The following is a 72089-nucleotide window of genomic DNA, read 5'->3' as shown; positions in this document are numbered from 1 at the left end:
ACATAATTGTTTGCTATATGTATGTAACGAACCTAGGTTATGAGAAACACTTTTCCAATGTCGCGCCGAGTTCGTTATATCCGAATTTTATTGTTTTGAGATCAGCAGATTATAAGGATCTTACATGCCTGCCTGTATAAGACGGGGTTTTCCCTACCCGAGGGACAGTGTGGAATGGAAAACCGAGCGTTAGCGAGGTTTTTTATCCATGCTGTCCCGAGGGTAGGGAAAAAGCTGTCTTACTAAGGCAGACATGTTAGATCATTTTTCTTGCCTATCATGTTCAAAATAGATCGTTGAGACAAATAGGTTTTTGGTATTTCCTGACATTATTTATAAAATTTATGACGTCACAATGGTACCAGTACTATGTGACGTCACCTTAGTGCACGCTATTTTAGACAAGGTTTTTCCCTAGGGAAAGACAGGAATATCTATCCCCGGCGCATGCTTGGATAAATGTATACTTTCCCCGATAGGTAGGCAAAAACTGAATGTCTCGTTGAACTCGATTGAAAACGCGAAATATCTAAGTTTAACGCTGTTTTTCAACAGTATTTCTGTCACGTAACGGCGGGCAGTTAAACATAATAAGCGTTCCTGGATTCTGTACCAGTACAAACCTGTTTTCCGAAAGTAACAGCCAAATTCCCCGCATGAATAGGCAGACTTGACAGATTCCTTTGTAGTACCGAAAATGAACTACGTTTTTTATATGTATTTTGGCGAGAAATCTACACGTACCATCCATGCTGCTCATTCAGTTATCATGACCACGTGTTTATCTTACATAAAATTACACATTAGCGCTATGGCATGACCGCAGACACGCTTAGACAGTAGTTAAACTGTGTTTCATTAAACTGTAATAAAATGTTTTACAACAAAATGAAAATTTTCGCGTCAGAACTGAATGAATTTCATTTTTCTATGACTGTGACTAACGTTAAAATATTTGAAATTATGATAATTTTCTTTTTAAGGTCTTAATGCTTTGTTTATTCAACTTCCAGAAAGAAATAATGTTAATGTTTGATCATCAAAAGGCTGATAACGACGATTCGTTTGCTTATTCTTGCGAACCCTATCGACCTACTCTTTGAAGTTCTGAGTTGGTACCAGCAATCAAACATGTGCTTATTGTGACCTAGTTCTTTTTCTCTAAATATTGATCTCACATGCATCTTTCAAGGTTATTTGACGATTGTTATGAACTGAACATTCGTCTAATTCTTGTTAAATCCTATTTTCGATAATTGTTCTCTAATATATTTGCCAAAGGTTTGAATATTGATTAACGTAGCATATTTTTTATTGAATCGATTGTTTACAGATGCCTTATGTCAGATTTATAAACATTTTGAATAATAATAACCAAGAGTGTACATCTTATTATGTAACAATGCTTACATCATTTTGTAAAACTGACTTAGTTAATTTGGAACTATATCGTACATTAAACAAACAACTTTAAAGGAAACTATCCAGTTTTATGTAAGCACCAATCCGCGCAGTACTTTAATTTCATGTTCAAATGTTTTACTTGGGAACATCTCCTGTTACTTACTGAGTCTCCTTTTGCGTTTAATATGAAAGTAAATGTGGACGGTAGCAGACAATTCTAGTTAATTGAATGAGAATGTTTCAGCTGGCAGACAACTTTATAGAGCCGTTTTATGTGCACTGGAAAGGTAAATGCATTCAAAATAGAGATGTCTAGACGGAAAAGTATTGAAACACTAGTATGAGGCTGTTATCGTTTAGTTTATGCAAGATACATCCATGTCACCGTTACAGTTTATAGAAATGCATCTCTGTTGTTAATATATGTACAAGAAATAATATTTTAACAATAAAGGCCATCAGAAAATGTGCAATTTCCGTTACTCTTTTAAATATATTACACAAGGAATTTTCTCGGAAATAAAAATTTGTTAGTAGATTCCCTTTGTATTGCTGTATAATGTACTTGGATTTTGAAGCGGCTTTGTCTATCTATTTTAACATAAGAATAATAATGAATTTACCACGAAATATTTGCCCGGAATCTGGTTCTTTTCGTAAGAAAAGTAGCACTTTTACGACCTAATTTAAGGCCCTTTACGTCATTAGGTCATATTAACTGTATTTTCGGATGGAGCAATTAAGAGCTGAAATTTTTGTAAGGTTAGTTTCAGTAGTGTAAGTTGATATTTAAAAACCTAACGGATAGAAAAACATCGCGTTCTGCCCGGAAACTGGTTCGTAGCTGTAGAGTGAATAATCGCGCAGAAGCCCGGAAACTGGTTCCTAGCAATAGAGTGAATAATCACGCAGAAGCCCGGAAACTGGTCCTAGCAGTAGAGCGAATAATCACGCAGAAGCCCGGAAACTGGTCCTACCAGTAGAATGAATAATCAAACTGGTCCTAGCAGTAGAGCGAATAATCACGCAGAAGCTGAACATTCAAATAATTATCAATTCACAAGCCATAATCATCCGCAAAATATTTTTTTTTTTCTTTTAGAAAACATGGTACACGTATTCCTCATAAATAAGTGTGGTGCTTCGTTCAGGTTATTTCGTGTCGATAATTTATTGTAAACATCACAACAGCTAGATCTTTATTTTTAAATAATGGAAAGAACATCACAAGAGATGATTTGAATACTTGATGTCTGCTTAGGATTCCTAACGTTATGTCAAATGTCACACCTAGACAACTTTTACAGTTATTCTTAACTTTTTATTGTTACTGCTCAATTCCTGTCTTAATTATGTTAAATTTTCAACATTGATATCGATTTTAGCCCGATATAATTTTGTTAAATTTTTGGATATTTTAGTTATTTACGTGTTGTACCCTAAATCCAAAAACTTGTAATCCCATATTTAAACACAATCAATCGTGTTTTAATACAAGGATGTTGATTTTAATTAAATCCATAGAGATGTATTGTGATTTAAACATGTTTACTGTCAGGCCCGTTTTGATGTGTGAGGGAACAAGTGCATCTTTAATGTTATAATGTAGACAGTGACTGAAAACAGAACAACTTGCTTGTACTTTTAAATGAGGTTCAACGGGCGATTATCATCTCAAATTAAACTTTCTATTGTCTTTTTAATCACCTTAAATGCTGCATTTTTAGCGACAAAAACCATTCCTTTATCTCTGCATAGCTTGATATAATTTAAAAAAGTGAGTTAAATGTTGCAAGACATTGACTAAGGTCATGCAATAGCTAGTAATTATTTTTTGTTTACATTCTTTAGACATCAGGCAAGAGAGCAATGCTATATGTTACAATGGAAACACGGAGGGGCTGAATGTTGATCATGATATAAAGAAGAAAGTGCAATCTTTTACCAGAGAGCGAATCAGTAAAATAAATGCCGACGACAGAAAAGACGTCAAATTGCTGACTAAGGTGAATAAACTAACAAGTTTATTAAAGAGTTGAGATTTCAAAACGTGTACGTTTATACCCTCTTGTAGTAAACTCATTTAATATGCAGTAATAATTGTCGGCATGCTCGCTACATTTATAGAACTTCAGATAAAGACTCAAACGTGCACGATTTAAAAAATAATATATCCCAAACAGTGGGCAGTCGTTGAAAACAAAATCATTCTAAGTTTAGGTGTGTAGGAATTATATCTCGAGGGCGCAGCATTTGAACGAAAAGGTGTCATTTTTATCAAAAGCAATTCACTGTTTGGGATGTATTATTTCCATTCTGACACTTTATGAAAGTTTATCGGGATAATTATCTAAATTATTGAAGACATCGACCAATAATTTGTCTTTTTTGTTTTGTGTCGTTTTCTTTTCCAACGCACCGGTATGACGGTCGACGCTATGATGTAATAATTGTGGCTCACAAACAGTGAGTATGGTGCAGACAGTTTCAGTCTTCTTTGTTTAACCAGGGAAATAAATTGGGTCGTGTTAAAATAGAATAGGGATAGTATAACAGTTAATTGATCTGCGATGTTGTATTCTACTCTAAAGGATTTTGTCAGGCTGGGATCCCGAGAGGCGCCTGCGCTGAGTATGACCCGGCTTGGCAAATCCACGAGAGCCGAATACATCACTGCAGATCAATGTACTGCTTTAATGACCCTTTACATTTATCTACTTCTGGTAAAACTGACTACAATTTAAGAGAAATAAGACAGAAAACTAGTTTCACATGGTAATTCTTTACGTAGGGAACTTCGAAACATCTTCATTACGTCATTTCTGACGGTATATTTGACGTCACAACTAACACAAGTAGTCCCATCATTAAATATTTTTTCCGTATCCGACGGGAGTTAAATTAAGGGTGTTTTATTCGGCTGTATTTCAAACAGGTTCGCAGGTATATAATAAATAATTATATCACATGTGAATATTGAATAAAGATTGAAATCCTATATACATCCGTTCACGAAAAAAACCTCGACCTCTCTAAAATAGTTATTGTACTTCTCAGGTTAATCATTATTGTTATTAAACGGATGTTTTGAGGGTTTTTTTAAAAATTAAATTCAGTGTAAAATGTCTGTTTAGAGTCAACATCCTTTTGAATTCTAGATCAACTTTGCATGCCGTCTTTTACGGATACACATAGACAGTAGCATACTTTAAATTTGGACGATAGCTCTCCATAATGGAAAAATAACAACTCCTCTAGCTGTTTCACATAAAAATGTGTTATATGGTATATGCTACTCTAGTCTTCAGGTACGACAGCTTCTGAAAAGCACAAGGTGGAAATGGGTATGTGAAACTAGAATACATATTTTCAAGAACTTTACCTGTTTTTTAAAGCATGTGGCTTTTGACTTTAGTGTACATATTCAGTAAAATAAACTACCTGATATTTTGTTGACATATTGATATAAATAAAAAAGGTAAAACCTAGTTTACAACCATTTTGTTTTGTGAATCGTCCTAAGGGAAAACCTTTTAGCGTGATGTATCAAGTATAGAGATAAACTTAAATTATAGATACAATAAATATTTAGTGGCTGCATGTTACATTTTCTGAATTCCATGATATATTTTGTAAAGGATGAGATATAGTAAGATATGAGTACTGATGAATTGTGTAAATTATAAGTAATTACAAATGAAATGGCGTTATTTCATAATGAATATTAATGTGAGCGCCATTTTTGTTCTTGTCATATCCCGTCCTTTAAATGGCACATATCTAGGGCCCCGTGGTTTTGTGGATGGCCGATATTAATCGCTCCGTCCGTCCGTCCGTCCGTCCGCCTATTTGCCAATCCGTTTTAAGACACCTTCTGGTCCGGGTCGGAACTTTAAAACCATTCAAGAGATTGTATTTATTTAGAAAGTGCAGTGTACAGGAATCATAACTCTAGCTTGCTTACTCATTGATCTATTCTCATTATTGGAGTTATTTGCCTAAGCCACGACTCTTAAACCACTGAATGGAATTTAAACAAATTTACAAAGATTAAAGGTATTAAGAGTAAGGGGTGTCTACAAAAATAGACTGCTTACTTTTTTTTATTTGTTTTCTTTTATTACATTTTCCTCCGGCGAAGTTTTGCGAAACGATCAACGGGATTTGGTTGTACTATATCACACAACAATAGAGAACGTTGTGAGAAGAGCAGTGGAATAGAACCATACATCTACTTTGCTTACTATTTAGATTATTTTCCTTTATTGATTTTACATGCCAGGGACATGATAATTGCTTACCAAATGTTATACAAAGATATGTTAAAGGGCATTAAGGGACATTGCACTGCACAGGAACTGTTCTTCTGCCTTCACTACTTGCGATTGAAATACATTTTGTTGTAACTGTACATGCCCGTAATGTATACAATTAATGATATTTTCAGTCCATTCTTCAAATGAAAGTGAACACTCAGAAAAACATATGTGGCGCTTTTACGAGACGCTTCGACTGAAAACAACGAATACATCTATCACCTTTGTACTGCTAATAACTTACGGGCGTTCTGGGTCGTCATGGCTCGGAGATATGATTAGTCAAGCTGGCAGCACCCTCTATGTGTTTGAGCCTCTGCAAAGAACTGCATCACAAGGATTCTTTAAAGACAATCTGGTTTGCTTTAATAGCAACACGTGTCGGTAAGTTGAATAATAAGCCACTTCTCTGTAGTTTAGATGAAATTTTTAACTCTTCCTTTGAACAAACTGGATAAAAATATGTACCTAATGTTGAATAAAAAAGCAAAAGAGGTGAAAACTGATGTAGAATATTCTTCATCCTATCAGAAGGGTCGTTCCGGGTTTTGTTTGTAAGATGTTGCCTTTATATATTACAAAAATACGTCTAAAACATTTATGATTATAAGTTTCTATTAATGGCAACTTGCACAAAACATAATTTCAGTACGTTTTGAAGGAAATTCGATTCTTTAACAAAATCTTGCAAACGATTAATTTTAAAGTTTTCGTCAAACATTTTACACAAATTCGTTTGTGTTTATAAATTTTGAAAACTAAAAATTTATATACTTCTAATGCAGATCTTTGAAGACTTTAAGGAATAATAATTCAACAAAGCGTAACACTCCATCTAAAATCAGTTTTAGATCTATGCGATGCAAGTGTCTATCTCTTTTAATGAAAGCTTGCTAAAACACGTTTTGTTTTTCATTATGGATTATTTTCTACGCTTAATGTCATAATTTGTCATAATAGAACATTCATTTTGGATAAAGTAAAGTCTTAAATCTTCAAATAATTGTGAAATATATCATTACTAAGTTGCTCGCACTGTTATAGAATTAGGAAAGGTGTCAATCGGTAGAAGATCAAGAAGCAATATGTATGCTTTCAGGTGACCAAGAAAACTTATTGAAAGACATACCACCATACTTACAACACTCTACAAACTATTCACTTGTCAAATGTCTAGATTGTTGCCATTTTTCAAGCGAATAATGAAGAACAACTTGAGAAGTAAGAACCATGAATTAGCTTTAAACCAATGTAGAAGTAAAAACACAACAACTTTCAACTCGTGTCTCAAGAAAATGGAACCCATCTGTGCTTCTACAACGCATCGTGTTATAAAAACAATCCGGATATCAATGGAACTTGCGGATATTTTTATGAAACTTTGGCCAAATCTAAAAATTGTTCATTTAATTAGAGATCCACGAGCGGTTACACGGTCACGTCTACGATCCTCGGAATTTTCAATGGCAAGATATGTCTTTACTCATTCACAAGACCTTTGCAGTCGAATGTACGAGGACGTTATTCAGCATATGAAACTTCAGAAACTTTATCACAATAGGTTAAAACTTGTAATTTATGAAGCATTAACTGAAAGGCCAATGAATGGTGCAAGAGATATTTACAAGTTTCTTAACATGACAATGACCAAACAGGTTGTTCAGTGGATTTATCAAACAACACATGCTAATAAAAAGGCAAATTCTGAGTATTTTGGTACGTCAAGGAATAATGCAACAGAACTCGTGTCATCCTGGAGAATAAAGATGGATTTACTCAAGGTCCAAGTAATAGACTATTTTTGCAAAGACCTGTACACTTTGGTTGGATTTATTCCAATGAATTCTACAGAACAACTTAGATTACTGAGTGTGCCTTCCAGAAGGAAATCAAGCATTGACGGATTTGTGTGAAAGCAAGAGTTGTAATATAATAATTAAGGTTGTACCCTGTAATGACATTCGGCAATTTCCGTGTGGTTACGTATTCTTGTTAGGCAATTCGGCGTTCTTCGGAGGTAAAGTAGGTCAACACACACATACCTTATATAATATGGAAACTGTCCGAATCGCATATGAAGAAAACGTAATTTGCTATCCATTATCTTAAACTTGCCAATGGTATTTGTAATGTATTAAGACTATTGATCAGCAAACTGCCCACTGCTATGATAAGCCTCGCCTAATGCAACTGCCTCTCTGATACCAATAGAATTGTATGTTGTTGAATTTGAGAATTAGAATAGATTTAGTAACTATCAAGATGACTTGTGTCTTTCTAGTCCAATGACTATATAAGATTATGTCATATAAGAACCCACAAGAACATTACAGTATTAAAGTTGAAAAGGCATTATTTGGGCATTTTTAGAACTTAATTGAAATGTCGGAGCTACTTTGCATTATACACGCATATTCAACATCACTAATTTTTTTTTCTTATTAGCCTCTTAGTTTAAGAGGTAAAAATATTAGTATACAATATTTTTCGTCCTGTTTTCGAATAGAAAGAATTTCAAGAATGAATGATAATGTAGTGATTTTTACAACGATGCAAAATTATTTCGTAACATCGTATCGTAGAAACAATGTTTGAATTAAACTATGTGCACACTCATCGGAGGTTATTGTCTTTGAGCCCACAATCCCATCGATCGTGTGCAGTAAAACTATCGTTATAAACACGCAAAAAACTTCCGCCAATTGATATACGGACTGATAAGCACCGATTAGTTATAAATTGGTTTTTTGAGTTTCAAGTGTATTTATTCAGTTTACGTTGGGTATAAAGCCAATCAGGACGTAGCCACCTATGTCCTTCAGATAAGATCAGTTTTGATTATTGATATAACATTATATTGACCAAAACATGAATGAGATTTAGAATATAATAGCTTGTCCTATCTAGCTTGAGTTGAAAACTACATAAGTTTCATTAAATCATACTGAAATTATAACAACGTAAGTTCGATTTTACATTTAAAAAGACATATTTCGATTTCTTTATCTTGCGGAAGAGCTCAATTCGGGCGAAAATATTGGCGAATTATTCTGTAAAGCGAATAACCAACTCAGTATATTTGTAAATCAATCAAGACAGTTGTGCAATGTAACATTTTGTTTTAAACAAGCTTAAATATTTGATCAAATTTGAAAGGGTAATTATTGATGAATACATGGCGCTAAATATCACGTCGACGGGACGTTAACATAATTTCGCTGTGATGATTTAAGCAGTGCTTAGTCTATAAGTTACGCTTCTGGCTAATGCAACAATCCCCGTGTTCATTAACTTAAGTATAAATCCCACGGACAAGTGGCTAATTCGTAAGTGGCAGGATTTATAAAATGTAAACATCTCGTTCAATACCATCTCCATTCAGTCCATATTTATCTGAATTGTTGCGGACAACTGCTGAAATACGTAAATCCAGATATTTCGGTACTTCCTGACTCAGCAAAACTGAGAGGCCTACGGTCATAATCGAACAAGTCAAAATCTGTTTCAAAAGCTAGCAATAGCTTCTTTATAACTGCTTCCGGTAAAGTTTTCAGAGCCTGAAGTAAAGCTTCATGTCTGTTGTTTTTCAAGTCTTGTGGGGAACTTTCAAAGTGTGCCATAGCTAAATCTCGTTCAAATTGTTCTTGTTTCAATGTGTTGATTTCTTCTTTTGTCTTATAAGGAAAATCCATTTTCTTACTTATTAGGCCTCTGCTCTGCAGCCTACTCCATTCTCTGAATAAGGCACAAGAAAAAGACACACCACACGCGACTACCTTTTCCTTCTCCTTATATACCCAGCTGGAACTGTCCATTATGGCATCAAATACAGCGTCAGTCTCAAAATCATTAAACCTTACCGCATCAGTCAGATCTAATAATTCGATTAGAGCAGCTATATCTTCTTTTATTGTTTCATATTTTCCTATGTAACGAAATGGCAGATGACACGGTAAACAATGGCTGTACATTGAACTGAAATGACCATCGATGCACTTATTTGAAAGCATTTCATGAACAGTATAGTTAACAAATTCTACAAAAGAGACATCCGAAGCACACCGAATGGAATCATTGTCCAAATCATGGCGTTGTGATTCTAATATATCTTTGCCAGTTTTATTCCAGTAAAACACGTTTGGAGAATAAAATTTGTCGAGCCAGCCGGAGAAAAGTCTAGAAAAAGGGTTTCTAACAAACAAAACTAGTTCTGTACGTTTAAAAAGGTTTTCAACTTCTGCCCATTTTTTATTTTGCATGTTCCTGTACCCACCTTTCCCGTCGTATGCCTTGCTTATCTCTATACGTGTTGGGTTTGAAGTACCTCCCCAACCACCTTCAACGTGTGGAATTCTTCTCCAAAATGTGTTTCCTGTTTGTTCAATAGAACAGTATAAAACATTCTTCTTTTTGACATATTTCAAATTGTTTTTCATTTCTTGTTGATCTTCGCACGCAGTGTGATTATTGGTTTTTAAAACTTTCAGACATCTACGACGTAAATGCCTTTGCCTTTCGTGAAATCGCTGATATTCATGTTTGTACTGAAAAATCCCAAACAGAATAAAATCTTATGACTTTGTATTCAAGATAGGTCTTTTTGTTTCATTTCACTGGTTTGGTAGCATACAAATATACATACAGGCTTTTTATAAATGCATTCATGTATAAAATTCAACAGGTTTTAGAGTAAAATTGACGTTTACGTTTGAATACCATTTCATTTGATGTGTTAATGTTACAGGTGTCCTTAAACATGTCTAGAGGGTTTCTTTTTTTAAGTATTATACTTGAAAATACTACGTAATATATAGAAATAACCTATTTAACACAAATCATAGTATTTATGTTCGTTAACTTACCTTTGTTTCATTTCTTGTCCAGCGCTTTCTGTTGTTGTCAACTAGTACTGAACTACCTGTATTATAGAATGTTATGGTTACTTTCTGTCACGATTTATCTTAGGAAACGTATTAAGAAAATTTTGCGATTTTGACAACTTTAAAATGGTCCATATGAACTTCTGATATCAAACAAGTTGTTTAATTATGTTACAGCAGTAGCTGAAGAATGCCAATAATGTATTTCTACATAGTTCTATGCTATCTAACATTTGAAGAAAGAAAAATATGAATTCTGCAAATTACCAGTCTGTCGTCCTTTCGTTTTGTCGAACCGAAAAAGCGTAATATAGACACAACGATAAACAAGAGAAATTGAATATAGTTTTGTCAGTGTGCTAGGTGAGTGTTTGTGGGGAAGGGTGGGTTTAAGTTACCATACCTTTTGTAGTTATTTTGTTGTCTCGTTAAATTTGTGCCCGCCAAAATGACAGAAAAAAAATCAATAGTTGTAGGAATCGATATTGGCATATGCCTAACTGTCCTCGTCCGGTCGTTGCGGCAAGGTGAAATTACAAGACTTAAAAGGTCTTATATTGATCTGCAAGGCGACAGAACGACTAGAAATGGCAGAACTCAGTCGTCAAAGGTATATTCAATTGCATCAGTTATGTTTTACACCGTTTATACAGTTGGCGACTTATCAAAGACTATTACTTTTATCTGACAAAGTAAAAATCATATAGAACTTACCGTTTTCCTTTAAAATCACATACAATAAGACTGCAATTAAAGCAAAATAGAAAATATAAAGACACGTCCTTTTATTGCAACGAAACATCTGTACCATGTGCAAAAGACTGTATACCCACTCACAAAATGCAACTCGGAAAAATGCATTCAATTCAATATCAGATACGTTATCGCAATGTCAATACAATACATTTGATAAATAACACGAAAATTATTTATAGCTTTTAATGAAATTAATACCATGAGCAAATCAACGAATGATAAAAGCTATTGAAAAAATTGTTTGAAAAGTGAGGCAGTCTGATCACATAGATGTGCAATAATGTAGGGGTTGTAATAAAAATATACAAAATCGTGTTAACCCTTACGACACGATTGATTTTGCCTTTCTTTCGACCAGTGTAGATCAAGATCAGCCTGCACATCCACGCAGTCTGATCATGATCTCCACTGTTCGCGATTCAATCAGTATCATTTTGACAGTTAATGGCACAATGGTCCAAATTAAAAGATGGACAAGTTTATTGTAGAAATTTTGCAGGGTAAGGGTTAAAGACGCTATTTCAGACACAAGCAAAGTCATACTGTACTTTTATTGGCAGTTTGGGGTAGAAACATTAAAATGTTTCTGACACATATTAAAGGTGATAGAATGCAAGCGTTTATCCTAGTGTTCGAAATAAAGATGATTTTTGTCCATGTACCCTTTTCATCAGTGTTTGGAGCGGATGCGTGCAATAAGCCAAACATGTACTGTATATGAATTTTTATCCAGCCTTGATGTACAGATGGTATTCTAGCCTTACTACTTTTCTGATGATATTTATATCACAGCGCACATTATAAATATGATATAATGTAAAAAGCACTGGCAATTCATATCAACATTCTATAGATGAGAACATCTAGGTCGCAAATCGATTCCTTTAAATTATTGTACGATGTCTGTTCATTCTAAGACATTTACTACCATTGAATGAATAGAAAATTGGAGATGACGGTGGTTTCAATATGTCACTGGTACACCAAAAGCTCGAAATTTCTGTTAAAACAATGATCTAAACTTAAGGGAATCATAGAAACTGATTAAATAACATCTCCTAACACGCTTTGCTTAGTTAGATACGTATACGTAGTTAGATTTGTTGCCTTTTGTCAAAAGTATGATCATAGTTTATTAATTTTCTATTTCTTTTATTTCGAAATGTATGAATTACATATAAGTTTTTTTTAATATCTAATTGGACATTTTCCTTTTATAACATATCTGTGATCAATTTTTATCATACATTAATTTTGTACCCTTGCAATCTGTCCTTAATATGTTCATATTTAATGAACTGAAGATATGTTATCATGCACCTGGTTATCAAAGACACGTGTTTATATCGTAAAGTTAGATACTACCTCTTATATCATTTAAATTGCTGGTCAGTAGTTTACGCTAAATAACCGGTCTGTATTCAACACATTAGCTGGGCTTATTAAACAAAACCTAAAAAATGAACTGTGAACATTACTGCCTGGTGTCATGTTATAAAACACTTCTTAAATGGTTTGCCGGTCGATATTTTAAATAACTGACCCTCGTGACTTTTGACTGCGGGCAATAGTTTTAACTAGCATGCTATTCAATAAGTTTATATTATAAATGCATATTATGCTTAATTTAATGCTATAAAATATGCTTAAACCATTGTTTAGATAGCAGTTTTCTAAGCCAAATGTAAAATAATGATTATATTACTTTACTTCGTATAAACTGCCATCATTACTATATCAAAGCATCTTTACTATATCAAAGCATCTTTACTATATCAAAGCATCTTCAAACCAAGTCTGTTTTCATTGTAAGACTGCTGACGTAGCCAGTCCAACACCAAGTAAATCCTACTTGATAATGAACAAAATAATATTTATTTATAAATTCTAATAGATCTATATATATGTAAAATGTGATATATATCCATGATAAATCTGAACAAGCATTTTATGCAAAAACCATACAGATATAGATATGTAAATCAAACATAATATGCTACAGTCACCCAACAATGAATTGTTTATGCATAAGTTATATCGAATACAACAGGATACTTATATAAAGGACATGTGTTGGTTTTAATGTAAGATCGAAATATATTTCACCGTGTGAACACTATAATGCAATATTTTCACTTGTGGCACAGCCTCGGGTTAAAATGTGAAAACATGGTATTTGCAGGTGAAATATATTTCGATCGTACTCTAAAACAAATAAATTTTCTGTTTATTCTATGCATTTTGAATGGTTTTAACCAAATTATATCCAGTTTGTCCGCACAACACCACGCGCATCGCATCGTGACGTCATAATGTCATGACGTCAGGATATCTTTGTAGAAAAACTGTAAATAGTTCTGCGACATTTCCTGGTTTCTTTTACATTCTATTATGATAGAATGTAAATATCTATCTATACCTTTACTGAACAATATTTTGCAATGAATTTTCTATCATTTATAGTTCAATTTCTTTCGAAAGAAGCAGACTACTCATAATGTTTTAAAATTCTTGGTAACCGTTAACAAATACTTAACGCTGCCAGGACCAATATTTATGCTAAAGTGACATCAATTTAGTGATATGCTTTGTTTAAAATAACACATGATTTAAACTTCTTAGTAACGCTACGAATCGTCATATACACATCCACTCATCAGTATTTGTTAAGCTAACAAATATAAAGCAAGACGTGTAATCTTAATCAAGTTAGCTAAAAATATTCTTTCAATACACGAATCCAGTCATATTTGAGCTGGCAAATATGATCTCAATACCGTTATCAAATAAAAAGAAATATTTGAAAAATGAAACTGGATTAATATCTAGTAATACTTAAGGTGTGGTTTGAATCTCTAAAATGTAATGAATGGCTGTTTCAATACGTATGCATCTTTGAATTTCTATTAATACATGTAAATGAGTGGTAAAGCAGTTATCTAACTCTAAGTGTAAACAGTGTAAAATTCAGATTCGCCGTCACAGATAAGGACATAAATCTAGTAGTAATACATGCTTTTTTTTCGTCAATACAGCATTATGCGATTTTAATATGTGGTCGATCAGTTCTACGTTATTTTCAAACAGTTAAGATAATATTTCTGCAAGGGAAATAGTTGATTTGAATACTAGTACATGACAAATGTTACATTATATCTAAAACCACATGATACGCTAACTCCCATTTAACAAAACTGTGAAATTTTGTCTTGGAACAAATTATACCAATCGTTTTATTCCAATGTTATAAAAATCCGTTAAGGGTAAAGTCGATTTTACGTCTTGACTGCACACTAAGAGAACGGATATCTTCAACCGAATGCATTTCAACAAATCCGATTCTGTATACGTCATGACAGGAATGATCTGTTATTTGTACGGTTTGGAATTCTAGATGATTTCGCCAGCAATACGCAACTCTTGTTGAGTTGTAGCTCCAACCAACACTTTCTTTCTCGTGAGTAGCTTGGTACACCCTGTATCAAATTTTGTCGGTGTAAAGCATGTTTAGGAAATCGTACATATAACTCGCTCTAGGATACGGGGTCTCAACAAAAGCCTCGTATGACATCACAAGGATCCTTTCTGTGTATTTCCTTTGAATGTACCAGTCAAACTTTATATCTTCATATATTCTTGAGTTGAGCATAACTCCTGAGAATGGTTTTCAACATTGAAAGCTAGTTGTAAATTTCCTTCTACTTTTAACCGCGAGTGAACTATTCCACGCGGATCTCTAACAATGTGGATTGCCTACAAATTTGGCCAAAGTTCCATCATGTCTATCACAGTCTCCATTGATAAGCGTGTTGTAGTCATAATTCGATGAGTTCTAGACTCGCATAAATCTTCTATTTCCTCAATGCACTCTGGCAAAGAAGCCGATTTAGTTTCATTACAGTGCTTGAAGATCACTTTTTTATAAACCTCAAGTGTGTTTTTCACTAATGCCCTTTTTGACAGCGGGTGTAATTTAGCGAACTGGCAGGTAAAAAGCCTGTGAATTGCCGTGAGCATGAAGTCATGCCTTTCTACGAGTGATCTAGGTCTTCTACAAAATAAAAAAGAAAATTAACGACAATATTTTTTAACTGTATTTAAATGGTACTTTTCAATATACTAATAAATAAAGATAATATGCAGCCGCAGTGGCAAGGAGAAACATATCTTCGTCAAACGAAGCTATTTATCACTTGGATATATGTAGTAGCCAATATATCTGGATTATAATTTTTTTTGTATCTTCGCATACTGCATGACATAAATAGCAACATATAAAGAAAAGTAATATACATATTGTGAAATTTAGGCCTCTGTAGATAAGTACTTCGAATCACTTTGAGTTCCGCTTAGGGCATTAAATTCATCGTGTGAGAAAGCCATCCTGCAGACATATGGAAGGTTGTCGGTTCTACCCAAGCGCCAGCCCGTGATAAAATAAAATGCAGTGTCTTCCTCTGCCATGAAATGCTGGAAAGTTGTCATAATTATGACATTTAATTGTATCGATGTGGTGTTAAACCCAACAGAACATATATTGTTACAGGAGTACACTTTGGTGCTAAGTACTCAATTCACACACTTTACATATCATTCTAGTTTTGAAACATTTTTGTTCAGCCTATATAAAGAAACAACAATGAAATAGACCAAAATAGGTGTTGATATGTCTGTGCTGTATCCTGAAAGTGGTAAGTATGCATAATTATTTCTTAATTCCTCCCCAGATGGCTACATTTTCGCCCATTTCTTTCTTAAATAGTAGTAGATATAACAATTTCACAGAAAGAAGGGTTTGAAAGAGTCAAACCTATGGTGGCTGATTCCTGCCATTTCGTGTGTTCGTGTCGGCGAGGCGAAATGTCGAAGTAACGAAAACACGAAAGGTCGAAATAATGCATATTTGTTCGTGTCGGCGGGTCGAAATGCCGAAGACACGGAAACATGAAAAGTCGAAAACTGCTAATTTGTCGTGTGTTCGCCTTTCGCCGTTCGAGACGAATACACGAACGGTAACGAAACATTGAAGGCGAAATAACGAAATTTCAGAGGCGAACAAACGAACTTTTGTCTTAATCACTTTTCGTGTCGGCTGGTGTCAAAACTTCGTGTTGTCGCCCTTCTTTTTTCGTGTCTTCGTGTATTAGACTCGAAAGTCGAAAGGCGAACACACGACAAATAAACAGTTTTCGACCTTTCGTTACTTCGACCCGCCGACACGAACACACGACAAATGTGCATTTTCGTCCTTTCGTGTATTCGCCTTCCGGTAGGCATGCGCATAACAATAACACATATGCTGCTGAAACGAATATGCTATCTAAATAATGTGTTTTACCATTTATAAAATAATATTTGTCCGAAAACGAAAGATAATGATTTATATGCCATAAAAGATGTCATTGTGTAGAGATTTTATCACTAGTATTAAATTTGTACATACATAAAGCTTCTGTCAGTCTTACGGGGCATATCATTACGCCAACCTGAACTTTGAATGCTATTTATATATAATGTGTTTTACCATTTATATAAAAGATCTTCTCAATTTATGATAGAAAATGTTTCATATGCAATAAAACATGTCACTCTTCAAGTATTTCAGTTCTGGTATTAAATTCATATATACATTACGCCCCATTTTGCGCCATTATAGTGTATTAAGGCAGCCCATTCACGAAACCTTTGTCGTGTGTTCATGTGGCGGGTCGAAGTAATGAAAAGTCGAAAACAGCTCAAAGTTCGTGTGTTCGCCTTTCGCCTTCCGAGAGGCGAATACACGAAGTAACGAAACATTGAAGGCGAAATAACGAAGTTTTAATATCCGCCGATACGATAAGTGATTGATACAAAAGTTCGCGTGTTCACCTCTGAAATTTCGTTATTCCGCCTTCAATGTTTCGTTACTTCGTGTATTCGCCTCGAAAGTCGAAAGGCGAACACACGACAAATAAACGTTATTTCGACCTTTCGCGTTTTCGTTTCTTCGACGTTTCGCCTCGCCGACACGAACACACGAAATGGCAGAAATCAGCCATCATACAAAACTGTACGATCATGAACTTACAACGACCTTGCAGCCTTCCAAAAAAAAGCCTACAATATGTAAATCTTGGGGTTAGTATAAAGTATTAAAATTCTGACATTCACCACAAATTAAGTTTAAATTTGTTCTCAGATTACAAAAAATGTCATTTGCTACAAGTTTTATCATTTTGTACTTTAATTAACAATTTGTTTTTGTTATCTGTTGAATATTTTTTGTTGGATTTAACGTGGCCCCCACACAATCATAGGTCATTTAGCGGCTTTCCAGCTTTGCTGATGGAGGAAGACTCGAAGTGTCCCTCCATACATTATTTCATAACAAACGGGCACCTGGATAGAGCCACCAACCTTCCATAAGCCGGCTGGATGGCTTCCTTACGTGAAGAATTGAACACCCAGAGTGAGGCTCGAACCCACCTCGGCGAGGGGCAATTGATTTGAAGTCTTAACCACTGGGCCACGGTGGTTTTCTGTTGAGAATTGACATAATTTCAATATAAATTGGACACACTTTGGAATGATATCTTCACCTGAATAAAAGAATCAGATGTAAGCATCTACGTTATCCCTAAAACAAGAAGTCACATAATAAGTGCACCTAAGGATGCTGTCTGCTGTGTAGGTTGAAAAAATGTTGGCCTACCCTACACAGGACACCGTTATTCGGATGATCTACAAGTATATATTTATAGGTCATCGGATTGATATTAGGTCTTTAGCAGTTACTATATTGCGCGACTTTAGGAGCAACCTGTTACTTCGCAGTTAAAATAAATGAATATTTCTCGCTGCAGATCTCATGAAAGTTTTGTTATAATACACATTCTACTATTTAGCTGAGTAAAATTGAATTGTATTGTTATAGTATTTTGAACAATACACCACCCATTAATATAATGTTTTAATGACACCACAAATCTTAAATGAATTATTGACGTCATTATAGTTAATTTTGAAGAAAGCGCCATCGTACGGTCATTGTGGATTTATACATTTTTATGAATTCTAGTTTAGGCTTGCCTTTCTGTGAGTGTCATGAATTAATGGTTTTGCTTTAAATCATTAAAGTTAAATGATCATTCCAAAGCGCGACCAATTTTACTTGAAAATTGAGATTACAGCAACCAAGCTAATGGTTATGCGATCAGGGTTGCTATTATTTTATGTTAATGATTCATTTTGACTGCTGCTGTTCAGTAAAGGGTCGATGAATAAACTTACGTTTTAGCTATTTTAGTACATCTAGTTTTATTTACTGCAGCAAATGAATTTATCTTGGATAAGAACAGCTATTTCAGTCTCCTTTTCATCGAAGTTGCTTCAGTTTTGCTAACAAGCCTAAATGTTATTACATTGTAATTTGTATACAAGTTTTATAAATATTACAGGTGAAATAGATTTAAGTGACCGCCCTGAAATTCTCCATTTGAATAGCACTGACAATAACCAGTCTACGAAATTTATACTGCTGGTAACCTATGGTCGTTCAGGATCTTCATGGCTTGGAAACATTACTGGTCAAGCAGAAAACACATTTCACGTGTTCGAATCTTTTCAGATGACTTTACCACAGGAACTTTAAAGAATATTTCGTTTGCTTTAATAATAACACGTGCAGGTAGGACGCATATTTCTTCATTATTCATTTTCATTTCATATATTCCATTTTTACTATTTCATATGCATATGCATATGCTATCTTGACAAGTATTTACTCTTATGTCCCAGATGGCATGAAAATATGATGAATGCGGGGGGCGGGGATACATTCTCACTTTGTTGACATAAAGACGTAATATTGTCAAGGATTGTGAATGGAAAACTGTGCACAAATAACATAACACTGTCTGAGATTTTGAAAGGAAAAACATGGACAAATAACGTGCCACTGTTCGAGATTTTGAATGGAAATGTAGGGACAAATAACGTAATACTGTCTGTTCTTTTTTTAAATAAAAATGCGAGGACAAATCACGCATATCACACTGTCTAACATTTCGATCGGAAAAGAATGAGGACAGATAAGTTTTACATCTTTTTGTATACAAAAGTCAGGACAAAACCTTGTCTAGTCGCTTATTCCGATATAAAACCGAAGTTGCGTTTTAACAGTATTAAATGATAGCCCTGTTGAAGATTTTTAAGCGCGTGTTTTTTGTTTGTATAGTGGTTTAACTACATTCTATTCATGCAATTTCACATCCAGTCTTTTGAAATAATAACCGATATGGTTATAACCAGTTAAAGTAACTGAATCAGATATTCCTCCTCTTCCCTTGAAAATAAGTAAAAATGAGTGAATGAGGGGTTCGTCCTCACTGGGTGGAGGTAAAATGGGGGATTTCTCCTCCCTCGGAGGAGATAAAATGAGGGGTTCCTCCTCCCTTGTAAATGAGTAAAATGAGTAAAAGAGGGGTTCCTCCTCCTCCCTGGGAGGGGGTAAAGTGAGTAAATAAGGAAGTTCTCCTCCCTAGAAAATGATTAAAAATGAGTGAATGAGGGGTCCTCCTCCCTAGAAAAAATGAGTAAAAATGAGTGAATAAGGGGGTTCCTCCTCCTTGGAAAATGAGCTATAAGAATTTATCCTTTACAGAAATGACTTAAAACTGGTACCTTGTACAAAAGTGGTTTCCTTTCTTATGAAACGAAATAGAATTGACAATTAACATTCTATTATGACAACTCATAATGATATTGGATTCTTTGTTGTAGTAGAGGAGGATTAGGAGGATGGGAGGAGGAGGAAGTATATAAAATTTGCTAAAACCTACTTCCTTTGTCATTTCAAAAACTTGACACCATGGTGTTCACATGTACTTACTGCAATAGAAAATATGGGAGAAAAGATAATCTAAAAAGACAATTACAAAATACTCATAACGACAATATATCTGAAAATGTATCAAAGAATGGAAACTCTTAAGATGAGGAAACAGACTATAGTAAGTCCGACAATATTTTTGACCGATATAAGAAAAGCTTAAATGCTGCTGCTGCTGCTGCTGCCGCTGCTGCTGATAATGGTGATTCTGGTTATGGTATAGATACTGATACTAAAAACCAAGAAACATATTGATATATGGAAATACTTTGAAGATCTTGCATGCGATGCAGAGGATGATGTGTTAAATGAAAAGGCTAACGGGTATCACCGGAAGAAATTAAAGACTTAAAATCTTATGAGCTGAAATCATTTTATAATAAACAGTTCAGACAATACTGTACTGACTTCATTTTAAAAAATGAGTGCACTTCGTAAAAATCCGATACATCATAAAATTATGAGAACTGCAAAGCGGTTAAGAGAAGAAGACGAATTTTCAAAAGATGAAGCAATGCAGTATGTTGTAAAATAGAGGAATTATCTTATTGAGAGTGTGATGGATCAATTCCCGTTGCCGGAGCTTGAGGAAATATATGAAAGTAGTGAAGAAGAAGAGAGCACAAATAGCTCAAATAAAAGGTAAACGTAGATGACATAGTTATAACAATATAATATTATTATGTTTAGTGTTCCATCTTGCTTATTCGCACTGTATTTTTGTAGCACATATCGATCACTGTCACACCTGTAGTAAATGTATGTAATACAGAAAAAAAATGTTTTCAAGCCTATTCCTTTGTTTCCTCAAGTTTCTATGTGCACAAAATGTACCTTCAAATGATGACTTGAATGATGAAATATGATATGAAATATGATCATTTTAAAGCTTGGTGTTCAAACATCCTTACTCTCCAAATCTTTAAGTACCAAATTCTATAAAACCATGAAACAATATTTAGTTGTCACATTTATGGTAACAACAAACGACTTTGTTCTTATATTCAATAAGTCTCTTTCGAAAAACATTTACAATTTTGTGTCTGCGGTTTAAGAAACGTTTAGTACATTTGTATAACTATCTTGAAATCAATCTGTGAATCAGTCTTTTGCAAAACAATATTATAATTGTTATAATTATCATACACTTATTTTCAATCGCCAATGAGCGCTAGATGCTGGCTTGGTCATAGGTAAATAGTGTTTATCTAGTACATAGAGGATAAATTTGAAGCCTTAAATTTATATAAAATTTAAGGAATTAAAGCTTTACAAATATTATAAAGAATGAAATCGTCTACTTGAAACAAAGATGAAGCTAAAAATGAAACAAACTTAATAGACTAAGATACTAATTGTTTATTTCTTTAGATAAAATGTAGGAAGGTAATGCATCTGTCAACTACATTATAAAATTGAGTATGTCCAGACACTGCTGCAGCATTGTTAACCAGAAATTTGGCTTACCTGGAAATAAAATCTTTCAACAACCAATGTGTGGAGAAGATTTGTTCCCTCAAAAGTTATCCCTCATAGCTAAGTCAATGTTTTGCTATCAATAAATTGGGATTTTGTTCATAATTAGAATCTTTCTTATAAATCGATTGGCCTGTTGTCATTTATTGCATATGTAGTTTACTTGTATGTTCAAATGGATGAAACTTTAATTAACTATGAACTCTAACTGAAACACGTCTTGAATAATTGAACATGTTATTGTTGTAAAATGTAATCCTGTATTTTTTAATATATTGTATGATACAGGTTGTCTTATGACCATGACCATTCATTCATTTTGATTATAATTATTATATTTTGCCATCATTAAGTCAAATGATTTCATACGCTACCTTTAAGTCGAGAAAATATTCTATAATATTTGTTAAAAGTCTAAGTCATTATGGTAGTCATAATAATTTAACATATTACTGTTTTTTTTCATTATTTACTAATTTACGAATACAGTGTTCGTCTGAAGGTTTTCTATTTCGTAAATCATATAACCAGTTTGTTTTATTTCTCATCAGTCTGTTTGTTTTCAACATTGACAACTTTCCTTCATAAAATTGACTAATTTTGGTTTTGTGTAAGGACTTTTATTCAAATCGCCGATTTAACTCATTGTCAATTCTATTTTGTTTCATTAGAAGGGAAACCACTCTTATACCAGTTATAAGTCATTTCTAAAGACTTATTACTCATTTTCCAAGGCAGAGGAACTCCTCATTTACTCATTATCACTCATCTTCCAGGGAGGAGGAACTCCTTATTCACTCATTTTATCTCCTCCCAGGGAGGAGGAGGAGCCCCTCTTTCACTCAGTTTCACTCATTTCCTAGCGAAGAGGAATCCCTCATTCTCTTATTTTATCTCCTCCAAGGGAGGATGAACCCCTCATCCACTCATTTTAACTTACTTTCAAGGGAGGAGGAATCTCTGATTCAGTTACTATAACTAGTTTTAACCATATCGGTTATTATTTCAAAAGACTGGATGTGAAATTGCATAAATAGAATGCAGTTAAACCACTATACAAACAAAAACACGCGCTTAAAAAGTCTTCTACAGGGCTATCACACATACCGTTAAACCGCAACTTTGGTTTTATATAGGAATTTGCAACTAGACAAGGTTTGTCCCGACTTTTGCATACAAAAAGATGGAAAAGTTGTGCTCATTTTTTCGTTCAAAGTGTTAGACAGTGTAATATACATGATTTGATCTCACTTTTTTATTCAAAAACCAGGACAGTATTACGTTATTTGTCCCTACATTTCCATTCAAAATATTGGACAGCGGCACGTTATTTGTCCACAGTTTTCCATTCAAAATCTCGTATAGTGTTACGTTATTTGTCCACAGTTTTCAATTCAAAATCCTGGACAATATTACTCTTTATGTCAACAAAATGCAGGTGTATCCTGCACACCCTATCCCCATTCATCAAAAATAAGTTATCAAAATCATCATACTGAGTTTACTCAGTACAATATCTGAATCTTACCAAGGCAAATGCATTCTACTCTGTTACTTATCCAGTCTTGCTAAGCCACCTTTTGTAAGCAATACCCGGGGATCAAAATAAGATATGCCGCTTTACACCCTGACGCATCATTTATTGATATAACACATTTTTATACTTAACTACTTTGCAGTGTGTTACAGTATTACGTATGAATGCTTAAGAAAAACAGTCTGAATAAATATATTGTAACTACATTTAAGGAATCCACAGGACACAATAGAGAGATACACAATAATTCTTGCCACAGTCTACCAACTATTTACCTGCTAGTCGTCGAAACTTCATCCATTTCTGCAGGACATATTTATAAAGAATTTAAGAAGCAAAGAGCACGTGGTAGCTTTGAGAAACCTGTTTACCGGAAATCGCCTTTCTTTGCTCTTTAACATCTCATCGAGTACTGAAAACAATCAGAATTTCAATGGAACTTGTACGTATTATGATGAAATTGTGGCAAAATTTGAAAGTTATACACTTAGTTCAAGATCCCCGAGCTATAACACATTCACGACTTCAACTCAATGCATTATCCATGTCAAGAAATATACTGTCACATTCACAAGATCTTTGTTCACGGATGAAATATGACAGTTTGTTTTCTCTTCAACTTTAAAAACTTTATCCAAATCGACTGAAAATTGTGTCTTACGAAGCCTTAGCAGAAAGACCAATATCTGGTGCAAAATATGTATACAAATTTCTAAATATATTTTTCAACGAAAACGTTTTTACTCTATTATACACAGTATAAGTACAGAGAATTCAAGAGATTCAGAATATCCTTATTAGACTGTCCGTTATAATTCTTCTGCCGTTGCAAAACAGTGGCGATTGAATATGTCACTTCTCCAAGTACAAGTCATAGACTATTTCTGTAAGGATGTGTACGCAGTTTAAGGATATATTGCCATAAACTCTACAGATGATTTAAGATCACTTTCAACTCTCTTAAGACGAAGTATTGACATTTACGGGTTTCTTTAGTTCAAGTAAGGTCTTCCAATAATCTACTACATGTAGAGCATTTCTTCTGCAGTTTTGTAAGTATGTTTTACTAGCATGTCTGGCCGTGACATACGAAACTTTTCTAAACAAAGAAATGAGAAATGTTATATTTTGAAATTGTATGTACTCTAAATGAGATGTTTTTAAGTGTAAGCAAAATGTTCAAAAGCAAAGGAGGCAATAATGAACAATGTAGTAACGACTCACGTGTGATAGAAATGTTTTAATCAAGCATAATTATTATCATGTAAGATACACACAAACTGCGAGGCAGGATGTCAATTGGATTAAATTGAATATTATGAAACATTCTTTTAGTAGTCGGTTTTTAATGACTATCATTTGTTTAAGAATGAGTTTTTTCTTAGTCGTGCGCTTAAAAGTTAGGCTCTTGTTGCTCTGACTTCAAACAAGTTGTTGAGTAATTTGTGTAATGTACCTTAAATTTACCTTAATTTTATGTTTTGCTTAATTTATCTGTTACTTTTGCACTAACGTTAGTGCCTTTCTCAGCGGGGATTTTATTTACATTGTGTTGTTTAACTTGTTGATAAAAGGGTAAGTGAGAGGTTGGCATGCTCTAAACGCGTTTAAACCTTTATTTAGGTTACTGACCGTTGCAAGGTGGTGCCACTATTTTCATCTGGTTGTTTTGTCTGTCTTGTATTGTCTGTTGCGTATGTTTTCTTTTTTGTTGTAAGCGTTTCTTTTTTCTCCGCCCCACTGCCCCCTGTTGCCCTCTCTTTTCCCTTGTATTTACCCTACTTTTTGCATCCCCTCCTCCTTTACCTTTAGTAAGTTTTCGTGGCTCCCTATGTTTTTGCAGCTGAATCCCAAGACGGTACTTGATTGTTTTTCCTATATGTGTGGGTGCTTGTGACAGGAAAGGCCGTACCGGCGACAGTAACCATCAGAACAAATCAACACCCTTTACAATATTTACAAATTTATTTACAAAAGATGATTATTAACAATGAATAGATATGAAAAGAAAAAAAGACTGATTATAAGAAAGAAAAAAAAAAGAAAGTTCAGTATCTCTAGATACAAAAGTTCTTAAATTCCATTCTAATCTGACGTGACACAGTTCTTTAATTCAATTGTGAACTTTAAGTAGCACAAACAATATATGACAACATATCTTCTAGTCCCTTTAAACCGTGAATACGTTGATTCCGTGTTGGCTCCCTATGGTGGTAGGTGATTGCATCCCTGAGCTGACTTCAGAGGATAACAAAAATCATCGTCTTTGCGGTTTACGGCACAACCATGGGACGAAAGCTCTGCGCTGGGAATATCACATCCAGGCGAGTGAAGACAAGTGAACCTCGGGTATTGTACTTCCGGGTTATGACATCACCAGGAAAAATCGTCTGGCGGAAGAAGCTAAAATATATAACATATGGTAAGCACCATAGCAAAACAAATAAGTCAGGGCATAAAACTGCTCCTTTGGGTACACCATACCTCCGTAGGCTCCCATAAATAATACGTGCTACTTATACAAAACATATGTGCTACTAAGTTCAAACGTCACATGATTAAAATACGTCACTTATTACTTCCATATTACAAAGATTACTTACTTAAAAGACTAAAGTTAAAGTATGAAATGATATGAAAAGTATATGATGAAACATTATAGATACGGACATGATAAACTGCAGCTATTATTACAACTACAAATTAACAAAATTCAATATAAATCAAACGTTATATCATAGTTGGCATCCATAAATATCAAATGCCATACATTACAACGGACATTAATTAGATGTGCTATAGACTGGCACACAATTACAAATTACAATAATATATTACAAACATGGCACTAGACTTGCCATATAAATTTATACATAACAATACAATGCAGTAATGGCGTTCCATAATTAACAAAATGTTTGACATAAGTTTTTGAAACAGTGCTTTACAATTATCACGATACAAATTTCAGTATAAATTTTACATCTTATATAAACGAAACATTTAAGATTCCTCTTTCTAAATAATTTACAAAAGTCTGAAAAATTTAATAAATCATCCTGACATACCGAAACTAGCTAAAATCACATGCCGAAAAGTAAATGTTACAGAATTCTGTAGAATGAACAAAAATTTACCAAATAAAAATCGTAATGCAAAAATCATACAAAAATCTAACAAATAAATTTCTTACCTCGATCGAGCATAAATTTCTAGCAAGAAAATAATTCAGACATAGATTCGTCTATAAAGTCGTAAGGTGGTGTGCGCAAGGCATATCTAGTCCAGTCTATTTAAAGGATAATGTCCCGCCAAATACTAAATTTCATAGGATTCACGGCTAAGCCGTGGACTCTTACTATTTCTATTTTCACGGATTCACGATATAGCCGGGAATCTAACTACTTTGGCGCGAATTTAAATTGACAATTTGAGGCCCATTATAGTGGTTTTGGGATAAAAACACGAATTACTGAAGTTTATAAAAATATCAACTTTCTTATTACTGAACAGAATTTAATGAAATTTACATGGAAATTTAAGTTATGAAATACAGAAAAACATGGAGAGGTATTTCATGCGTGAAATCTGACATTTACCTCAATAACTCAAAAATTTACAAAAAGATGATGCAATACCTGCATTTACACTACATATAAAATAAGGCCCGTATGTCAATTTGTGACACACGTTCCCCCTTAAAAAGAAAATTCATAATTTTCTTAATTGAAAGCAAAATGACATACTGAAAATAGCAAACACAAAAAGAAAACACACACTGTCACTATCTGTACACAATATAATATAGCCACCTGTCTACACTCTACTCAAATAATCTGCGCCTACATTTTCTCTACCAGGAATTGCTCTAATACTGATCCTATATGGCTGTAATGCCAATGCCCATCTCATCAGCCTGGAATTGCTAAGTTTCGCTTTATTCAAATAAGTGAGCGGCTGATGATCTGTCTCTAATACAAAGTCTTTACCGAACAAATACCGGTGAAACTTAGCTACTGCCCATACTATCGCTAAACACTCCTTTTCTATCACTGAGTACTTTTGCTCCCTAGGTAGCAATTTTCTACTAGCATACGCTACAGGTAATTTCTCTCCATCACTTTCCTGAAGCAATACTGAGCCTAAACCTAAATCTGAAGCATCTACTCTCAATATAAAAGTCTGATCTAAATCTGGCAACTTCAAAATAGGCGGACCCATTAAGCTAGCCTTCAAAGTCTGAAAAGCCTTTTCTTGACTTTCACCCCACTCTACAAGATTTGGCTGACCCTTTTTCGTCAAATCTGTGAGCGGAATTGCAATAGCGCCGAAATTTGAGATAAACTTAAAAAATATCAATAAAAATACACATACAAAATAAATATCTGTCAATACATTTGAGAACTTGTCTAACAAGTCTACTACTTCCTGTTTACATTCTACTGTTAACTCTGGATTTATCTCATCATCTTTGTACGTTTCTGTACCCTGCTTTATAGGACACAAAACTATATCCTTTTCTACTCTACTCGAAAACTCATCACTACTTTCATTTGGATCTAATCTATCATAATCTCTCTGATCCTCCTCTACAATAGCTGCTCCAACCTTACTTAATATACCCTTATCTGGTATAGACTTACTATCATCCTTCCTTTCACAGTACTGTTTCAGCATGTTTGCATGAAACGTTTTCAACTTTCCGTCTACATCTATCCTGTAATCTAGTCTATTTACTACCTCTACTACTACGTAAGGACCCTTCCAATGTAACAACAACTTATTATGTTTCGTAGGTAACAATACAAGTACCTTACTACCTGCCTTAAACCTCCTATCTCTAGCCTTCCTATTGTAATACTTCTTGTATCTAGCACTACTTTTTGCTAACTGTTGCTGAGCTATCTTACACGTATCCTCCAACTTGTCTTGCAAATCCATAACATACTGGTAAGTGGTTTTAACCTCATCATTCTCCGTCTTACCAGCCCATAACTCTCTTAGCACAGTTATCGGTCCACGGATTGTTCTACCATAAAGTAACTCAAAGGGAGAAAATCCCAAACTTTCTTGCGGAACTTCACGGTAAGCAAACAACATAGCATTCAAATACCTATCCCAATCTCTAGGTCTCTCACTACACATACGCTTCAACATTTGCTTCAAACTACCGTTAAACTTCTCTACTAAACCGTTTACACATAGGGTGATACGGTTTTTGTAGTTAACTGCCTTAATGACAATAACCTACTAACTTCTGCCATAAGGTCTGACGTAAACTGCGATCCACAATCGGTAAGCATTTCCTCTGGCACTCCTAATCTACTGTACATATCTACTAATGCCTCTGCTACTCTCTCAGTTTCAATACTAGGTAGTGCTATAGCTTCTGGATATCTAGTAGCATAATCTACCATAGTCAAAATGTACCTGTTTTTCCTATCAGTCATAGGTTCGATCGGACCAACGATGTCGACAGCAACTGTCTTAAACGGAGTATCAATCAAAGGCATTTTTCCTAACGGAACTTTACTTACTCTACCCTTAGCTATAGTACGTTGACAAATACTACATGACTGACAGTACCTCCTAACCTCTGCCATTACTCCTGGCCAGTAAAATTCGCCTAATACCCTATCACTAGTTTTCCTTATACCTAAATGGCCTGACAGTAACGAATCATGTGCAACTTTCATCACAGTTTCTCTAAGACATTTAGGTACAATCAACTGTCTACTTTTGTCTAAATTCTGGGCGGTATACTCTCTATATAACAATCTATTCCTAATCTCAAACCTAACTGAACCTTTACCTCTACACTGCTTAATCGTACCTTCCTCAGCCTTCTTTCTACACAAATCTAAAGTGCTATCATTCTGTTGCTTTTCTAAGAATTCCTCTCTAGATACATCTAAAATCTGAGACGGAACTTTAAGCTTTACTTGCTTCTTAACTTTGGCTTTCGCCCTAGTTTCTACTGCTGACGCTAAGCTACTAAACTGAGGTTCTACAGCTCCCTCTACATTACCAATTATAACATCATTGGTAGGACTATCTACAACCAACGCCTCTACTGTACCCTTGAAATACGGACAATCAATATCTATTCTAGCTACATCTAGCCTATGTTCACTCCCATCTATGTACTTACATCTACGGGTTTTCTCTAAAAACTGACTTGCTTCTACTAAGTCCCGTTTCACTATCACACATGTACAACCTGTATCCCGCATAGCGATTACATCCCTACCATTACAAGTACCGGGTTTTGTAGGACATGTACTTACACTAAGCATACCTAACTCCTCAACATCACTTAGTTCTATAATACTATTTCCACTCTCTGACCTACTTGACTTACTCCTATCTCTATCTCTATTTCTTCCTCTACCTCTACTCCTAGATCGGTCACGGCCTCTATCTCTATTTCTACTTTCCTTACTATTTTTATTCTCCCCTTTACTACTTTCCTGTTCCTGCTCTACTTCTAACTCTGCTGCTGCATTAGCACTGTTACCGCCGTACTTTCCACTCCTACAGTAATATGAACTATGCCCTATTCGACCACACTTATAACACTTCAGTACACCAAAGGGTTGATAACCTCTACCTCTATTAGCAACATTGCTACTACCTCTATTACTAGTGCCTACATTACGACTACTAGGATACTGTCTCTGAGGTATTTCATATGGTTTATAGCTCCGGTCCTTATTGGTTCGATTCACGACATACTTGGGACCTCCACGAGTCTTTGCAAACAAATCTGCATCTTCTGCTACATCCTTAGCTTTAACTAACCTCTTACTACTCAAATTCTGGTATAGTTCTCTATTACATACATCTAAAATTGGTCCCTAAGAATAAAATCTAACAATCCTTCGTACGTTTTTCTCTACCTTACTCAATCTAAGCCAACCATCTAAATATCTACTTATTCTGGCTAGAAACATCACAAGGTCTCATTATCCCGAGGCCTCTCAGTTCTAAACTTTTTCTTATAGCCATCGTCAGTGAGTTCGAACTGACGTAGCAAAGCGGCTTTCAGTTTATCATAATCCTTCCTATCTTCCAACGGAAGCCTATCAAAAACTCTCTTGCCGTACCCTTTAGAAGGAACGGTAAGTTAAGTGACCATATCTCTTTATCCCAATCCTGCGCAACAGCGTACGTTTCGTACACATTCAAGTACGCATCCATGGATCAATTTTCTCATCAAAGGGAGACATCTTAACCTTTACCTTTTTCTTACTCATCTTTTCTAAGTCTGTCTTAAACTTATGCTCTGTTTCTAATTTCCTACTTTCTGCTTCCTCCTTCTCTGTTTCTAACTTTCTAGCTAACATTAACTTATCCTTTTCCATTTCTAACTTATCCTGTTCTAACTTACGTTCATATTCTATCTTTTCCTTCTGCAACCTAGCCTCTAACTCTAACCTTACTCTCTCTGCTTCTAATCTTTCCTTCTCTGCTTCTAAACTACTTTGTTTTTCATATTCTATCTTTTCCTTCTGTAACCTAGCTTCTAATTCTAATCTTTCCTTCTCTGCTTCTAAACTACTTTGTCGTTCATATTCTATCTTTTCTTTCTGCAACCTAGCTTCTAACTCTAATCTTTCCCTATCTCTTTCTCTCTCTGCTTCTAACCTATCTTTCTCTGCTTCTAATCTACTATGTCTTTCCTCACGTTCCCTAGCCTGCTCTTCCTTAACAAAGTTACGTAACTCCTCTCCTTCATAACCTAACTCTTTTCCTACCTTCGTTAGCTCTACTACACTAGTCATGATTACACTACGTTAACACTATATAACACTACAGTACAACAGCTACTATAACAACCTGAGACACTAGTTAAACAAACGTGAGGGAATACTAGACTACACTAGTTTACACTAAGGCTATACAGTTACCACTGAAGCCAAAACAAAGTACTATACACTACGTATATACTACACAAAACGTCCTCACTAAAATAATACACTAAGTTGCGCAACAGTACTATGTGTCAATCAAGGTTGCATAGGCAACAATCAACAAAGTACAGTGACAGTAGGCTGTAACAATACCTTAACCTTATCAAATATCAATCAACTGTAACTAGTGTTAACACTTTAGTGTAACAAAATAAAACAAAATAAACCAAAGTGCTTTATCCTAAGATAAAGAATAGGTATAACACAACTGTGTAGCACTAAAACATAAGAGTAGGTTAAAAGTATATGCAAGTAAACAATCTTGCTAACACACACAAAGTAAAATACTGTATCTGGTATGTATACAGTACACTAATACAAAATAGGATCACTGGGAGAAGTAGGGCGACGCACAATTAAGAGTGAGTAGGATAACTCTCCTTGTCAAGGGCGGTCACTCTCAGCACAGATATATGATGGCTTAATCATAGAGTGACACAAAAACCCAAAAGAAACATAAAAGGAACGAACTCACCCCAGAATCCAAGTGTCGTAAACAACTGTCTATCAGTCTGTGACCACAAAAGCTGGTTAGCTGAAGCTACAGATCTGTCTTGTCTTGTCTGAGGTAAGACGTCACTCTGAAAAATGAATAAAACTATTATATGTGTAACAATAAAACAAAACAAGAGGAATCTTTACAAATTATTGCTGCAGTTAAATGGGTGTTAATAATGTTCGAATAGCTACTGTGTCTGGTCGACCAATCCCACTTCTGACACCATTGTGACAGGAAAGGCCGTACCGGCGACAGTAACCATCAGAACAAATCAACACCCTTTTCAATATTTACAAATTTATTTACAAAAGATGATTATTAACAATGAATAGATATGAAAAGAAAAAAAAACTGATTATAAGAAAGAAAAAAAAAAAGAAAGTTCAGTATCTCTAGATACAAAAGTTCTTAAATTCCATTCTAATCTGACGTGACACAGTTCTTTAATTCAATTGTGAACTTTAAGTAGCACAAACAATATATGACAACATATCTTCTAGTCCCTTTAAACCGTGAATACGTTGATTCCGTGTTGGCTCCCTATGGTGGTAGGTGATTGCATCCCTGAGCTGACTTCAGAGGATAACAAAAATCATCGTCTTTGCGGTTTACGGCACAACCATGGGACGAAAGCTCTGCGCTGGGAATATCACATCCAGGCGAGTGAAGACAAGTGAACCTCGGGTATTGTACTTCCGGGTTATGACATCACCAGGAAAAATCGTCTGGCGGAAGAAGCTAAAATATATAACATATGGTAAGCACCATAGCAAAACAAATAAGTCAGGGCATAAAACTGCTCCTTTGGGTACACCATACCTCCGTAGGCTCCCATAAATAATACGTGCTACTTATACAAAACAATGTGCTACTAAGTTCAAACGTCACATGATTAAAATACGTCACTTATTACTTCCATATTACAAGATTACTTACTTAAAAGACTAAAGTTAAAGTATGAAATGATATGAAAAGTATATGATGAAACATTATAGATACGGACATGATAAACTGCAGCTATTATTTACAACTACAAATTAACAAAATTCAATATAAATCAAACGTTATATCATAGTTGGCATCCATATAATATCAAATGCCATACATTACAACGGACATTAATTAGATGTGCTATAGACTGGCACACAATTACAAATTACAATAATATATTACAAACATGGCACTAGACTTGCCATATAAATTTATACATAACAATACAATGCAGTAATGGCGTTCCATAATTAACAAAATGTTTGACATAAGTTTTTGAAACAGTGCTTTACAATTATCACGATACAAATTTCAGTATAAATTTTACATCTTATATAAACGAAACATTTAAGATTCCTTTTTCTAAATAATTTACAAAAGTCTGAAAAATTTAATAAATCATCCTGACATACCGAAACTAGCTAAAATCACATGCCGAAAAGTAAATGTTACAGAATTCTGTAGAATGAACAAAAATTTACCAAAAAAAATCGTAATGCAAAAATCATACAAAAATCTAACAAATAAATTTCTTACCTCGATCGAGCATAAATTTCTAGCAAGAAAATAATTCAGACATTAGATTGTCTATAAAGTCGTAAGGTGGTGTGCGCAAGGCATATCTAGTCCAGTCTATTTAAAGGATAATGTCCCGCCAAATACTAAATTTCATAGGATTCACGGCTAAGCCGTGGACTCTTACTATTTCTATTTTCACGGGATTCACGATATAGCCGGGGAATCTAACTACTTTGGCGCGAATTTAAATTGACAATTTGAGGCCCATTATAGTGGTTTTGGGGATAAAAACACGAATTACTGAAGTTTATAAAATATCAACTTTCTTATTACTGAACAGAATTTAATGAAATTTACATGGAAATTTAAGTTATGAAATACAGAAAAACATGAGAGGTATTTCATGCGTGAAATCTGACATTTACCTCAATAACTCAAAAATTTACAAAAAGATGATGCAATACCTGCATTTACACTACATATAAAATAAGGCCCGTATGTCAATTTGTGACAGTGCTTGTGAGTCTATAACGGTGCCCTACTGCTTTCTTATGTTTTGCTTGTTCGTTTTTCTATGTTATTTAGTTGATTGTAGTTGTGTGTTTATCTGTGGTACATGAGTGTCTGCGCTATTGTTGTTTACGTTGTAGTGCGACTGTTTTTAAAGAACATGACATTCCTTTGTTTATTCGTCCTTGTTCAACTTTCCCCATCGGATTCCTCCCCGACCCCATTTCGCCCCTTGCCGTTTCCTTCCACTCCATCAATATTTAGCATAATTTAATATGTACTTGTTGGATGTTTGAAACAACCCGTCTGAAATATTTTCCATTACAGCTTCTTTTTGTTGTGGGCCTGCTATGTAAATGCAGGGCTCTGGGGCTGTGTTTTTGGTGCTCTGTGCTTCCGAGAAATCGGCCCTTACTTATTATGTTTTGTAATGAGTTTTATATACATTTAAAAGTATTGCGACAGCTTCAGATTATGTTCTACGTGAGAAACAATATGTATCTCATTTAGTTAATTGTTGTTGTTTGGAGTTCAGATGCGAAGGAACTAGAACATTTATCAAGAGGGCTCTGCTGAAAAACCATGATTTTATTCAAGACGAAAAAATTGCTAAATTAGATTTATAATTTCGATTCTAACATATAAGCTTGGATTATTGTCTACATACATTTGTATATTAAGGTTTTCACCAAACCTTTCCCTTATTTTTGTTATTTTCTTTTAGATCGCGAAGCTATGACGTCTGACGCTATGACATAATAATTGTGACGTACAAACTGTGTGTGTTTTGCATTCAAACACACAATTTCAGTCTTATTTCAAATCAGGTCGGGTTAGAATGTATCATATTAAACTAATAGCTCTAGTTTATGTCTTTTCTACATTCCTTATTTGCCTCGCTATATGATTTTCTTTCTTTAACATTAAACGCGTATGTTTTTCTCATTGTTCATAGTTGTATGTAAACCTAGAATATGTTGAATAAACATGCTATCTTATATGTGCGGAGTATAATTCTATGACATGAAATGTTTTCACCTCTCAGTCAGTTTTATCACTCGCCTTGAAACCGCGGACTCTTCTCGACTATCTCTATAAAATGTAACATAATTTTTTTCAGTCTTTGAAAGATTACTGCGTCCTTGTGATATAATTCCTTCGCATATAAACTCCAAATAATGATTTTATTCAACGACGAATAGTGTTTCTGTAGAGTTCTGAATACACTGATGGTTGATCGATGTATAAAAATAGCACATTCGTTTGAAATCGATTGCTGCTTTCATCATTTTAAATAAAGTGTTTAAAAGACAGTATCTATAAAATACTTATGGTGGCTATATAATAGCACCAAAACGCGTTAATGAGATACAAAACCGAAGACATAAGATATCAGTAGCCTTTGGTTTTAGATTAAACAAATTTGAATTCATGTGTCCCTTTAATTAAGCTACTCTTAAATTTGTTAACGCATTTTGTGCAACTGCATTTTGTCTTGAGTAGTTGTACTAACAATTGCGTTTAGACATAATCCAACAATATTTTTACAAAAGATATCTGTTAGTTTTTCTTGAAATACTTTTTTACTGTACTGTTGGATAGGTGTTACTGGATCTAAAACATCTGTTCTGAATGAAAATATGGATAAAAAAATTCTCCCTTAAGGTAAACGGCGTGAAAAATATCCTCTTTTTAAGCTCGATTATTCGAGGAATAGTCTAGCTATTCTACGCACCCAGGCGTCGCGTCGGCGTCGGCGTCACACCTTGGTTAAGTTTTTGCATGCAAGCACATACAGCTATCATTTAAAGGCACATAGCTTTGAAACTTATTATTTCTTTTTCTAGGTTAATTACCAACCTCATTGGGGCAAGTTCCATAACTCTAACATGTATTTTGTCAATGAGCAAATTATGCCCCCTTTTGAACTTAGAAAATTCTGGTTAAAGTTTTGCATGCAAGTTACTATCTTCAAAACTAATGCAGATATTGAATAGAAACTTCACATTAGTCTTCGGGGTTATAAAACTAGTTGAAAGTACAAAGTCCCATAACTCTGACATTCATTTTGGTCAAATTATGCCCCCTTTTGGACTTAGAAAATCCTGGTTAAAGTTTTGCCTGCAAGTACATACAGCTATTATCAAAAGGCATAATAGATTTGAAACTTATTTTGTCTCTTTCTAGATCAATTACCAGCCTCACTGGGTCAAAGCCCATAACTCTGACATGTATTTGTGGCAAATTATGTCCCTTTTTGGACTTAGAAAAATCTGGTTAAAGTTTTACATGCAAGTTACTATCTCCAAAACTAATGCAGATATTGAATTGAAACTTCACATGTGTCTTCGGGGTTATAAACCTAGCTGATAGCACCAAGTCCCATAACTCTGATATGCATTTTGGTCAAATTATGTCCCCTTTAGAACTTAAAACTCTTTTGATATTTAACATTTTGGGTAATATTTTCCTGCTTCTGGGACAATATTTCGAATAGTCGAGCTTTGCTGTCTTACGGACAGCTCTTGTTAATTGACGGGGATCGGACACAATTTCTGCGTGCAATATTCATATTTATAGCAACTACAAAGTAGTCCGTCATGTCAACAAAGAACGATGAAAACAATTGTTTGAAGCAGTCTAAAGTATACTAGTATTTTTAAACGTAAATCGTCAGAGCTTTTGAAAACAATAAGGGTTATATAAAGAGTGGCAGGAACTAGATACATGTCTTGTCTGTCTATTAATACATTTGAAACGGACTCCGGAAGTATTTTGAAGCAGCCCTTGATTTTGAAAAAAAAAAACAAGTCCAATTCTGTTATCAAAGTCTTCATCGTACAACTTATGATAGACGTAATCGTAGTTTGCCTATCTGTTCGTATACTCCGTTCCTAGACAAATTTATTGGTGTATATTTTTTATAACTTATTCAGAAACATACCCGCAAATCTAAATTATTTAGACCGACTCTTTTTCCGATTGAATGAACCTTAAGCCTTCCTCTTTTATAACTTGGTGGACTTATAAAGGTCGGTCCTTATCGTATGACACAAGGGCCATCACTAAAGCAGAATCAGTTCATGATTTATTACCATTGAGAGTTTGAAACTGCTCTGTAGGTCAAAGGTCTAAGTTGCAAATTGAACTCAAAGATCAAAACTGTCCAACACAGCATGTCAACTAAACAACCATGTAAGTTATTGACTTCAAGCTTGTCATGTAGGTAGATGGTAATGACAGCAGAGCACATAAATCGGGTCTATAGATCACAGGTCAGTGTTACATATTAAGCTTAAAGGTAAAATCTGTCTGTGGTATTTCGTCTCCGGAAAATAACTTATTAACAAGAGAAAGTATTTACTTCAAACTAAGCATGTACGTAGGTAGTGAAGAGACAATAGGCATAGGACATTAATCGGTCTGTAGGTTTATGGTCAAGGTCACTGTTTCAGCTCAAAGGTCAAATATTGCCGTCTAATTTAGTGTCCAGAACATAACTTATTCACTATGGACGGACGGCATTTATTTCAAACTTGGGATGTTGATAGGTGGATGAACCAGATCAGTTGAGCAAGGTCAAGGTTAATTCTTGTCGATTCGCCAAAAGCATTAGGACACCTTCGACGGCTTTGAAATTAGATGCATGATTTCAAATATTGTTGCTGACAATGCTTCCAAATTTGGCGCATTCGTTACAGCCTGTTGTTTAAAGATGGTCTAGGTGAATGTGGAAATCATTAAAAAAACTGACTTCAAACGCCTCTAGTATTATCAGTCATATGCTTAGAAAATTGCCTTTGCATCGGAAATTCTGTGAAGAGAGAAACTTCTACAGGTAGCTAAAATTCTCATTTTTATGCTGTGATCGGTTTTGGAAGTGTATAAGGACACTGGATTATCCTCATAAACTGACATCTTATGAACGAATACTTCCGGAAGATAATGTGTAATTCTCAGAGCCTTTGAAGAATCTACATTGGCGGTTCAAAGAAAAAGAAGAAAAAAGTTATTGCAAGTTTGACTTTTCCTTTGTGTGTTTCACGTAAGACACAATTTAAAACTATGGCATGCACATACATACAATGATAAAACACAGATAACATCACTTAACAAACGACTTTCAAAATACAAGGGAAAATGAAGATTATATGACACTATATTGGAGCCATGGTTTAAGTTGTCATAGTGTGAATCGGGTTCTGAAAGAGAACAAAATATCTCCACCCTGAAAATGAATTCCAGCACAGATTATATGTCAGCTGATTCCAAGTCACCTCCGCAGTAGCTTACAAACCTGCTACTGGCATCTTAAGCTTTCTACCAAGAACAAGCAAAAGGAGACCTCGTCTGAAACTAATAATGGGGCTGATATATATCTGGCTGAAGATTCACTGGAACTATTTTCCAGACCCTCTTCAGTACTGGAAAAGTAGCTCTGACGAACTCCCTGCTTTGACCAAACTTGCCCTGACCTGAAACTCTTAGCATGTAAATTTTACATTGTTAATATATCTCGACTGAAGATGCTCGTTATGACATGGACTGTGAAATCCTGATGTTTCTAAAATGCAACAAAACCATAGAGAAAATTTAGAGCAATTATGCAAAATGTGTGTTTATGAAAATAGAACAAAAAAAATAAATATTTAGAATTTAAAGTGTTGTATGAAAATAAAAAAAAAACATTAATCATTTACACATCTTAAAATAACGAGTAATCGTAGATATTGAAGAAAAAATATAATCTTGTTGATAATGATTTTACAAACCTTTTGTAATTATAACTGATTTTAAACTGACTGTAATGTATTTTTGAAGTAATGAAAGTTGTTTATATAGATCTTTGGTTTGTTATTGAAATGTAATTAATTACATAAGAATGTAATTGTAATTTGATTAATGACTTTCCAAAATAGTTGTACTTGTAATTTATTGATAAAATGTCAAGTAAATGTAAGCTAATTTATTACATTTCCAAGTAATTAACCACAGATCTGAAGTACGAAATCATTATGGTGTTTAGAGAATAACGTAAAATATTTAGGGTATTATCTTGGAATACAGGCAGGTGGTTAATAGACGATGTTGTGAAGGCAACAATCTACATAGCAAAGCAACCTATTACTCTCACCCACATTAGAAAACAAGAAAAATAAGTTTCTTGCCCTTTAATGTCATTTTACTACCATAGCAAATACACACCCTTGTTTCCCTTCCCGCACGACCCACCGCACACCTCCCACTAAAAGTCGTTATTTTTAAATTTTGCTTTTAAAACTTCGGGCGTATGTTGCTCCGCTTGGCGGAACTTTTGTGATTATGGATTGGTTTCAGACTTGAAACAGTTATTCCATATCATCCCGCACTTCTTATAACGCTGGTACATTACTCTTGGATACATTTCTATTAATAATGTCCCTTCTGTACTTTGAATTTAGCTAAAAAGCGAACAGCGCAGACCAAGTAGACAAATCATAAATGAAATGTGAAAATGATTCATAGTTCGGTTCGCCAGGTTTTTTTTTCTTTGACTTTGTGTTGATGAATAAAGAAATGTCATACTGATTAAATGTTCAATGATGTTTCATTTAAATATGTCTACACTTCAGAAAACTAACATCACAATCTTAAAATATGTTTCAAATTTCGACATTCGTTGACTTGTTCGTAAGGCCATGTGCAAGGGTTGATAACCTTAATTCTGATACCTTTATTTGACTGAATCGGAGAATAAGTATGAACTATTCATGGTTAAATAGTTTCGGTTTTTATGTAAATATTTTGTATGTCGTTCGAGATATTTACGAAATGTTAATTTAATTAATTTACAATTATATTTGATTAACTTTTCTGTATACTTCATTATTTTCTTCCACAAATATATCTGGCAGCATTTAATGCATATTCAATGTAATAATCATTCTCCACTTCGCCCCACCATCACCAGACGATATATTTAGGGGTATATCAGGAAACCAAACAAATGAATGCATTGAGTTGTTCTTTTAAACTTGTGACAAATTAAAATGTAAGCGCGGAGGCTTTCACCCCATATAAATATTTTGCAGATAAGCTTACTAGTTTACGTCATTAGGAGATAATTGTGATAAAGCTTTTGATTTAACTGCAATACTTTTATATTTGCTCTAAAGGCGTATGTTTTGCAAAAATTATGTGTGATTTCACAAATTATGTCTCAGAATAGTTTGCTTTATTAATATCAAATCAGGAAATCATATCTATAGTTACGAAACAACTGCCTCGGTATAACAGTGGAGCTTGCATTGGTGCATAGTGTAAGTGTTGACTTCTTATCTGTAAATAAACAAGAGGGCCATGAAGGCCCTGTATCGCTCACCTGACCTCTTGACCTAAAGATCATCAAGATTAACATTCTGACCAAGTTTAATTAAGATATGGTCATAAATGTGGCCTCTAAAGTGTTAACTAGCTTTCCCTTTAATTTGACCCCGTGACCCAGATTCAAACTTGACCTAAAGATCATCAAATTTAATATTCTGACTAAGTTTCATGAAGATACAGTCATAAATGTAGCCTCTATAGTGTTAAATAGCTTTTCCTTTAATTTTACCCCGTGACTCAGATTCAAACTTGACCTAAAGATCATCAAGATTAACATTCTGACTAAGTTTCATGAAGATACAGTCATAAATATGGCCTCTAAGACTGTTAACAAGCTTTTCGTTTTATTAGACCCGGTGACATAGATTTTGACCTCGCATTACTCAGATTCGAAGCTGACCTAAAAATCATCAAGATTAACATTCTGACTAAGTTTCATGAATATACAGTCATAAATGAGACCCCTAGAGTGTTAAAAAGCTTTTCACTTGATTTGACCTAGTGACCTAGTTTTTACCCCGCCTGACCTAGATTTGAACATTATCTATAGATCATCAAGATTAACATTCTGACTTACTTTTATTAAGATAAGATCATACATGTGGCCTCTAGTGTTAACTAGCTTTTCCTTTGATTTGACCTGGTGGCCTAGTTTTTGACCTTAATGACCCAGATTCAAACTGGACCTTGAGATCATCAAGATTAACATTCTGAACAGGTTTCATGAAGATACAGTCATAAATGTGGCCTTTACAGTCTTAACAAGCTATTCCTTTGATTTGACCTGGTGACCTAGTTTTGAACCCGAGATGACCCAATATCAAACTCCTCCAAGAGTTTATTGAGGATAACATTCTGACGAAGTTTCAATAAAATGTGTCCAAAATTGTGACCTCTAGGGTGTTAACAAGCTTTTCATTTGATTTGACCTGGTGACCTAGTTTTTGAACTGAGATGACCCAATATCAAATTCATCCAAGATTAAATTAAGAGTAAGATTCTGACCAAGTGTCATTAAGATTGGGCAAAATTTGTGACCTCTAGAGTGTTAACAGTCAAATTGTTGACGACGGACAGACGGACGACGGACGACGACGGACACAGGGCGATCACAAAAGCTCACCTTTGAGCACTTCGTGCTCAGGTGAGCTAAAAACAAGGAGTTTTGATTTTTTAATGGCACTTATCTACCTGATTTTCCTAATTTCAGATGTCAGTGAATTCGTTTGTGAAAAATGTCGCAAAGCAGACATTGGCAGTCGATTCAATTATCATGATGTTGTTACTCACGTTTCTCCAATGCAGAAGTAAAAACACAACAACTTTCAATTCGTGTCTCATAAAGATGGAACCCATCTGTACTTCTACAACTCATCGTGTTATAAAAACAATCCGGATATCAATGGAACTTGCGGATATTTTGATGAAACTTTGGTCGAATCTAAAAATTGTTCATTTAATTAGAGATCCAAGAGCTATTACTCAGTCACGTCTATGATCCTCGGAATTTTCAATGGCAAGAGAAGTCTTTACTCATTCACAAGACCTTTGCAGTCGAATGTACGAGGACGTTATTCAGCATATGAAACTTCAGAAACTTTATCACAAGAGGTTAAAACTTGTAATTTATGAAGCATTAACTGAAAGGCCAATAAATGGTGCAAGAGATATTTACAAGTTTCTTAACATGACAATGACCAAACAAGTTGTTCAGTGGATTTATCAAACAACACATGCTAATAAAACGGCAGATTCTGAGTATTTTGGTACGTCAAGGAATAATGCAATAGAACTTATGACATCCTGGAGAATGAAGATGGATTTACTCAAGGTCCAAGTAATAGACTATTTTTGCAAAGACCTGTACACTTTGGTTGGATTTATTCCAATGAATTCTACGGAACAACTTAGTTCACTGAGTGTGCCTTCCAGAAGGAAATCAAGCATTGACGGATTTGTGTGAAAGCAAGAGTTGTAATGTAATAATTAATGTTGTGGACCTGTAATGACATTCGGCAATTTTCGTATGATTACGTATCCTTTTTAGGCATTTCGGCATTCTTTGGACGTAAAGTAGCTCAACACCCACATACCTTATATAATATTCTAATATGCTTTTCTCTGTTAAAACACTCTTACAATAGAATGACGTCACGTTAACGTGCGGGGACGTCAATGTTTTTGTTGCGACCAAGAAAGAGCACTACGATATTTTATCTACTGTTTTAGATTAAGGGCAAATTAGAATCGAAATAATTTATACCAAAACCGTATTTTAACACTATTTATACACTCGGGCTGTGCCCTCGTGAAATTATTACGCCCGACGTATAACCGCCCATCGTGCATAAATAAGTGTTCAAACACTCTTTTGCTATAAATTATTTCTTAATGGAAACTGTCGGAATCGCATATGAAGGAAACGTAATTTGCTATCTATTACCTTAAACTTGCCAATGGTATTAAAGTTGAAAAGGCATTATTTGGGCATTTTTAGAACGTAATTGAAATGGCCGGAGCTACTTTGCATTTATGCACGCATATTCAACAACACTAAATTTTCTTTTCTTATTAGCCTCTTAGTTTAAGAGGTAAAAATATTAGTATACAGTAATTTTCGTCCTGTTCTGGAATAGAACGATTTTCAAGAATGAATGATAATGTAGTGATTTTTACAACGATGCAAAATTATTTCGTAACATTGTATCGTAGAAACAATGTTTGAATTAAACTATGTGCACACATATCGAAGATTATTATCCTTGAGCCCACAATCCCAGTCGATCGTGTGCTGTAAAACTATCGTTATAAACACGAAAAAACTTCCGCCAATTGATATACGGACTAATAAGCACCGATTAGTTATAAATTGGTTTTTTGAGGTTCAAGTGTATTTATTCAGTTTACATTGGGTATAAACACAGTCAGGACGTAGCCACCAGTGTCCTTCAGATAAGATCAGTTTTGATTATTGATATAACATTAAAATGACCAAAACATGAAGGGGATTTAGAATAATAGCTTGTCCTATCTAGCTTGAGTTGAAAACTACGAGGGGTGTTCAATATGTAATGTTACCCCGTATGTAGTTCCGTAACCGTTGGTTATTTTAATATACGTTTTTGGGCACATTATAGAGCAATTTATTGGAAATACAATGCTGTATAAATTATAAAAATCGGCAGGTTCAAAGTAAAAATATAATCATTTTAGTGAGGTGTACTCAGGTCTACTAGAGCATAATTATAATATAGGTGTGTCCTGGGCATCAAGAGTCTCAGAAAAATAGAATAACTTGTAAAATCACAAAATTCTATCATTTTTTTCAACGAGGTACAGCAATTTGTGATGAGTTTGCGTTTGTTTTAAACTATTTATTGCATTTTTAATTTTACAACACAACTTAAAAAAATCTAAACTTGAGGTTGATTTCCCCTGGAATGGGTGTTGAGAGCCATTAATCAAAGTTGTAAGAACTAGTTTCGCAATCGAGAATTAAGATACTAGTATCAATTTAAAATGCAATTATTTTTTAAACGATGATTATCGCGCCTGACAAAATTGCAGAGGCTTATTATACCTACCTTATCATTTTTCGAGTCAAAATATACACACTAAATTTAAAACTGTTATAAACTTTTTTATCTTAGTTTTCATATGTTTTTGTGAAGATCATGATTTGTTTTATCTGTTTAAACTAAAAATTGAACTATAGTTCTAGTTGTTGAATAGTAGAATCAAGGAATTGCATAACACAATCTCAATATTTTGGACATAAAATTGTCCAGTATACCCGAGTACACCTCACTCAAATTATTATATTTTTACTTTGAATCGACCGATTTTTATAATTTATACAGCATTGTCTTGCCAATAAATTGCTCTATAATGTACCGAAAACCGCATCTAAAAATAATCAGCGGTTACGGAACTACATACGGAGTAACATTACAACATATTGAACGCCCCTCGTACATAACTTTAATTAAATCATACTGAAATTATAACAACGTAAGTTCGATTTTACATTTCAAGAGACATATTTCAATGTCTTTATCTTGCGGAAGAGCTCAATTTGAGCGAAACTATTGGCGAATTATTCTGTAAAGCGAATAACTAACTCAGTATGTTTGTAAATCAATCAAGACAGTTGTGCAATGTAACGTTTTGTTTTAAACATGCTTATATATTTTATCAAATTTGAAAGGGTATTTCTTGATGCATACATGGCGCTAAATATCACGTCGACGTGACGTTAACATAATTTCGCTGTGATGATTTAAGCATTGATTAGTCCATAATTTACGCTTCTGGCTAATGCAACAATCACCGTGTTTATTAACTTAAGTATAAATCCCACGGACAAGTGGCTAATTCGTAAGTGGCAGGAATTAAAAAAATGTAAACATCTCGTTCAATGTCATCTCCATTCAGTCCATATTTATCTGAATTGTTGCGGACAACTGCTGAAATACGTAAATCCAGATATTTCGGTATCTCCTGACTCAGCAAAACTGAGAGGCCTACGGTCATAATCGAACAAGTCAAAGTCTGTTTCAAAAGCTAACAATAGCTTCTTTATAACTGCTTCCGGTAAAGTTTTCAGAGCCTGAAGTAAAGCTTCATGTCTGTTGTTTTTCAAGTCTTGTGGGGAACTTTCAAAGTGTGCCATAGCTAAATCCCGTTCAAATTGTTCTTGTTTCAATGTGTTGATTTCTTCTTTTGTCTTATAAGGAAAATCCATTTTCTTACTTATAAAACCTCTGCTCTGCAGCCTGCTCCATACTCTGAATAAGGCACATGAAAAAGACACACCACATGCGACTACCTTTTCCCTATGCTTATATACCCAACCAGAACTGTCCATTATGGCATCAAATACAGTGTCTGTCTCAAAATCATTAAACCTTACCGTATCAGTTAGATCCAATAATTCGATTAGAGCAGCTGTATCTTCTTTTATTGTTTCATATTTTCCTATGTAACGGAATGACAGATGACAAGGTAAACAATGGCTGTACATTGAGCTGAAATGACCATCAATGCACTCATTTGATAGTATTTCATGAACAGTATAGTTAACAAATTCTACAAACGAGACATTCGAAGCACACCGAATGGAATCATCGTCCAAAACATGGCGTTGTGATTCTAAAATATTTCTGCCAGTTTCATTCCAGTAAAACACATTTGGAGAATAAAATTTGTCGAGCCAGCCGGAGAAAAGTCTAGAAAAAGGGTTTCTAACAAACATAATTGGTTCCGTATGTTTAAAAAGGTTTTCAACTTCTTCCCATGTTTTATTTTGCATGCGCCTGTAACCACCTTTCCCGTCGTATGCCTTGCTAATCTCTATATGCGTTGGGTTTGAAGTATTCCCCCAACCACCTGCAATGTGTAGAATCCTTCTCCAAAATGTGCTTCCTGTTTTTTCAATAGAACAGTATAAAACATTCCTCTTTTTGACATATTTCAAATTGCTTTTTATTTCTTGTTGATCTTCGCACGCAGTGTGATCATTGTTTTTTAAAACCTCTAGACATCTACTCCGTAAATGCCTTTGCCTTTCGTGAAATCGCTGATACTCATGTTTGTACTGAAAAATCCCACACAGAATTAAAATTTTAATAACTTTGTATTCAAGATAGGTAATTTTGTTTCGTTTCACTGGTTTGGTAGCGGATTAATGTACATACAAGTTTCTTATAAATGCATTTATTTATAAATTTCAACAGGTTTTAGCGCTAAATTGACGTTTACGTTTGAATTTCATTTCATGTGTTTATTTTAACTGTGTCCTTAAAATGTCTAAAAGGGTTTTATTTACCCTTGGATGTTATATACTTTTTGTACATAAAAATAACCAAAAAAAAAAACAAATTATATTACTTTTGTTCGTTAACTTACCTTTGTTTCAGTTTTTGTCCAGCGCTTTCTGTTGTTGTCCACTAGTGCCGAACTATCTGTATAATAGAATGTTAAGGTTACTTTCTGTCTAGATTTATCTTAGGCAACGTATTACGAATCTATATGAACTATGAAATATAAAAACAAGTTGTTTGATAATGTTACAGCTGTATTGCAGAATGCCAGCAATGTATTTTTGCAGCGTTTTATGCTATTTCCGGCAGTGTGTGTGTGTCGGGGGAGGGTGGGGTTAGGTTCCGATAAATTTATAGTTATTTTATTGTCTCGTTAAATTGTGCCCAACAAAACGACAGGAAAAGAATATCAAAAGTTTTAGGACTCCATGTTCCATATTGGCACGTGCATAACTGTCGTCTTCCGGTCGTTGCGGCGAGGCGAAATTACAAGACTATAAAACGGTCTGATATTGATCTGCAAGGCGACAGAACGACTAGAAATGACAGATATCAGTCGTCGAAGATATATTCCATTGCATCAGTTATGTTTTACACCGTTTATACGGTTGAAGACTTATCAAAGGCTATTAATCTTATCTGACAAAGTAAAAGTCATATAGAACTTACCGTTGTTTTTCAAAATCACATACAATAAGACTGCGATTAAACCAAGACAGAAAATACAAAAGTACTTCCTTTTAGTGCAACGAAACATCTTTACCGTGTGCAAAAGACTGTTAACCCACTCACAAAATGCAACTCAGAAAAATGCATTCATTTCGATATCAGTTATGTTATCGCAATGCCAATACAATACATTAAATTGATCACACAAAAATTATTTATAGCTTTTAGATTAATGCCATGAACAAATCAACGAATGATAAAAGCTACTGAAAAGATTGTGAGGCTATCTGATCACACAGATGAACAATAATCTAGGGGGGCTGTAATGAAAAAAAGTACAAAATCGTGTTAACCTTAAATTAAGTATCATGCTGGACACGATTGATTACGCCTTTGCGACCAGTATAGATCATGATCTGCACTGTTCACCATTCAGTCAGTATCTTTTTGGTAAGCACCCCTTTTTACAGTTAATGGTACTCTCCAAGTTCATTGTAGCAATTTAGCAGGGTAAGGGTTAAAGATGCTATTTCAGACACAACCAAAGTCATACTGTACTTTTATCGGCTGTTTGGGGTCAAAACATAAAAAGGTATCTGAAACATCTTAAAGGTGATAGCAATGCAAGCGTTTATGCTGGTGTTCAAGATAAAGATGAGTCTTGTCCGTGTCCGTGTCCGTATTTTCGTCAGTTTTTGGAACGGATACGTGCAAGTAGCCAAACATGTACTGTATATGAATTATCCTGCATTGATTATGTACAGAATGCATACTGGCCTTACTCTTTTTCTGACGATTTTTATATCACAGCACACTTTATAAATATGATATAATGTTGAAAACACTGACAATTTATACATGCATTTCAACGTTCTTTGGATGAGGACATTTAGGGCGCAAATGGTATTTGTACTGTATCGATTCCTTTAAATTTCGTTCGACATTTGTGCACTCTAAAACAATTACTACATGTAATGCCATTTCAAGAAAGTAGCAATTGTACAGAAAACGGACGTGGAAATTGACATTTTTTATTGATGGATTACATAATACTTTCACGGAATTTTAGTAAGCACAACAACATTTCTATGCAAAAGGTTTGTAGAATTTTGCAAAATAACTTTTCAAATTTTGTCAAAGGCCAGAATTTTACACAGATAAACATACAATCTGGCTATGAAAGCCACAGCCTTTATACCTTAGCCTGCTAAATTTCTAAAATAGACTGGTCCATCATTCAATTTTGGCAGTACCACTTATTGATTAAAGGGGTGCTAATTAAAACTTCACTGACTGAATAGCGAATAGTGCAGTGCATGCTGATCTTGGTCTGCACTGGTCGCAAAGGCAGAATCACTTGCCGCCAGCAGGCTAAAGGTTAACATATCTTCAATTTCAAAGATGTCCAACTTCTATCTAATGAGTATAACATACCTTGATGTCACAGAAATACCTCAGTTTGCAGATTTGTTAAAACAAACGAAACAAAAATAAAATAATACAGAGTTGTTCTTCTTGTATTATACACTTCCAGTTTTTACAATTGATCGATGGATTAGGATTGAAAATTTTCCTACCCTTTTCCTTCATAAAATGTGAAAATCTGAGTAGAAAATATAGTATTACGTTCATCACTTTCAGCCTTGTCAGTCTGTTACAGGTACACCCAATTCTCGCTATTTCTGTTAACAGATGATTTATAGTTAAGGGCAACATGTAATCTGATAGAACAAACATCCCCTTACACGCTATCTATAAGATCTTGTAAAAAGTAGGTAAGTTGCTTTTTGTCAAAAGTATGATAGTTTATTAATTTTCTATTTTTTATTTCGAAATGTATAAATGATACTTGAGTTCAAATTGGACTTTTCCATTATAATGATCGAACAATATTTTTATAACATAACTTTGAATTTAAAAGCACATTGATATAAATGCCTAGCAAATTTTAAGGTATATTTGTACCCTTGCAATCTTTCTTAATATGAGTATTAAATGAACTTCAGATAAGTTATCATGCAAATGCGTCTGGTTATAGAAGAAACGTTTTTATATCGTAAGGTCAGAGGGAAGTAACCAACTAGGCCTCTGATTGGTTGAAAAAGTATATGGTAACTTGCAGTATATATCTGCCATGTAAAGTGATCTCCCATTGGTGCAAAATATGTTGGATGTGTTTGAAAACTATCTTATTTCATAAAATAAAACTGTAATCCATGATTACTGGCTAAAATAATATGAAATGATGCATTTTGTGTGAGAAACATACATGTTCTATCAGTAAGGCATTTTTATGAAAATAAAAAAAATCATTGCCGGACTACGGGTAACCGAGTTCAAAGAGAAAACAGTGCCCAAAAAGTGATGGTCAACATATATATTTCCTACAGTTTTTCGATTGTTCTTGGATAGCTCTTTCAACCTGAGTAGGTGGCATCAAACGTTTAAATGTTAGGAAAGTCCCATGACAGGAAACATTGCAATGTGGGCCTATGGAAATTTAGTTGGTTCCCTACGACCTAAAGGGCACCCTGAATTGCTATATTACCATGCCATGTCGGTGGCTGTAAGCAGAGAAATACACGTTGAATGTGTTTTATTTGCATGTTAGAGCCTCTTTTAAAACTTTTAAAACATAAAACGCGTCTTCACATAGATTTTTCATGAAATATTATCATAAAAATGGGATTACTACTGGTACTGGTGTGACAGGGAGGTACTTTCCCGCCCCAGAAAGCTATACCGTAGCGTAGATGCTATTCTGTGCATATTTATCTGATTTTGACTGAATTTCGAGTCTAAATATGCACAATTGTGAATATTGTAAGCAAAAACAAGAACCATAACTCTGCATAAATCGGAAAATCAAGAAATGAATACTATTTGGCCAAAATATTTAAAATTGCGTTCTTTTTTTATAAAAAAAGAAGCCCAGTGAATGACTGAAATGATACAGCTGGACCTTGATCTTGTTCATTCTCATACATTTTGTGTTAATTTGTATAAAATTTAGACAACTCTGTATTTGAAACAGTCGCTAATATCATTTTTACTATATTTGCAGTTCTTTTTTCGAAAATCGAAAAAAAGTATCTTTTTCAAAGGTTTATTTGAACAATACATAGGGGGCTTTATAGATAAAATCACTGCTGATTTATTGAAATATAGTCACGTAATTGTGTTAGCACATTGCTAATTATGTAAGAAATATTTTACACTAAAGGGGAACAATTTATCAATTGCGATTGACAATAGAGGATAATACGAATCTGAATTACCTCCATTTAATAGCAAAATACTTATTTTAACTGTGTTCCGTTTATTTTGAGTTACTTCAATGACATGTTTTGTTAGATTGTGTTAACACGTTGACATAAATGCATGGTACTTTCCTTTTTATGCAATTTTTCTTTTACAGAAAGAGAAGAAGGCATTAAAAATAGTGGTCATTTGAGAATTTTCCTTCTTCTTTGCATTATTTTTGGGACTTCATGAGGATTTATGTGTCAGGTTTTTGCTAGTCGGGTAAAACGTAAATAACTTATTGTGGCATTACACTTTTAACATGTACTGCACGTCATATTTTCTAATACAGGCTTTAGAATGGAGCATCGGCAGTCAAATTTCTGCAATTTCTGGACGTCAGGTGCTTATTTTGATTGCTCCCCAGGTTCCGTGTAATGTACATATAAATTTCAATTGATTAATTTTCTTGATTGTACCATTTATTGCTATATAATCATTCAGTTTTGATTGCACTCTTGCATCCCAATGTTGTCTGATAGGCGCATAAAGTGCAAAATCTATGAATACACGCGATTTTGTTGGTGGGTGGGGTAAGAAATAGACTCTCCGTCGACAGAAATATCAGCGTATTCATAAAATATACACATAACATAACATAAAATAAGACGGGACATTTATTAGTACGTATTCCTCATTTGAACCATATGGGTAAAATAATAGGAATATGGTGGTTGATATATCATGTTTTTCTTGGTTCAAATGAAATATTATCTCTATCTCAGAACACAGGCAGGTCCCGATGCCAAAATTTTGTCAGCGATTTTCAGCATATGGGTATCCGAGTGAAAAGGTAATCATATTTCAGTTCATAAATGTCTATTTTATCATTTTGACCAATATTTTTGTTCATATAAAAAAGAAAGATTATCACTTTAGGTCAGAGGGAAGTAACCAACGAGGCCTCTGATTGGTTGAAAAAGTATATGGTATTCTGCAGTATATATCTACCATGTAAAGTGATCTCCCATTGGTGCAAAATATGTTGGATGTGTTTGAAAACTATCTTATTTCATAAAATAAAACTGTAATCCATGATTACTGGCTAAAATAATATGAAATGATGCATTTTGTGTGAGAAATATACATGTTCTATCAGTAGGGCATTTTTATGAAAATAAAAAAATCATTGCCGGACTATGGGTAACCGAGTTCAAAGAGAAAAAAGTGCCCAAAAGTGATAGTCAACATATATATTTCCTGCAGTTTTTCGATAGTTCTTGGATAGTTCTTTCAACCTGAGTAGGTGGCATCAAAAGTTTAAATGTTAGGAAAGTCCCATGACAGGAAAAATTACAGTGTGGGCCTATGGAAATTTAGTTGGTTCCCTACGACCAAACTTATGATAAGACTTCTTATATCATATAAATCGCTGGTCCATAGTTTACGCTATATGACCGGTATGTATTCAACACCATCGCTGGGCTAATACGTCAAAACCTTAACAATAAACTGTGAAAATAACTTTCTGGTGTCATGTTATAAAACGCTTTTTAAATGGTTTGCAGGTCAATATAAAAATTATTGACCCTCGTAACTTTGGTTATAGATACAGCGCAGTTCGTCATCATAGCATTACAAACAGTCGTCGGAAATACAAAACAAAAATAAATTATCGAAAAGGATATAAAATTATGAAGAGTTACAGTAGTAGTGAGCAGGGCGGGTGTTGCCTATCAAGAGCTGACAAATTCTAACCGACTTCGCTCGCTATGAGTTTGCTTTGTGTTTTTTTAAAGGATCGTATTTACTACCTTATACTTCTACACAAGGAAGGTATGATGACATGCGGATTCGTTTTGATTTTGTGTTTTCCGTTTTTATATTACTTTACTTCGTAAAAACTGCCACAGTGACTATTAAGACCATATCAAAGCATCTTCATAGCAAGGCTGTTTTTATTTTATAAGACAGCTGACAAAGCTGATCCAACATCATGCAAATTCTACTTGATAAACAACAAAGTATTTAATACATATATGTAAAATGGGATATATTCATGGCAAATCTGAACAAACATTTTATTCTAAAAGCCGTACAGATATAGATATGTGAATCAAACCTCATATGCTACAGTCACCCAACAATGTGTTGATAATGAATTGGTGTTATCGAATAAAGCAGGATACTTAAAATGTTTAATTCTAGGTAAACGTCAGCAATTATCTAACGCTGCCATGTCAGCACTTCAATATGTATGCTAAAGGGATCAATATGTATGCTAAAAATGGCATTAATTTAGTGATATTGTTATATTTAAACTAACGCATGATTTAAACCAAGTTACACTACCAAATATCATATTCATCCACTTATCTAGTATTTGTTAAGCTAACAAATACAAACTAAATCCAGTTATCTAGTAATTTTAAGCTAGCAAGTGTAATTTTAATCAAGGTAGCTAAATATATTATTCCAAAACACGAATCCAGTAGTATTTGAGCTGGCTAATATGATTTCAATACGGTTATCAAATAAACAAAGAAATATCTCAAATAAGAAACATGATTAATATCTAGTAATACTTAAGGTAGTTCTGCACGTTTGGATCGAACTTTTTTCTACAATGTAGAATTTATTTAAACTTTGATTTTTCGAAACTTCAGAATATACATAGAAAATTCAGCAAATAAAAATGATAGGGTCGTGTGCTTGATTTTTTGCTAGATCATTTTGAAAAATTTGGACATCATGCAATATTTCACAATGGGGGTCTATGGGAAAATCATAATTTCATAACATTTCGCGAATAGAATTTTTTTCCACAATGTAGATTTTGATGAAACTTCTCACAGTGTAAATAAACACATGATCTATGATTGGTGATAATAAAATGTATATGTCGTGTACTTATTTTGAGTGTTTGACATGATTAAAGTGAACCGGACATTTCACGCCAATTTAAGACATTAATTTTGAATATTATTTAACGTGTCATAGTTTCTATCATATTTTGACTTTAGAAATAAAGTAACATTGCATTTAAATTAAATTAACTCCACGGTTGTCATTTAATTCATAAAATGAGTTTCATTTCACGTACGCCGAATCTAGGCTTTATTCTACGTTTTCCGGCTAAATGACGTTACGCCATCACTTCCGGTTTATCAAACGTGCAGAACTACCTTAAGGTGTGGTTAGAATCACCAGGCATTATAAAATGTAATGCCTAGCTGTTTCACTAGGCTAAGTAAACATATGCATCGTTGAATAGAGTAAGTATTATACATCTAAAGTTGCTATAAAGCAGTTATCTAACTCTAAGTAAATATATCAGTGTAAAGTTCAGATTAGCAGTCACAGATAAGGCCATAAATCTAGCAGTAACACATTATGCGATTTTAGAATGTGATCGTCAGTTCTACTTTCTTTCCAACCATTAAAGATGATATTTCTGCAAGGGAAATATGTGATTTGAATAATAGTACATGATAAATTGTCGCACTATATCTAAAACCACATGATCCGCTAGTTCCCATTTAACAAAACTGTGAAATTTTGTCTTGAACAAATTATACCAATCGTTTTATTCCAATGTTATAAAAATCCGTTAAGGGAAAAGTCGATTTTACGTCTTGATTGCACTCTAAGGGAACGGATATCTTCAACCGAATGCATTTCAACATATCCGAAGATTCTGTATACGTCATGACAGGAATGATCTATTATCTGTACAGTTTGAAATTCTAGATGATTTCGCCAGCAATACGCAACTCTTGTTGAGTTGTAGCTCCAACCAACATTTTCTTTCTCGTGAGTAGCATGGTATACCCTGTACCAAATTTTGTCGGTGTAAAGCATGTTTAGGAAATCGTACATATAACTCGTTCCAGGATACGGGGTCTCGACAAAAGCCTCGTATGACATCAGACGGATCCTTTCTGTGTATTTCCTTTGAATGTACCAGTCAAACTTTATATCTTCATATATTCTTGAGCATAACTCCTGGGAATGGTTTTCAACATTGAAAGCTAGTTGTAAATTTCTTTCTACTTTTAACCGCGAGTGAACTATTCCACGCGGATCTCTAACAATATGGATTGCCTTCAAATTTGGCCAATATTCCATCATATCTATCACAGTTTCCATTGATAAACGTGTTGTAGTCACTATTCGATGAGTTCTAGACTTACATAGTTCTTCCAGTTCCTCGATGCACTCTGGCAGAGAAGCAGATCTGGTTTCATTACAGTGCTGAAAGATCACTTTCTTATAAACATGAAGTGTATTTCTCACTAATGCCGCTTTTGACAGCGGGTGTAATTTAGCAAACTGGCAGGTAAATAGCCTGTGAATTGCCGTGAGCATGAAGTCGTGTCTTTCTACGAGTGACATGGGTCTTCTACAAAATACAAAAGAATGCAAACTAACAATTTCAGCTGTATGTAATTGCTATTTATTAAAAGCTTCAAATGGAGTCGCAATATAGTGTATAAATATATTTCTTTAAACAAAACTCTTTATCACTTACATTAGAAGCCATCAACTTTATTGTGTTTTTTTTTCTTCAAAATGTGCACTCTTTATCTGCGTTATAACATATTTGTTTCTTTGGATTTGACATAACGTTAGAAACAACATGTAAAGAAAGGTAATCTATTGTGACATTAGGGGCCTCCGTGACCGAGTGGTTAAGGTTACTGACTTCAAATCACTTGCTCCTCACCGATGTGGGTTCGAGCTTTGCTCGGGGCATTGAATTCTTCGTGTGAGGAAGCCATCAAACCGGCTGACAGAGGTTCCATTGTTCTACCCAGGTGCCCACCCGTGATAAAATAATGCGCGGAGGGGCACCAACATGAGTATCTGGAAATTCGTTATAAGATCTATAATTGTATCGATGTGGCGTTAAACAAAACATATATTGTGACATGAGTACAATTTTAGTTTAAATTAGATGGTCACATGTTGAGATATACTGCAATATTAATTCGATCCATTGAGACTAGAAGTTAAATTGCATATAGCACGCATCATCCTAGTTTTGAAACCTTAATGTTCAGCCTGTATAAAAAAACAACACTGAAACAAGGGTAACAGACATCTTTACTAATAAAATCTATACGAAGATCCATCGATGTGAATGAGTTTACGGAAAGTAAAACACTAGAAAAGCCTTGAGCGCAATTCTTTTGTACAGACACATTGATCAAACAGGACAAGACAAAATAAGAAATTGTAAAAAATGTAACTGCTCTTCAGACGCATCAGTAACAGAAAATTGACCGTATTGCGTAAAAGAAGTAAAATTCTTACCGATACGTGCTGTTTTCAAAGCAAACCAGATTTTCCTTGTAATATCCCTTTGGTAGCAATACCTCTAATGGGTCAGGCATGTAAAAGCTTTCGTCTGCATGGCTCAACAGGCCGCTTATCAGAAAAGAACCAGCACGTCTATAGCTCACAATTATCACAAAAGTAGGATTTGTCAATGATTTTTCTATCTTTAGTTCATCAACATCGTTGTATATATACAAACGTTCTGAAATGAAAATTTATTTTAAGAAAGAAACGGAAGATTGGCGTGTTGTAAAGCTAGTTTGCGAACTATTCCAGGACTGAAGTAAATTTATTACCTATCGTTTTCCAGAATGTTAAAATCATATTGAAGAATTGTATGTCAATAATTTACAAGAACGTATTAAACAAGCGGAAGGAGATGATAGCAAAAAGTAGATCGCAATTGTGAAATAAGGAAAGAGTAATCCATGTTTATGTAGGTTTTATTGGGCAATTCTTTCTGGTTGACAGATTTCTAGGCACACATTGTAAATAATGCTGTTTCTAGTTTGAATACATATATAAACAAAATGTAACATGACCTTGAGTTTATAAATTTTGATACACATGTACATTTTATAATTTTCAGGTCATGTAAGCAGGAGTAAGACTTGGCTGTACCATATTGTGGACCAGGTTTCGTTTCACCGAAGAGAACACATACTGCTTTGTGAGTCGATTTTAACTATATGAACACAGGCTATTTTGTAAAACAATAACTCCATAACATCAGCAGGAGGTATAGATCTATAGAATTACTTACCATCACTAGGGAAGAAGTATTTAAGGATTAAATGTGTTGCGAGAAAAACAAGTACCAACACTATCAGTTTTGCTTTTGTAGACGTTCGTCTTCCACTTCTTTGTTTGTAGCTGTATAAACCGTTGGAAAACCGTCGAGAATACATTTGGGTCTTACTTTAGTTAACCTGTTTTTAAAGAATAGAAAAAGCGTATAAATGACTACAGAAACCGTTATAATTATCAGTGCATGTCACATTCGTAAAAACAGATTCATTACATATTTCTAGTTAAAATGTAAATAGTCTTTACGAGAGTTTGATTTATCTGTTACAGACAAAATACATCCGGCAATAAAGATGAAGCTATTCGGGGTATACATGTTCTCGAAGCCCCGTGTCTTCGAGAAAGAATGAACTTTGTAACAATGCATTTAGGTTTCCTGTAAAGAGAGCAGTAACAGTTTAATAACTGGCCTAGATTGAAATGAAATATTCGCCATTTCTAACAGCATATTGTTCAAAAGAGATGTCGTTAACAGATATTGCGGTAGGTATTTTCCCACCTTGACACATGTTCAATATACATTTTGTTCCCGTGTTTAATGAAATAATAGCTTTTGACGCAAACGAATATCACATTTGTGAAACATGTAATAATAACAAAGAAGAAAATGATCGCTGTGAAAAGTTTATAACATTAATAATAATACAGTGTTCAAAACAGAGAAAAGACAGACCACGAAATGAATTGAATACAATGCTAATTAATTTTCATATATTAGATAATAATATAATAGAGAAAAACCCACCTGTTTAAGAAATTCTTGGCAAGATTACACCATCATTGGTACCTCTTTAGTGATATAGTTTTGATTTCGTTTCCATGGACAAGCCTTTTGCGACAAGATAAAAGAAGGAGTCGCTTAAAGATCTACACGAATTTTTTTCCATGACACTTTTACCACTTTAACTGTTGTGTGCCGTGTCTTTAGAGTACCGAACGAAAATCACCATATTCCTTACTTTCCATATTTATACCTCATGTTTTGTCTATATCAAAATTAATACCATTGATTTCTAACGTTTTCTTTACTTCATGTTTAATGGTATGTCGAGGTTGTAAAGAAAATATGATTTGATACACAATAACAATCAATGAATACTGATACAACTGTTTCAAATGAGCATGATACGCATATGTTGCCTCGTCACATATGTTCAATTAATGTGTTAGACTGCTTGAAACTCAGCCATATAGTTTCTTGTTGATTGTTTTTCTGTTTCGTATCTTACAGCTTGAGTTAAAGGTTTTCTTTACTTTTGTCTGTAATTATTTCTAATTTGTTTCTTGTTAGAGATTTTTTTTCAGTCATATTTTGATTCATACTTCATGGTGGTTATCAATATTGCTGCCATCTCCTATGTCCATAGTCAAATTCTACTGACAAATGTCTGCTGCAACTGCAACAGTTTTTATGACTTAAACGAAATGCATAAATTACATAATATGCATCTGGTAAAACTTGTACAAAATTTATGATTTTGAACAACAAACTTACAAAATATTTATTTCAGTAAACAGCAACAATGGAAGTAAAAGGAATATCATACAAACAAATACACAGAAATATGATTACGAATTAACTAATTAACTAAAACGTAAATAAATAATAAAAATACTCGATAAGTAGAAATAAGATATAGTTAGCCGGACAAGCCTATATCTTTAAAAGGATTTCTCTCTATCTGTTCTGGGGGCTTTATCTTATTCTGTCGCTCTGGTCAGAGCGCTTTGTGTCTGTACTAGTAGAGTATGATTTCCGCGATCTGTGTCTATTTAAAGCGCCTTTGAACGTGTTTATTATGAAAAGGGCGCGATATAAATCTGGTTTTATAATAATAATAATAATGATAATAATAATAATAATAATAATAATAATGATAATAACAATAATGATAATGATAATAATAATATTATTTTAACAGATTTATATAGCGCCCTTTTCATGACAAACACGTTCAAAGGCGCTTTATAGCAACTGCAGCCACACAGGGCGCGAAATCATCCTCTACTGGTACAGACACAGAGCGATCTGACCAGAGGGACAGAGTGAGATAAAGCCCCCAAAACAGACAGAGAGAATTTTTAGATACAGACGTGTCCGGCTAACTTATCTAGCATTTTTCGAATAGACAGTCTGGTTCTTTAACGTGCCCGGTGTATAGCACCGATACACGCGACGCCGTCTTTCCTAGGAAGAACCAGTACAGTCCTCTAGTGAGGTGGGAGACACCCAAGAACATCTCAGAAATTTCCAGTGCCTGGAACGGGATTCGAACCCCGGACCTCTAGATTCACAGCAAGCGTGTTACCACTAGACCACCGGCCCACCTAATATATAGTTAGAGTAAAAAATAAGATTGCCATTAAATCAGAAAAATGCCTTAAATCTATGATGTGTGTTAAAAATGACATAAATAAACGAAGAACTTCTGTCCAGTTAAACTTGTCATAGATGTAACCTATGATAGGGAGTAGCATGCCCCGAGCAGCCACTCAGCCTCAATTGATGTATTGTTCTAATATCAATCTTGTTACAAAAAGTCACATGCCTTAAGCAGCCTGAATGTGTTTGTTCCCTGACTGGCTGCTTTCTACAGGTTTCACTGTATACTGTTGTTATAATGTACAACACGTTTGCAAATTTTAGTGCATGGATATTCGTAAAACCACCCAGCCCAACCACCAAGTAACAATATAATGAATGTCTAAAATGCTTTTTTGTTATTTGTTTAAATGATACCTTTAAGGCTTTTAGGCATTACTTGTGTACAAAGCAACTTAACCAAGAATACACTAGGTATCTCTGCAAAATTTATCCATTACCTCAACCGTTTGAAAACTCAAATGTCTTCGCCGTCGATGTGCACCTCTTGTCAAATTAAAACGGGACATTTTATAGAAATCTCTTTTAACCATGTTTTGAATGTTAGTATACACCCAGAACCAAACCTTTTCCGTATAGAGAAACATGTCCAGAAATTCATATAGATAACCCGCTGCGGAGAATGGGGATTCTGCCAAAGCCTCTAATGACACGAGTTTCAGTCTCCTTGGATACTTTGTTTGTAAACGACGAACAAATTGTACATCATCATTCATCCAGGAACATAAGTTAGATGAATAGCTCTTAACATCGTTATCCGTTGTAGAATATTCTGTTTCATGTATTACTGCGCGAGGATCCTGGACTATATGGACTATTTTCAAGTTTGACCATAGTTCCATCATATTATTTACAATTTCCATTGATAATTGTATTGTCATTATAACACGATGTGTCTTTGACCTGCATAATCGTTCCATCTCTTCGATACATTCCGCTGATTTCCATGAGGGTTCGCTACTACAGTACTGGAAAGGTACTCTGTTATGATACATTTCTAGAATGTTCTGCATAGATTCTGGGTGAAGGTTTGAGAACTTGCAAGTAAATAGCCTATAGAAGGTGTGAATTACAAACTCTTCTTGTTCTGTTTGAGACTGAGGTGGTCTGGAAAAAATGGAAATAGAAACGTGACAAAAATATCTTGCAATAAAAATATACAAAATGTCTTTTGAACTATATCTGACACCAATCTATAGAAGCAAATAAAATTAGATCATTTAAACCCTTCTAAAAACATACTCATGGACTTTATCTACAAGGCCGCATGGTATTCTAAATACCCAGTAAGAAATTAAGACATACATCAAAAGTACTTTAAAATATTGTGGCAACCAGCCTTTTTCGTCGTACAAATACGTAACATGCACGGTGTCCATAATACGGCTCACCATTTATATTTGTGAAAGTTCCATACGGCTTTTAATTTCATGTTAAATACAGCTGTCCAAACAGATGATATACATAATTGTTTGCTATTTTCAGTAATATACATTAACATTCACAGTTAGAGCCATAAAAGGAGGTAACCAAAACCAATCAGTTCAAACAAACGTTCTATTATATACATCAATATCAAAACCTTTGATAAATTTAAGAGGAAATAGTTATCGAAAATAGAATTTAACAACATATTTATATTTTTTTTTAATTCATTTTGAAAAAAAATTGGCAGCCACATTTCAAATAAAGGCAACATTAGCGTCTAAAATAACTGTTATAATGTTAAAAAACATTAACACACTTTCAAGCACATTTTATTTACTCTGTATTTACTTATTGCTTGACTTAATACAGCATATACATGAGCAGTACTTGACTATTATACGTAATAAACTTTATATATAATATGGGGGAAATTACAGAGCCAAATATTGCACGCGGTTGGTGTTATTATTACCAAAATATAGTTGTCTTATATAGCGTGTACAGTAAAACCTGCTTTAGCGGTCACCTCTACTAAGCAACCAACCTGTCTTAAGCAGCCAGTGTTTCATTTCACAAAATGGTCATTCATTATATTAATTACCTGCATTAAGCAGCCACTTGCAGTAAGCCACCACTTTTTCCCACTCCCTTGGCTGGCTGCTTAAGACAGGTTTTACTGTATTTCTAAGCCAAAACATCTTTATACCACAATACTACTTCGAAAGCAAGCACATGCTGTTAGAATGATACAAATAAGAATGTCACGCAGAACGGTTTGTAATTATATAAGATTATTAAGTCTAAACGTCTTCCATAAGATGTTTAATAGTTGTTTTTTCTCGCACGTATGTTTTGTCACCACATCCCCATAGTTTTCTTCTTAGACAGTTCAAAGATCTCCTAAAATCCTTTAGAATGTGCCATCATTGACCACAGATTAATCGGACTTACAAAAAGGTCATGCAACAATGATTACCTAGTTTTTCTTTTTATTTTCTTCTATCAAAACTATTGAAGTGAAACACAAAGTGAAACATACAATTGAATTCAAACCAATCTTTTGCCATTTTGACTGCACGGATCTTGTTTTACCATTACTAAGTTTGTAAAAAATATAGTGATTTTTGACTAAATATAATTTGAAAACAGAACTTGATTAATTGAAAATCAGTGTTCAAGAAAATAATTATTGTAGACTCAGCTTAATTCGTATACAAGTGTTAGGGGTCCAGCAGAAGAGTACTCGATATTTTTTAACAAAATATGACAACGTTATAATAAATACTTATTACCGACAGGTGTTGTTATTAAAGCAGACCAAATGTTTCTTGTAATAGCCATCAGGTAACAGCATCTTCAGTGGTTCAGACACGTAAAAGCTTTCCTGAGCATAACTCACAACATCTCGTGACCAGACGGAGGCAGAGTCGCTGTAACCCACTAGAAGCACTAATGTTGCAGGTTTATCCGATTCACGCAGTTGCACTTCGTCCTTGTCTGACAACATATAAAATGTATCTAGAATGATAACAATCTTAAACGATAATAGACAGAAATCCCATCAGATTATGTCACATATGTAATGAAACTATAGAAATAGAGACAGACTAATCAAAATGCAAAATTGACAGCTTTTATTGATTGTTTTATTTATTCCAACGGTAGATTTTCTTTATTTTGCATAGGTATGATCAAAATTTATTCATTGCAGAACATATAATAATTTTAGCTTCTGTTTACAGTATCAGAAGTATTTAGATGGAAATATTTTACCTCAATATACATAACAAGAGCTGTCACTATTGGTGACAGATGCCCCCGAAGCATGCCCAAGAATGCTACAGTTGTCTGCGCAAAAAAATAATCGTGACCTTGACCTTGACCCAAGAGACCCGGTTCATAAGCGTGACACACTTTCTCAATATGGTTAACGTATGTGTCAAATTATTTTCAAATCCCTTGATAAATGGCAGAGTTATTGACAAGACAAGAAATATCTTTGACTTCTAAGAGTGATCTTGACCTTGGAGGTAGGGGTCTGGGTCTTGCGCCTGACACGGCGTCTCATTATGGTAAACATTTATGCCAAGTCATTTCAAAACACATTCATTGATGGCAGAGTTATGAACCAAACACGAAACAGACCCTCTTAACTTTTAACCTCTAAGTGTGACCTTGACCTTTGAGGTAGGGTTCTGAGTCTTGCGCATGATGCATAATCTCAATACATGTATAAGGAAAATTTATGCCAAGTAATTTTAAAAGCCCTTCATCAATGGCAGATTTATGGACCGGACACGAAACAGACCTTGTAAACATTTGACTTCTAAGTGTGACCTTGACCTTGAAGCTAGGGGTCTGGGTCTTGCGCCTGACACGGCGTCTCATTATGGTAAACATTTATGCCAAGTCATTTCAAAACACCTTCATTGATGGCAGAGTTATGAACCAAACACGAAACAGACCCTCTTAACTTTTAACCTCTAAGTGTGACCTTGACCTTTGAGGTAGGGTTCTGAGTCTTGCGCATGACACGTCGTCTCATTATGGTGAAAATTTATGCCAAGTTATTTTAAAATCCGTTTGGATGGCATAGTTACAGCCCGGAAAAGAATTTACACGGACGCACGCACGCACAGACACACACACGGACGGATAGACAGTGCGATTTTAGTATGATTGTCCACCTTCGGGGGCATAAAAATGTCCGACATTACGAAATGTGACTAAATATATTTCAAAATACTTACCATTATTTGACAGACTGTATTCGAAAATCAGGAATGAGATAGCAATAACAAACATTGAAAGAACAACATTCAGACGTCTTCTCTTTCCGCCTCCTTTGGAATACCCGCCTGTGTCTTTAGAGCGCATTTCGTATGAAATATCAATAATTGTGTGTTATCTTCAACAAAGTGAAGCCTTTTCATTGAAAAGGGATATCATTACGGTAAAAGCATGAACAGTCAAACCAGTCTTTAAAGATCACCCATGTGGCATTAAAAGAAGTCTTTATTGGCAGGTGGTCCTTAATCACAGGTTAAACGACACTGTAAATGTTAAAATAGAAAACAAAACCAGTGGTCTTTAATGCGAGAGGTCTCTGTTCAGAGGGGTGGTCTTTTGCACAACTTTAACTGTATTCGTTTCCTTTGATTAAAAACGTTTTGAGTAACTTTAACTTTATAGTATTCTGCAAAAAAATAAAAAAAAAAATATTCCTGAAAAACTAACCACTAGTAAACTGAAAGAAGTGCTTAGAGCTTAAAGACATGTTGCTTTGTTCTGGTTTGTTGCCTATTCAAAGAACTATACGAAATAAATTAAAAGTAGAATAATTGTTATCAGCCTAAATGGAAGTGAGTTCGTCTTTCCAAAAAACAAACCAACACCGTTGCTTTGATATGATATTAGCGAGGTTTACTTCTACACGTGCATATGTACTAGTAACTCAAGAATATTCCCGTGTGTCATAATAACTCCAATGTCTTTACCAAATTGATAATCTACATGTAAATCGCTGCTCATTTTGTGGAGTAAGAATAAGTAATATCCACAAACACTTTCAGTTAAACATATCTAAACTGTAAACAGAGAAATAACGAAAGCGGACAAATCATGGCACAGATTTGTATATTTACATGAACTGAACATTTACAATGGTTTTTCATACAAATCAACTGCCATGTAAATTATGAAATTAAACCTCTGTTACATTTTTGCACGAATTAGTAGCATTAATATTTGGTTCGCTGTCAATTAACTCTTCGTTAGAATTTGTATCCGATACAAATAAGCCATTCACTAAGATACACTGTAACGGCGAAGAATATGTATGTGGACAAGAATTGATTTAAGAATTGATCAACAACCAACAAGTAAATGTATGCATACAACACGTTTTTCAGAAATTATATAGCTGTGTTTTTAATTGCTCGATTTTCCCGACCGATTTTGTTCTCAACCAAACTTCTTATTTCCATTTTTAAAAGGAAACAAAGGGAAACAGTTATGATAAAAATATGCCCGAAATGATGTACTGTTTAATATAGTCTTTCAAAAGTCAACAAGTGCATTGTGCTCTATATACGCATAATCATGAGTAAAAATGAAAACATAATTGAGCCGTGCCATGGGAAAACCAACATAGTGGGTGTGCGACCAGCATGGATCCAGACCAGCCTGCGCATCCGCGCAGTCTGGTCAGGATCCATCCTGTTCGCTAACAGTTTCTCCAATTCCAATAGGCTTTAAAAGCGAACAGCATGGAGCCTGACCAGACTGCGCGGATGCGCAGGCTGGTCTGGATCCATGCTGGTCGCAAACCAACTATGTTGGTTTTCTCATGGCATGGCTCAATTGCATGATTGGAGCCTTACTCGAGGCGTTGAATTCAAATACCTAAAGTGTTCTATAAACAAGCTTACATGGTTATACGGAATCTCGGTGGTGATTAGGCGTATAATTAAATACATTGTTTGTGTCAAAAACGCAAAGACTGCTGTACACATTAAAAGGCAGGGAAAGCCTGATAATAAGTTAATGTCATATGGAAGCTAATCTCAATCATTTCATACCGCTGAAAGAATTTTTAAAATCGAGCAACAATTGAAAAAGATATGGCTGTTTGAGATTTAAGAAAATGGCCGATCATGGAGGCAGCCATTTTAGTGTGTTAATGACGTCATTTACATACTGCTGAATTTTTTATTTAGCAAATAACCTTTTGAATAGATTTATTTTATATATTTCGTGAGTGTAAGATTTAAAACATGGTAATTTCTTTCATTATAACTGGAAAAAGTGGAGAAATTATTTTACAGAAATAAGTAAACACAATTCAAATACGTATCTAAATGTTGATAAATCCGCCATGTTATTTTTTTTGTTGCCATGGAAACAAAGTGGCCGCAATTTTCATCAAATATTTAAATGCTCATAACTGTCTCATTTTTTAAGCCGATTTTGAAAATTCTTTCACTACTTTAACTGATTAAAGAGTCCTAGAAGATAGAATTATCATGAGAACAACATTGCCTTTCCCTTTAACTCACGGGTTTATATAAACATCATTAAACAACTTAAACTGGAGCAGATCATATACCAACAATAACATCTTACATTGTATACCGGTATATTAATTATGCTTTCATTGCTATAACTATACAGCCATTTACTTAACGCTGTGAATGTAACGTTTCTAAGCATGTTACCTTTGTAACAATTTACAAATATACACGTATACTACACCCGGATTAACAAGTACTGGATTCAGAAATGGCAACATATATTAACAAATGGTCAACAAAAAGAGAAAAAAAGACACACGCATTACGATATATAAATTTTAATGACACTGCATCAAAGAAAGTACATAATAATTACATTACAAATGTATATTTTTATCATTATCCAGATAGGAAATGAAAACCATTTCAAAGATATGTCAAATTATTGTCCTGACAAGAATGTCTTGTGGCTGTCATCTCATATTTTGTGGTAAGTGGCATACCATATTATGTAGCATATTCGGTAATAACTATTCAAGCTCATGGCCGCTGAAAAATATGTATCATATACTAGACACGTGTGTGTTCAGTATCGATTCCTAATAAAGCGTTTAACAATTCAAACAGTAAACACAGAAAATGCATGCATCCCAAACAAAATGATCAATTACCGTTAACATTATATAAACAATCTAATAAAATGAATAAAATAAAATATTTTAACAGACGAAACGAAATTCCCATTGTCAAAACCATCCAATAAGTCTTATCTCAAAGTTTCCCACTTAGGAATCTAGATGCAAAAAGAGTAAGACCATTTTAACACTTTCATTTCATCCAAGTATCTACATACAAACGACTAAATGATAGGCAAGGTCGTACCAATTTTCTATTCGCATCTGGTATCTAGATGAGCATATCACTATTGTTACCACCTCATGTACATTTTACTCCATTGTTATTTCTTGTGGATAATGTACCTATGGATATCTTATTCTATTTCTGACCCCTTATCGATATTTTGCCCTGTTGTAACACCTTTTGAATATTTTCCTTATCGTTAAAACCTGATGAAAATATTGCATTACATAGATGCTGTACCTTAGCGTTGTTTTACTCTGTTGTTACTTTCTTCTGGCTATTTTACTCTACTCTGTTACCACATTACGGATATTTTACAATTTTGTTACGGTAACCACTTTGTTGATATTTTAATCTGCTACTACACCTTATGACTATTTTACTTTGGTAGTGTTACTTCCTAATGGATATTTTACTTTGTTGTTACCATGTTATGGATATTCTACTCCAGTGATATACCTGATGGATATTTTATTGTATTGTTACCATCTTATTGACATTTTATTCCATTATTAATTGGTAACAAGTCACGGACGTTTTGCTCTATGGATATTCTACACTATTTGTTACTTCCTAGTGGTTATGTTACCAGCTTATGGATTTTATATTCCATTGATATACCTGATGGATAATTAACTCCATTGTTACCAGTTTATTGACATTTTGCTCTATCTGGATACACGTCACGTACGTCATTTACGATATTGTTACACATTATGGGTGGTTAATATACCATTTTGTTACGAGGTTTTGATATTTTACTCTATTGTTACCATCTTAAAGATATTGTTCTCCATTGTTACATCTTATTAATTTTATCCTGTTCATATTTAACTCTACTTTTACACACTTTATCGTTACAATTTTATCGATATTCTACAGTATTGTTACCACCTCAAATGTTACTTTATTGTTAATATATTATGAATATTTTATTACCATCTAATTGATATTTAACTCTATAGCTTATTGTTATCTTATAATAATCATCCCTATGGATACCGTCTTCCTAGATTAAAATAGACCTACTATCAAAAGCAATGACACATACAGTAATTCAGAAAAAAACAACTAAATTTACAATTGGAAGAACATGGCAGATCGGCTTCCTCAGGTACATATCCTTACTCTGACTGGAATGATTTTAATAATATGTTGGTCTGAACATAAGAATATGACCAAAGTTTGTTGATCCCATCTATAACAAATGGTATACGATATGGAATTGAACTCAGGCATACTATGGTAAATCGTGTTTCTGTGTAATTGAAACATATCCTGTAGATTGTAGTTTCCTCCTCTCTATACAGCGGTTACGTCGTTTTACCTTAATTCATTAAACACATCTAGCCGGATATAGTTCCTAATGAAGCTAAACCTAATCTGTAATTACTCTTCTCTTCGTACATTTTCCAGTCAGATCCTTATATAAAATTCGTATTACAGATAGCCTTCGATTCTATCAACTTTTTTCCGGGTTCGAATTGTTTCAGAGCGAAGGTCTTCTTCTGATTTTAAAGGAATATAACCAAGAGCCTTATAAACGTGCGCGCACGAAAGATCAACCTCCTGGGATTTATGATAGTCTATATTAGTCCGCCATCGATTAGCAACTTTGGTTGAATTGAATCGCACTGTGGCATAATAGTGGGTTTCACTCTCATTTTTATTTCTCATACTGTTGTACACCCAAAACCATGTTTTCTCTCTAAAGAGAATATTAAGAAAGTCATAAACATATCCGGTGGCAGCGTAAGGAGAATCGGCAAGCGCCTCGTATGAAACGATTATAAGCCGGCCTGGATATTTCCTCTGGATATACCAGTCATATTTTATATCCTCATACATTCTTGTACACATATCAGCCGAATGAATCACAGAGCTTACGGCCATCTGGAAATCCGCCCCTCGCATCCGTGAATATGTCATTGCACGGGGATCTCGTACTAAGTGAACGACTTTCAAATTAGGCCATAACTCTATCATATTACTTACAAGTTCCATTGTTACCCTTATCGTTTTTACAATGCGATGAGTCTTGGACATACATATTCTTTCCAACTCTTTGATACAGAAATACGATGTATACGAATTAAAGTCTTTACAATGTGTAAAAGTGCCTGGGTGCATTCGTACTTGGTGTCTCACCAAAATCTCTTGAGAAAATAAATGGAGTTTTGAAAACTGACAGGTGAACACTCTATGAATCGTTGTTATCATAAAGTCATGTCTCTCCATCAGTGACAATGGTTTTCTGCAATAAGAAAGCAATATATCTTATTCGATCTGATAATGTAAACCTAGAAATATTCGTGAGGTATTAATTTTAGCTCATTCTGCCTTATTGATTATTTCGAGTAAGTTATAACTTTTACTGGAGATATTACGGAATGCTTGAAGATAAAACCTCGTGTTTTTTAGACATTTTTACATAAATTTCGTAATTATTTTTGTCACGCGAACTTTTCTGATATTACAATTGGCATTGTGTAAGTGTTAACAAAATTACAAGCCCCGCTGTGAGAAAATCAACGTAGGCCTTTGAGACCAGAATGGATCTAAATCAGCCTACAGTCTGATCTAAATCCACAGTGTTACCTTATCAGTTGCACAAAAGTGTTGAAATTGATAAAGGAACAGCATGGATGTGAAGAGAGCTGTACACTGATCTGGATTACTGTGGCGCTCAATTATAAAAAAATCAATTATATTTGCAAATGTAGGTCAGAGGACAGAATACGTAGAGTCGATCATAAATGTATTCATATTATTTACACGTATATACGTCTCAGATTTTAGAGTTGCAGTTTGCGCTAGCGCCGTTCAAAAACATGTCTTTGCTAATGGATGAGTTTTAAATTATTTGTTGATCGCGTAAATTGTCTTGAGGAGTAATCCAGTAGGTTTCATTTACGAAAAGGAGAAGTTTCTAATGGCCACATATCAATTGATACAAGCCATACATAGTGTTAAAGGAAAGTATGAACGTACTATAAAAAATCATTTACCTGTAGCTATTGTTATTGAAACATACTAAATTCGATGTGTAATAACCCTCTGCCAATGGTCTCTGCATCGGTTCGAACATGTAAAAGCTTTCTTCTGCTTCACTCAGTATCTCGCCCAGCCACGATGATCCAGAACGAGCATAGCCAACAATCATCACAAATGTGGCAGACAATTCAGCTTTTTCTAACTGCAGCTCCTCCTTGTCAGAATATACGTAGAGATCATCTGAAAATGATAAACAAACATGACCTTTTTGATAGATATAACAAGTTTTTCGACTTGTCATTATGTGTATATGGGGATCCGATGTGAGGTTTGCATTATTTCGTTTCATGTTTATTTCTGTTTTGGCTCTGAAGAAAACCTACAACTTCCAGCTTGATATGAGCACTTCGTTGTTAAGAAAAATAATAATAACATAACAAGATAAAAAATAATGCATAGCCTCAAAGCCGAAGTCGTAAACAAATGTGGAGGACGAATGATTTCAGACACAATGTCTTTTATCAAATCGTCACGGAGAACATATACCCCACCAGGGGATCCGTAGATCGGCACTCTCCCTTTCGAGTTAAGCGGGCGGTCTTCCGAGGTAATATATATGTCATCCACAACGTATAAATGTTGAAAATACATACCTTCATTTGTATAAATATAGTCTATCGCCATATGTGTAAAACCGAGGGCAAACACTAGAACTATCAACCTTGACCTAGTTTTCATTGCCATTGTCTGTTGCCACATATACCAACATAAACTGTACGAAGACATTCGTAGATAATGCCATAAATATAGTCCTGTTGAAGAAAGTTAATACCATTAACAATACAATTATATATTTCCAGTATAACAGATTGAACTGCGTAGTTAGTAAGTAAATGGCTTTATTCTAGTATTTCTTTACTTTAGCTGAGCACCAAGTGATTATGAGGAGCTTTTCCAATCGTTGGACGTCCATCATCCACAATCTATTTAAAGATTATCTCCTGTTATACTGCTAAGCCAATGTCAACCAAACCTCACAGAAAAACGTCTTTTGTGGCCCCTTTGATATTCCTTCAAATTTAGGTCTTCTATAAATAAATCTGACAGTGATGGCAATTAAAAGAAAAAACATGTAAAAGTCTTTTCTCAGACACTGCTTGCCAAATTCTAAAAAAAATAATTGGTGGCTCTATTGCCAGGTAAATTTGTTAAAAAGAATGATCGCGAGGGGTAAATGCTAGTTTTCAACATATGGCTCTGACCCTCTATCGAATTCCTTCAAGTCATGTTTATTTGGTCTTGTTTTTTTCTTATATAGATATAAAGAAACTGTAAATACCTTCGCCTTTAAAACCGCTAGTCCTAGTTTAGAATAATTTCTCTAAATTACTATATGTGTGATATTCTACCAAATTCCTCTTTGTTTAGTAACATGGCCCATAGAGAGATTTTATTTGGAATTTATTAGAATCTATTAGGATTTTTCTTGTCAAAAAAAACAGCTGTCTAGATTTTAAAATAATTTCATACATATTGTCCTTCGGTCCTAACAGGACAATACTGAAAACCTATGAAGTCTTAAACAGATTACAAGTGTTTCTTGTCAAACCCATGATAAAGCCCAGAAACATGTATTTCCAATGGACGCCTTAGCTAGTTAATAAAACTCATATTTTCATCAACAAACATTTATCTGAAAAACATATATACGTACTCCATCTGTGTATTCCATTTTTCCATTCGTTTGCTTTAACACGTAGTTTTTCACTAATTATAAGACCAATAGTATACAGTCTTTCCTTACTGCACATTGTCTGCATTTAAACTCAATGTTTAAGTTAATAATTTATATTTATGATTAAGAAAACAAAATATAATCACTGAAAGGTATGAAACTTTAAAACAATTTTACGTTAGTGTAGCTAAGGTTAAACATATTGCGAGTCATTTATTCTGTATACCACAAGTGTCCACTAATTCAATGAATCGCAAAATGAGCAGAATTGTCTCGCGATATATTTGTATTTAAAATCTATATTTTAGTAAAATATGTTTAGATACTTACGAGAAGGGCATATCAACAAGTATTGATTTTACTTCACCACTCATGAATCAATGCTAGTCTCACAAAAACCTCACATATGTTGCATTGTGGCATGTTTTCTTTTAATAAGTTACACATTCTCAATTTCTCATAACGATTTCCATTTCTCCTGGACCAACCTAATCAATTACTTTTCATTATAATCTGTACATGTGTAACATGTAATAGTTGCTGTTACAAATAGCCCTACGTTTCATAAAAGGTTTATGACTGAAAAAACAAAACAACATCATCAAAATGGTAAAATAGCTTTTTGGACTTAAAATGTAATGCCTACTAACAATAAAATCTTCTAAAAGTTTCTAAACCTTCTTAATACCGGTCAGAATTTCGAAATAGTCGTTTTTGATCTGCTTCGCTTTTGCGATCTGGTCTAGACATTTCAATAACTAACGTTGAATTCTATGTATCGTTTTAGAAATACTCTCTTTTCATCCTAAGCCACTTACGAAAGTGCGGGGTTTTGATAGAGCTAAAATGCACCTCGTTTGGTTCTAAATCAGAAGCAAAACCACAATATGATCTCTTCTGCAGCATTAAATATACTTAATGTTTATTCGTTACCTTTTAAAGCCGTTAAACACTGTTTGCTATCAATGAACGCGACGGATTATAGATTGTACGTCCCATTCGTTTGGTCACTTCGCCTTTTAATGTTTCGTCGCCGACCATATTTGTAATGAAAGAAGAAGCAGGAACCATGCAATTCCAGTTTTTGAAATGACTTTTTACTAGTTTTCACAGTAAACTCATATCACACTACCGATTCGCAGAGGCGAACCGGTATTATCGTATATGTATAGTTTTCACATTAAAATCATATCACACTACCGATTCGCAGAGGCGAACCGGTATTATCGTATATGTATAGTTTTCACATTAAAATCATATCACACTACCGATTCGCAGAGGCGAACAGGTATTATCGTATAATTATATGTATAGTTTTCACAGTAAAATCATATCATTCTTCCGTCTCGCAGAGGCGAACCGGTATTATCGTATATGTATAGTTTTCACAGTAAAATCATATCATACTACCGTCTCGCAGGTGCTGTACTTATGAAAAGGTATAGGGTTCGGAAAAAGTAAATATAATATTGAAAACTGATCAGACTGAAAAGTTTTACATGCATTAGATAAAGCTAAAAAGCTAAACATGTTCAAAAGCAGACATTTAACGCGCCAGTGTCCCATCTTGGTATACATTTAAGTACAATAACAGAAAATGAAGCATACAAAAGAATTCACTGTATTTTAACCTAGTTTTTGCTAGTTAGTCCTACAGCAGATTTAAAATTATGTCAATTGTTTGAAAACTTTGTAAACTT

At 34.3% G+C, this 72089-nt stretch overlaps 9 protein-coding genes across 10 annotated transcripts in view; 3 read left to right on the top strand and 6 right to left on the bottom strand.

The window, feature by feature from the left end:
* LOC128550669 (uncharacterized) overlaps positions 1-6949 on the top strand; it is a 9341-nt gene extending 2392 nt beyond the window's left edge. Inside the window, exons 2-5 of the mRNA XM_053530163.1 lie at positions 3256-3410; positions 4706-4748; positions 5852-6104; positions 6820-6949. Of these exons, the coding sequence (XP_053386138.1) occupies positions 3256-3410; positions 4706-4748; positions 5852-6104; positions 6820-6823 (455 nt within the window). The 3' untranslated portion in view covers positions 6824-6949. The remainder of the gene's footprint in view (positions 1-3255; positions 3411-4705; positions 4749-5851; positions 6105-6819) is intronic.
* Positions 6825-8364, top strand: LOC128550668 (carbohydrate sulfotransferase 1-like). Its single transcript, XM_053530162.1, has one exon. The coding sequence runs from the start codon at positions 6890-6892 to the stop codon at positions 7631-7633; it is 744 nt and encodes a 247-aa protein (XP_053386137.1). The 5' UTR covers positions 6825-6889; the 3' UTR covers positions 7634-8364.
* Positions 8365-8825: 461 nt separating this feature from the next.
* On the bottom strand, positions 8826-11470 carry LOC128550667 (carbohydrate sulfotransferase 8-like). Its single transcript, XM_053530161.1, has 3 exons — positions 11315-11470; positions 10583-10638; positions 8826-10264 (listed from the first exon to the last, which is right to left on the bottom strand). Exons 1-3 carry the CDS (start codon positions 11409-11411, stop codon positions 9110-9112), a joined length of 1308 nt encoding a protein of 435 aa, XP_053386136.1. The 5' UTR covers positions 11412-11470; the 3' UTR covers positions 8826-9109.
* An 18937-nt stretch (positions 11471-30407) lies between these two features.
* On the bottom strand, positions 30408-31368 carry LOC128550779 (uncharacterized abhydrolase domain-containing protein DDB_G0269086-like). The gene is made up of 2 exons (XM_053530529.1): positions 30835-31368; positions 30408-30756 (listed from the first exon to the last, which is right to left on the bottom strand). The coding sequence occupies exons 1-2, from the start codon at positions 31020-31022 to the stop codon at positions 30423-30425; spliced, it is 522 nt and encodes a 173-aa protein (XP_053386504.1). The 5' UTR covers positions 31023-31368; the 3' UTR covers positions 30408-30422.
* A 10240-nt stretch (positions 31369-41608) lies between these two features.
* LOC128550509 (carbohydrate sulfotransferase 1-like) lies at positions 41609-42058 on the top strand. Its single transcript, XM_053529716.1, has one exon. It carries the CDS (start codon positions 41609-41611, stop codon positions 42056-42058), a length of 450 nt encoding a protein of 149 aa, XP_053385691.1.
* A 1915-nt stretch (positions 42059-43973) lies between these two features.
* Positions 43974-46699, bottom strand: LOC128550776 (carbohydrate sulfotransferase 11-like). The gene is made up of 3 exons (XM_053530527.1): positions 46587-46699; positions 46003-46058; positions 43974-45691 (listed from the first exon to the last, which is right to left on the bottom strand). The coding sequence occupies exons 1-3, from the start codon at positions 46672-46674 to the stop codon at positions 44537-44539; spliced, it is 1299 nt and encodes a 432-aa protein (XP_053386502.1). The 5' UTR covers positions 46675-46699; the 3' UTR covers positions 43974-44536.
* A 6485-nt stretch (positions 46700-53184) lies between these two features.
* On the bottom strand, positions 53185-57657 carry LOC128550778 (uncharacterized). The gene is made up of 4 exons (XM_053530528.1): positions 56722-57657; positions 55933-56098; positions 55146-55371; positions 53185-54231 (listed from the first exon to the last, which is right to left on the bottom strand). The coding sequence occupies exons 2-4, from the start codon at positions 56075-56077 to the stop codon at positions 53427-53429; spliced, it is 1176 nt and encodes a 391-aa protein (XP_053386503.1). The 5' UTR covers positions 56078-56098; positions 56722-57657; the 3' UTR covers positions 53185-53426.
* Positions 57658-57783: 126 nt separating this feature from the next.
* LOC128550786 (uncharacterized) lies at positions 57784-63587 on the bottom strand. Its single transcript, XM_053530554.1, has 3 exons — positions 62538-63587; positions 61080-61284; positions 57784-59466 (listed from the first exon to the last, which is right to left on the bottom strand). Exons 1-3 carry the CDS (start codon positions 62662-62664, stop codon positions 58770-58772), a joined length of 1029 nt encoding a protein of 342 aa, XP_053386529.1. The 5' UTR covers positions 62665-63587; the 3' UTR covers positions 57784-58769.
* A 1534-nt stretch (positions 63588-65121) lies between these two features.
* LOC128550678 (carbohydrate sulfotransferase 4-like) lies at positions 65122-70974 on the bottom strand. Of its 2 annotated transcripts, none has more exons than XM_053530188.1 (4): positions 70720-70974; positions 69308-69466; positions 68669-68894; positions 65122-67914 (listed from the first exon to the last, which is right to left on the bottom strand). In XM_053530188.1, the coding sequence occupies exons 2-4, from the start codon at positions 69438-69440 to the stop codon at positions 67101-67103; spliced, it is 1173 nt and encodes a 390-aa protein (XP_053386163.1). In that variant the 5' UTR covers positions 69441-69466; positions 70720-70974; the 3' UTR covers positions 65122-67100. The 2 variants fall into 2 exon arrangements, with proteins under 2 accessions (XP_053386163.1, XP_053386162.1); XM_053530187.1 differs by lacking the exon at positions 70720-70974 and adding an exon at positions 70369-70688.
* Positions 70975-72089: the final 1115 nt, after the last annotated feature.

Source organism: Mercenaria mercenaria, chromosome 18 (assembly GCF_021730395.1).
Source record: "Mercenaria mercenaria strain notata chromosome 18, MADL_Memer_1, whole genome shotgun sequence".
Lineage (NCBI taxonomy): Eukaryota > Metazoa > Mollusca > Bivalvia > Venerida > Veneridae > Mercenaria > Mercenaria mercenaria.
Note: the sequence above shows the minus strand (reverse complement) of the source record. Positions and strands in the feature narration are given on the sequence as shown.

Coding starts and splice junctions, on each gene's coding strand:
- LOC128550668 (XM_053530162.1), top strand. CDS start 6,890: ATGTCTAGATTGTTGCCATTTTTCAAGCGAATAATGAAGAACAACTTG.
- LOC128550667 (XM_053530161.1), bottom strand. CDS start 11,411: ATGGTACAGATGTTTCGTTGCAATAAAAGGACGTGTCTTTATATTTTC. Junction 10,639..11,314: donor TGTGATTTTAAAGGAAAACG/GTAAGTTCTATA, acceptor TCTATAATACAG/GTAGTTCAGTACTAGTTGAC. Junction 10,265..10,582: donor GGACAAGAAATGAAACAAAG/GTAAGTTAACGA, acceptor GGGATTTTTCAG/TACAAACATGAATATCAGCG.
- LOC128550779 (XM_053530529.1), bottom strand. CDS start 31,022: ATGACTAGTGTAGTAGAGCTAACGAAGGTAGGAAAAGAGTTAGGTTAT. Junction 30,757..30,834: donor AGATTAGAGTTAGAAGCTAG/GTTGCAGAAAGA, acceptor ATTAGAAGCTAG/GTTACAGAAGGAAAAGATAG.
- LOC128550509 (XM_053529716.1), top strand. CDS start 41,609: ATGGCAAGAGAAGTCTTTACTCATTCACAAGACCTTTGCAGTCGAATG.
- LOC128550776 (XM_053530527.1), bottom strand. CDS start 46,674: ATGTTTCGTTGCACTAAAAGGAAGTACTTTTGTATTTTCTGTCTTGGT. Junction 46,059..46,586: donor TGTGATTTTGAAAAACAACG/GTAAGTTCTATA, acceptor TCTATTATACAG/ATAGTTCGGCACTAGTGGAC. Junction 45,692..46,002: donor GGACAAAAACTGAAACAAAG/GTAAGTTAACGA, acceptor GGGATTTTTCAG/TACAAACATGAGTATCAGCG.
- LOC128550778 (XM_053530528.1), bottom strand. CDS start 56,077: ATGTATTCTCGACGGTTTTCCAACGGTTTATACAGCTACAAACAAAGA. Junction 55,372..55,932: donor ATACTTCTTCCCTAGTGATG/GTAAGTAATTCT, acceptor TTTTCATTTCAG/AACGTTTGTATATATACAAC. Junction 54,232..55,145: donor TTTGAAAACAGCACGTATCG/GTAAGAATTTTA, acceptor TGTATTTTGTAG/AAGACCCATGTCACTCGTAG.
- LOC128550786 (XM_053530554.1), bottom strand. CDS start 62,664: ATGCGCTCTAAAGACACAGGCGGGTATTCCAAAGGAGGCGGAAAGAGA. Junction 61,285..62,537: donor ATACAGTCTGTCAAATAATG/GTAAGTATTTTG, acceptor ATATGTTGTCAG/ACAAGGACGAAGTGCAACTG. Junction 59,467..61,079: donor TTTAATAACAACACCTGTCG/GTAATAAGTATT, acceptor CATTTTTTCCAG/ACCACCTCAGTCTCAAACAG.
- LOC128550678 (XM_053530187.1), bottom strand. CDS start 70,474: ATGCAGACAATGTGCAGTAAGGAAAGACTGTATACTATTGGTCTTATA. Junction 69,467..70,368: donor AAATGGAATACACAGATGGA/GTACGTATATAT, acceptor TTTCTTCAACAG/GACTATATTTATGGCATTAT. Junction 68,895..69,307: donor CTATATTTATACAAATGAAG/GTATGTATTTTC, acceptor TATCATTTTCAG/ATGATCTCTACGTATATTCT.